The sequence below is a fragment of the Marmota flaviventris genome, chromosome 5 (assembly GCF_047511675.1).
Source record: "Marmota flaviventris isolate mMarFla1 chromosome 5, mMarFla1.hap1, whole genome shotgun sequence".
NCBI classification, from domain to species: domain Eukaryota; kingdom Metazoa; phylum Chordata; class Mammalia; order Rodentia; family Sciuridae; genus Marmota; species Marmota flaviventris.
In genome coordinates, this window is record NC_092502.1 from 62,971,764 (window position 1) to 63,043,852 (window position 72,089).

General features: G+C 35.6%; 1 protein-coding gene across 5 annotated transcripts; it reads right to left on the reverse strand.

Moving 5' to 3' along the window:
* Nucleotides 1-644: 644 nt before the first annotated feature.
* Nucleotides 645-51,444, reverse strand: Fbxo38 (F-box protein 38). 5 transcript variants are annotated; one of them, XM_027949312.3, is made up of 23 exons: nt 51,342-51,444; nt 42,489-42,678; nt 38,130-38,263; nt 34,518-34,681; nt 34,208-34,373; nt 31,290-31,427; nt 29,974-30,111; nt 27,355-27,448; nt 26,343-26,473; nt 22,685-22,855; nt 20,921-21,063; nt 19,745-19,958; nt 16,946-17,065; nt 15,417-15,596; nt 13,241-13,753; nt 13,016-13,141; nt 8,569-8,669; nt 8,260-8,362; nt 5,280-5,446; nt 3,278-3,423; nt 2,560-2,663; nt 2,104-2,217; nt 645-1,246 (listed from the first exon to the last, which is right to left on the reverse strand). In XM_027949312.3, exons 2-23 carry the CDS (start codon nt 42,614-42,616, stop codon nt 1,068-1,070), a joined length of 3,474 nt encoding a protein of 1,157 aa, XP_027805113.1. In that variant the 5' UTR covers nt 42,617-42,678; nt 51,342-51,444; the 3' UTR covers nt 645-1,067. The 5 variants fall into 5 exon arrangements, with proteins under 5 accessions (XP_027805113.1, XP_027805114.1, XP_027805112.1 ...); XM_027949313.3 differs by lacking the exon at nt 13,016-13,141 and having other exon boundaries at nt 13,241-13,750; XM_027949311.3 differs by having other exon boundaries at nt 13,016-13,750.
* Nucleotides 51,445-72,089: the final 20,645 nt, after the last annotated feature.

Below are 72,089 nucleotides of genomic sequence, written 5' to 3' on the forward strand. Positions count from 1 at the left end.
TGCCTAGAAGACAGGTGTTGCTCTAAAGTTCTTGCTCTGACTCCTGACACTATAATACAATATACATCATGCCACATCAGGATAATTTCTGTTCTTTGGAAAGGACAAAGGGCATCTTCTGATGACCAGGAATTCTGGGAAATTTTGCTGATCCCAACGTTGTATCATACAGTGTTCTGAGTTGAAGCTCTTGCAGTCATGAAACTTTAAACGAATTAAGAACTGCAGCCAGGCATGGTGGTACACACCTGTAACACTATTCAAACTGGACAACTGTGGAAACTTATTTAGACAACTCTATATATCACTATTTTGTGCAGTATTTGCTACTCTTCCTTAAAAAAAGGGACTCAGGTCCAAGGCAAAAAAAAAAAAAAAAAAGTTTTTAATAAACTTTTATTTTATATTCAAGATAAAGCATATACACAATTGAATGTGGAAATAAATAACTAGAAATGCTTTGGAAACTTTTCCATTTCTCCCTCAAATTCATTTTTTTTAAGCACATGAGTCTTTATTTAAAGAAACATGGCAACTATAATATCAAGGAAAAAAAAGGAACCATATTTTTGTACAGAAACATATAGCCTTTTTGACTATACAGTTTAATTGTATTTTAATAACAAAAAAAAGCACACAAGACACACTCTTCAACAGATTTACTCAAACAGCTTTGCTCGAGAAGAAAAAGGCACAGATTTAAGGGGATGACGGTGATTATTAAGAATATAGTAAATGGGGGCTCAGTCAAAAAATGACACTTTAATGAACTAAGTCAGGAAACAAAAGAACAAAATGAACTCTCAAATTATCTGCCTTCATTAAAGTAAATTTTTAAATTAAATTGTATAAACATATGATATAAAGTTGGTACTTTAGGAAGTGTCTGTATATTTCTGCTATTTACAAATCTTTGTATACAATTTCAATGTTCGTTATACATTTCCTATATACCAAACTGAGCCAGGGCCTCCGACCTCCATGCCCCATGACCCCGTGAAGCATTCTGGCAACTGGATGACCCTAGCTGCTTTCTGTCAGAATAGTTGGAAAGGAGGAAGAACCAATCAAATGTAGTCGTCTTCAACTGGTTCTCCATTAACATCACAATAGTGGATAAAAATTGCCACTACTCGCTGAAACACACCCTTCTTCATCTGCCGCATCTCTGAGATTTCTTCCCCTATTGTTTCCATACAGATGTCTGCAGATAGCTGTCCTTTCCTTCGAGGAGCATAGATAGTACCTGGAAATGAGAGAGAGAGAGAGAGAGGGAGGGAGGGAGGGAGGAGGGAAGACACATACAATAAACAGAATCAGAATTATTTAGAAAGTCAATTTGATATGCTGGTTCAGAAAATATTCCTACACATGACAATATAACATAATGATGTATGAAGAGTTCATGGAATGAGTCCTTATCGCATTAGTTTTATACCATGTTTGATGCCTGAGAAGGTATGCTTGAAACCCCCTGGTCAACTAATGACACACCAGACAGGTAGGTCATATACATGTATGTGTAGTTCATAAAACTTAATTCCCCTATAAAATAGTTCTTTAAAAAATGTAGCTACAAATGAATATACAAGTGCCTTAATACCTGGGGACTCTATTAAAAGCTTCTCCCTAAATTTCTGTACCTAAATTATCATAGTTCCCATGTGCCATGCAACAAGGAGCTCATAAGTTGTAGAAGAACAATTCTGTAACAGTATTGTTGATAAATGCTTCAATAAAGAGTAACAAGATTATAAATATTTAGGTAATTTGCTGGGGATGGAGCTCAGTGCTATAGTGTATGCACCATATGTATGGACAAGGTCCTGGGTTCAACCAGAACAACAAAATTAAAAATTTATATAATACAAAGAAATCTAATAGGAAAATCTATCTGAAGGAATCTTCCCTGTCATATATACATAGTGAGTCTGTTGAGCATCTACAATGTACAAATTCAGAGTTATTTTTTGGAGATGAGGGATAAAATATTTATATGGGAAACCATTTAAAAGTTTCTCTGTTCTTTTTCAAACAAAATATTAACTATTTAGTAGGATATACCCAAACTACACAATGCAAATCAAGTCAGGTCATAATTACTTTCTTCATCATCTTCAAAATCATATCGGGCAAAGCTGTTGGGCTCTGCTGCCCTCAGTGATCTTAGCCAAGGGAAGTCAGAAATCATGGAATATGGAGCTCCGTCCACAACACCTAAAATTAGAAGACAGAGGCAAAAGTGTTATTGGTATGGAAGTGCTGATAGGGTTAAACTCTGTACTTTCCTTAAGTAGCATTTTAATGCAAAATAGAGATTGAGCCAGGTGTTTTCAAGTCACTTCTAAGTCTCAAATCACATTAAATTTTCACCACTTTCTGTCTTTCATCATTACTCTGTTTGTTCTAGATAGCAAAGACTTATACAGGCAGAGCAATATTTATTTGGTTCCTGCTTCTTGCAGGTATTCAGAGATTCCCATTCATATTTTCCCTAAGTCATGTCCTTCCATCCAGCTCACAGCTATTTAGCTTTCTAATCATTGGTAAATACATTACCCTCTAAAGTATAGATTTCTCTCCCCCAAGGGTATTTGGGGTATTTCTTTAAGTCTTCTTCACTTCGAGTGGCTTCAGGGAAGAATTCATACTTAATGAGCTCCCTAGAGGAAACAGGTAAAATTAAACAAAAATTGGAAAACTGAAAATGTTAGGGTGTTGAGTAGAAAGAAGCCATCAAAATGTTCTAGGCCAGATTCTACAAACATCTCAGACAAAATATTGACTCTAATAGCACTCAAACTAGAGAATGTTAAGTCTAATCAGGTCAAAGTTACTTTTTTACTATTTTCAAAGCCCTACTGGGGAAAGAAAACCATTCTCTAAGCAAATATTTTGAGTATAGAGAATGCTTAATACATTTATATAGCAAATACATAGAAAGTCTAATTTTCTGATAATGTAAAATAGCAGTCTTATTATTTTCTTCAACTTGATCTCTTTTCCATGTCCCATAACCAAAGAAATAGTCAAACATACAATTAGTCTGTTCTTGTATAACTTTAAGTTTGAAAATAAAAAGCTACATATATACATGCACACTCTTTAGTTTTAAGTTCTCATTTCCCTCAGTTTTTCACAAATGTTAATTTCATGAAATGCTTGCCTGTAAAGCTCAGATGAAATGATTTAAAAGGAGGAATAATTGAGATTTGCTTCAGGGACCCTCCACTATGAGAAATGACTGAAAAGGCTTTTCAGAGTCAGAGTTACTTACTGATTGATGTTTGCTATAGTGTCCATCCAGCTGCGAATGCGCACTTTGTTCCGTACATTGGGAGGGTTACTGAATTCATGAATAATACAGATGTGATAGGGATAGGGACCACTAAACAGCTTCTGCTCCAAAGTTAGTGTGTCCACCTGTGGGAGATATCATAAAGAGGTCTTGGACCAAGAAAGAAGGTCTTAGGGATCTATGTCCCAGTGCTTGAATGAGTTTCCTTGGGTCCTCTCAGTATCAAAATCTTCGGCTGATTTGAAAATCAAATAGTCATATGTGAATCTGAACACAGCCTGCTACAATGGGGAGCAAGTCTCTGATCAGCAGACTCATGGATTTATCTCTCACTGTTATGTAAGTACCCGGAAAGCCAGAGAATCCTGATTTGGGTAACTGATCTCAATCAACCCAGTAGTCACTACTGAGAAAGGCTTTTACAGGTTTTAGTACTGACTATATCTGAATGCATAGAACCACACACCTATTTGACCTAAATCACGAGTCTTCTTAAGGATAGAACACACTTCTCCACCTTGTAGCCTCTGTTTACATTGTTTACTTCTCATGGAACACCCTCTTACCAATCTCTAATATGAAATCCCACCTGGCCATCTCAGTGGTACACAGGTTTATTTCCTTTTTGGGAAGGAAGTGTTCTCTGGATTTTACAGCATACAGCAAATTTTTAATACTGAGTCACTCAAAAACTTATTTGTTGAACTGATTGTTCTGGGCTCTAGCTCTCACACTGATCCCAAGGGTTCAACTGTTTTTTTTTTAAACTCTCTTTTGGCATCAAGCACACTCTCATACAAAAATTTAATAACAATAAAAATAATAAATGTATGTACTTTTGTATACCTCTGAGGGTCTCCCTCCATTTCCATGCATTTTCCCTTCTCTCTCCCTTTCCCTCCCACCTCTCATCCCTGTTTAATGTTAATCTTCTTCTCATGCTCTTCGACCCTACTCTGTTCTTAGCTACTCTCCTTATATCAAAGAAGACATTTGACATTTGTTTTTTAGGGATTGGCTAGCTTCACTTAGCATAATCTGCTCTAATGCCATCCATTTCCCTGTAAATTCTATGATTTTGTCATTTTTTAATGCAGAGTAATACTCCATTGTGTATAAATGCCACATTTTTTTTATCCATTCATCCATTGAAGGGCATCTGGAAGTGAGGGGAAGGGGAAAAATAATACAAGGGGGACAAACGAATGTCAGTAAAGGGGGCAGAGAGAGAAGAGGGGAGGGGAGGGGAGGGGAGGGGAGGGGAGGGGGGATAGTAGAGGATAGGAAAGACAGCAGAATACAACAGACACTAGTATGGCAATATGTAAATCAATGGATGTGTAACTGATGTGATTCTGCAATCTGTATATGGGGTAAAAATGGGAGCTCATAACCCACTTGAATCAAATTGTGAAATATGATATATCAAGAACTATGTAATGTTTTGAACAGCCAACAATAAAAAAAAAAAAAAAAAAAAAAAAAACTAAAGGAAAAAAAAAAAATAATAAATGTAGCTATCACATTATTGCTTACCATATACAAGCAACTGTTATAATATATCACATATATTAGCTGAAATATAACAATAACTCTAGGTATATTCTTGTATTTTAATTTTACAAATAAAGAAATTAAGACACAGAAGTTAAGAAATCTGCTATAGGTCAGAAAGCCAGAATATAAATCGGGCAGTTTGAACTCTTGAGTCTATGCTCTTAGTTGTAGGTAACTATTAATAAGTATACAAACTTGTTGAATGACAATGTCCCTATATAACTTGCTAAAAACTTTAGTAGAGAAGCATTAATGAAGGATTAGCAAAGACAGTCTAGATTGGTTAAAAGAACTCTGCAGAATCTCAAGAACCATTACTGTGGGTTGAGCAAATGAATAAATGCTGAGTCCAAAAGGTTGAAGATAAAATAAATAAATGTCAACCACAATGCATATATCATTAGAAAGGAGCATAGCTTGTTACCTGCTGCATTGGGCGGAGGTATATGATACGGTTTCTCTCAGGAGGCATCCTTAGTATCTGGTCTAATACCTGATCCATATTCAGTTTCTTGCATTGTGCATAGTCAAACCGGTTTACAATTGGTGCATTTTCAACTTTTAAATGTTTCAGTACCCTGCACCTGGTAGCTACAAAATGAAAACAATGGCAAGTTCTATAAGTAATTTGTACAAACATATAGCATCTTTGGAGGACTGGCCTAGATATTATTAGCAGATGATGCTGCAGTTCTAAACATCTTTAACATGAGTCAACTATTATGATAGAGTACAAATAACAGTTAACAAAAGGATTTGAAGGTTCACTGTGTTCAGTTCAAAAGAAGCTGGTTGCCCTCATGCTACTAGAGGCAATGTTAAAGTGCCTTTTTCTTCTACGAATTTACTGTCAAATAAACCAAGTACTAAAAAATGACTTGCCCACACAGGAATTGTTAAGAAAATATTTATTGAATAGAATGAATTATAACTATTAATTTATACAATCTTGTGGTAAATGGTCAAATAAATCTGGAATTAGCACATCTTATCTTACATTCACTCACAGGTAAGAGCAAAGCTGGTTTTAATTCCATCACAAGTACAGAAACAGAACCTTGGGTCAAGGGAAGAAAAGGCCCAGAAATACCTGAGTAGTTTAGTCTAAGGCTGTATAGTACAATACGGTAACCATCAGCTATCAGGAACTATTTAAATTTAAATAAGCTAAAATATGAGAAAATTAAACTACAGTTCTTCAAGCATGAGCTCAAGTGTTCAACAGCCACATGTGCTAGTGTTTATCACATTAAACAGTTTGGACACAAAACATATACACATTACAAAAAGTACTATTGAAAATGCTGGTTTAAAACATGATTAAGCAGTGTTCCTGTTTGTAATATGGAACATGAGGTAATAGAAAAAAATAACTGTGATATAATAAATGCACTTAACTATACTAGTACATCAACTTAAGAAAGTATCATTTTTTTTGTGTGTTTGTGTGTGTGTATGGTGCTGGGAATCAAACTCAGGGGCTTGCACATGCTAAGCAAGCACTCTACCCTTTTAGCTATATCCCCAGCCCTATATCCTTTATTAAATCACAAATTTCAGCCTGATCCAACTCAAGAGACAGTATTAAATGAAATAGATTATGAAACCAGAAGATTGATTTGCCTGATGTTTTTAACATTCCATAAATACAGGTGTAAAATACCTTACACAAATACCATATTCCCCTGTAAGTCTTCCCTGTAACTAACTTTGCTATTTAAACAAGGAGCCAGTGCCCTGCCTTTTAGGCTCATTTTCTCCTCTGTGATGTGGTGCAAAGAATGGAAACTGGTGTTGAAGACTGGGAGGATAGAGAAAGAGGACTAGATGGTGATAAAGATCAAATGGTTCTGTAATAAAACCAAACATGGTTAAGGTTAATCTCACCTGTCACTAATTTAGCAAGTAACTAAAGACTGAGCTATTTATCTAACATCTTCTGTCCCATGATAAGCTGAACTAAACAACTTGCTTCAAGGGGCAAAAGGCTGGGGATGAGGCCATGTGACTCATTAACAGGTTAGAGAAGACTCAAGAGTCAAGTGCAGAAGTGGAAATCAACCAGATTCTCAGAAACCTCCTTATTCCTTTTAGAGGAATGCTTAGATAAGCTCAGAGTTGAGGGTGAAATGCTGACAGAATGGCTCAAAAGAATCTTCTTGTATGATAGCTGAGATTTTTGAAGAACTCACGTTTTCTATTTTAATAAGAAATCCCAATAGAAGATAATGATTTATTAGATGTTTTAGGACCAACAAACTCTTTGGTTGGGTTAGAGAAAAGTACTACCTCTTCAGAGTGAACACAGAGCCTAGGGTCCCCAGGGTCTGGAGTCTTATAGAATGCAAGGGAGAGGTAGTGCATGAATCTCCTTTCTGGGATTCACCTCATTTCTGACAAAATGTTTACTAAGCATCTTTTCATGGAATTTGTTTACTATCAATATTGTCAGAGACAAACAAAGAAAAGCCAATGTGTTTTGTAATACTTATATAACACAGATTAATATTTACTAGGTGTTTACTAGGGGTCAGATCCCGTACCATGTTATGTATAGATACGTAACCACACACACACACACATATGCTGGATACATCAGTTACTACACTTAACTTTCATGAATGCTTCACGAGTTAAGCATAACTGTGCACATTTTATAGACTAAGCAAAATGGACACAGAATATATAACTCGCCCAAGGCAAGGCGAGGAACAAGTCAGATATGCTTAATTTTACATGTATGGATATAAAAAATATAATTTTGAGTGAAAAGGAAAAAATAAACAGACTATGTACCTAAAATTTTAAAAGCTCACAAAAAGCAACATCTTATATTTGAGACAGACATTATAAATAAGTAAAGACATGAAAAGTATGCAGGAAGAACACATAAAATACCTGAGCAGAGAGGATGGAATAGAGGTAGTTGCAACAAAACACAAATGTGGCTGACAGGAAAAGTGGCTTGGATTAAATACACTGTGTCATGAATTATGACTGAGGACAAGACTGATGATCTCAATCAATGCAGAACTGGTAAGCTCTCTTCAAAAACATTTACACATAAGACATATAAAAGAACACAGCAAACAGATGGCTGAGTTAGGATTCAAACTAAGGTGGATCTGACTCTAGCACCCACCCATGCTTTCAATCCACTCTTCGAGATCAGGAAGCAATTATCTTTCAGAGGAGATGCTATTTACCAAATGAACCAAGTTTTGGCACATGGATCCTTATTATGAACAAATTATTTGAGAACCAAAGAAAAAAAAAAGTACAAAATTAAAGGTAATCCGACATTAAAAGAACAAGTAATGTACTAATGTTATTGTAGTATTTATGAGTTCTTAATTCTTTAAAGTCATTCATGATGGTCTTGCACTATATAATCAAATACATACCATGGATGAACATCATCTTGGGACAGTCTTTCAGTACTAGATCTGTGATTCCACAATTGGTCATAGTGACTCCAACAAGATTTTTGGATTTCAAAACAAGAACCTACAATGATAAAAAAACATAAGTTACATTTAAGTGGATTTTTCTGTTCTTTTTATTTTTAGAGCTTAAATGTTTCATGGGTATAACCAAGAAGTAGCTGTTACTAATTTTTTTCTTTGAGGTAAAGAAACTAAGGATTTCAGTTTCTTCGCACTACTCAAGAACTGGGCTGGATTATGAAAGATAAGTGAAGGCTTTTTGTTTACCTGCACATGGTCATCCTCAATCACAGGATCACTGGTACTGGTGGACTTATCTGCTGTCCGCTTCCGTTTCATGGCTTGACGTGGCTTTGTTTTGGAAACCTCTAGAAAAGGAAAAAAAAAAAAAAAAAAAAAAACCAAATATTAGCTTTGCTTTTTTTTTTCCTTCAACAGAGAACATTCAAATGCATATGTACAAACTCCATCAAGGCAACTCCCAAATCTCAATTTGTTTCCCAATGGAATACATGGAATTAGTATGTCTAAGGGACTGCTGTAACTTAGTAGCACCCTCCAGTATCTCAAACATATCTACATCAAACTTAAAAGAGTTTTCCATACTTGGGCCACTCCAACAATATAATCAATATCCCCAATCTATGGTCTCTCTGACTCACCCCATCCTAAGTACTTCGATGGATTAACTTACAACTTATGACTTTCCTTCTAAAAAAATTCAAATTACTGCTCAGTAATGGTGGCACATACCTGTAACCCAGTGACTTGGGAGGCTGAGGTAGGAGGATCACAAGTTTTGAGGACAGCCTCAGCAATTTAGTGAGGCCTAAGCAACTTAGACTCTTTCTTAAAATAAAAAATAAAAAGAGCTGGTGATATAGCTCAGTGGAAAGTGCCCCTGGGTTCAATCCCCAGTATCAAAAATAAAATAACATTTGAAAAAAAACATCAAGTTACTGACTGCTGTTTAGTGAATATGTTTTAATGCCCGATATTGGCGGGTTGTGGGGATGGGGATATGCTAGTTATCTCCATATCCTTGTTCTCTCTCATTGCCAATGTCTCTGAAGCCATTAATCACTCTAGCTCCCTTTGCCCAGAACATCTTTTCTGACTTTACCTTTTGAAATACTACCCATCCCTGAAAGGTTCAGCTCAACTGCCACTTGCTAAAAATTATCCTGGACCCCCAAACATGGTATACTATTCTGTAGCTCCCCACATACTTGTTTTGTTTCCAAATTTAAAGTAAAAGATCCTTGAAGCACTATCTTATTTCATCTTTGCTTTAATGTCAGCCACCAGCAATTAGCTAACATGAACATTTCCTGAATGACATGGCACTTGAACAAATGAACACATCACAAGTACATAACAGTAAATATTTACTAACCACTTACTATGTGTCAGGCACTGTTCTAAAAGTTTTACTTGTATTAACTCATTTAATCCTTAAAGCAGTCCCCTGAATTAGATTTATTACTCTCCTCATTTAATATATGAGGAAGCTAGACATGGAAAGGTAAAATGGCTTGTCAATATACGAAGTAAGAACCAGGAGGCAAACTTGGGCAATCTGCCATCAGTTGCTATGCTAGAAAACTTGCAATCTTTTTTCATTTTCCAGTATGTACTAAAACATTACAATTATAAATGAAAATATTCCAGTCTTATTAAAACTTATTTTCTCAAACTTAAAACCACTTATATTCTATTTAAGGAAAATATATGATTGTATTCATTTTTAAATCATACTGTTGCAATGTATATACTGAATGAAATATGGTTGACTTTTATAAACAAACCCCCATCATACATCCCACTTAGATACAATGGTTAGGTGATAAACACTCCCCTATAAACTCAAACCAAAGATTACAAAGAAAGATAGGAAAGTGAGAGGCAACTACTGACAATTCCCAAGGTTTGGGATTAGACAAAAATCTAAAGATCTAGTCCAGGTGGTATTTTACAAACTAGAACCCTTTTCTACATCCTCTGGAATTTTTGTAAAATTCTTCTATGCAAAAACAATTGGCAGGAGCTGCTTTGGTTGAAGGCAAAAAGGAGTTGTACCAATCAAACTCTTCTCAAGGACCCTGAAAAAATATATTTCTACCCTTATTAAGTTCACAACTATTCACTGAGCCCCATATCATGTGAAATATGTGCTGCTAGAAGCTAGGAATATAGTAGACAAGTAGACACTGTCCCTGCACTCAAAAGGTCAGGCAACTGCAAAGACAGGAAATAAAACACAGAATTAAATATAGTGTGGTTCATATTAGTGTCAAAGTTGCTACAGAAACTGATCTTGGGGTGTCAGGAAAGAGTTTAGTATTTATGAGAACTATATTAATCCTAAGTGCTATTCTCTGAATACCAAACTAAATATTTTGGTGATACTTATTTTATAAATTATTATATGCAAATAAAGACTTGTTTAAGAATATCAGTTTGGGATGATGAAAAAGTTCAGCTGGATGGTGGTGACAGCTGTATAACACGAATGCCACTGAACTGCACACTTACAAGTCTCTATCCCCCAAATTGGAAATCACACTTCTACCATAACTTCAAACTCTACAAGGTCACAAATCAAAAGTCAAAGAACTCAAATGTTATTTTTGAACCGATTAAACAATTCCTAAGAATCAAATGTCTTCCTGTATTAGAGTTCTATCCTTAAAACTGTTAAAGAAGAATGGCTTTAATAGATATCAAAAACATGCTAGATTAAAAATAATTTATAAACCATTCAGGAAACTTGCTCCTACCAAAAGAAACCTGAGTAATAATATTAATATCAGTGCTTTGACATTTCTCCAGAAAATGTATTATTGAAAGTAAACATACATGTGTATGGTATTTAAAAATTATTAAGAAATAATTTACCTAGTAAAACACATAGACATAAAGAGTCTACTCAAATTGAAAAACAAAACAAAAACAAAGCAAAGAATGTCAACAGTAAAAAGCACAACACAAATGAAATTTTCTTTCTTAATCCAGGGAGTTATTTAACCTAAAAAAAAAAAAAAAAAAAACTTTAGTTATGAAACAAGTCAAAACAAAATGGTAAAGGGTATAAGCAAAACACAAAGCAAAAAGTTAAAACATGAAAATCCCAATAGTTAATAAAATAATCATCAAAAAGCCGTCTGTAGAGGGCTGGAGTGGTGGCTCAGTGGCAGAGCACTTGCTTAGCACATGTGAGGCACTGGGTTCAATCCTTAGTAAAGCATTAAAAGAAACAAATAAAATAAAGACATGCTATCCATCTACAACTACAATAAATAAATAAAAACAACAACAAAAAACCCTATAGAACTTTAGCATTATTTCCTAAAAGGGAGGATTCAGTGCTATAAAAATGATAAATTTTCTTTTCAGTTGTCAATTTAATGCAATTCTGAACTGACTAAACTAAAGAAGTAAAATAAAATAAATGAATAAAAGAATGAGAAGATGTGAACATTTGTCTGAAAAAAGTATGGAAGCTCTTTTGTGGCATAAAGGTAAAAAAAAGGAAAACAGGTAGATTTGACTTTCAAATATGAAAAACAAAAGGTCTCATAGTGAAGAGTTACTTGTTTAAGAATATCAGTTTGGGATGATGCAAAAGTTCAGCTGGATGGTGGTGACAGCTGTACAACATGAATGCTACTGAACTGCACACTTCAAAATGGTAAATTATTTTTGTTATGCATACTTTACCACAATTTAAACAAAGGTATCATAAGACATTTAAAATTCAACCAGGGAGAATTATTTTCACCATATGACAGAGCTAGTGTTTGCAAAGCATAATGAGAACTTAGAACTCTCGTATTTTAATATAAGTTTATGTTACAATCTAGGATGATTTACAAATAATTAAGGTCTCATATCTATCTTACTGAAAGCTTATTTTTCTTAGTTTAACTCCACACAATTCAACTAGCTCTAATTTAGTATGTAAAAAGCACTGACCCTGCCTATGCTGGGGGGCTGATTTTAAAACAGAGGGACACTTGGATAAAATAATTCTGATAGGTATTAATAACAAAGTAAAGGAAGATACTTAGTAAAACAGAATTGTGATTAAGAAACATGCTTACTTTTGCTCAATCCAATGTCTTGGTATATATATATATATATTATAACTATTAATGAAATTAAACATATACATGCTTTGAGTATACCTTCACCCAAGTAATTCCCAGCAAAACTACTTACTTACCTGCTTAACTCCTGGCAAATATAACTGGAAACAAAACTAGATTTCAGAAAAAAAGACCAAATACTGCAGATGTAGGTCCTTTTAAGGGGTCTACCCAGGAAGCTGCCCTGAGCTCAGTGTTTCCACAATCCTGGCAACTTTTGGCCAAGGTGTAACATTTTCTAAGACCTCCCTAAGTGTGGGAGCAGAGTTTTATCTACTGGGGCTTAGACATCAGAAGCAATATTGGATTTAGGGCAAATACAAAGTTACATATATTTTTTAAAGCTGAACTATTTTGAGATTTCTGGGCTGAATATTTTACAAAATGTTTTATACCCCCACCCTCTAAAACATTCCTGAAAATTAGTTTAAAATCTGTATGATTAACAGAACCCCCAAACAGAATTTAATTTGCGAAATTGGCTTTTTGTGAGGATACTTATGAACAAGCGTATGCCTTTCTCCAGCCCTACCCTGCAGTTGCTAATCCTGGGAGCATTGTCATACCTGACTCAGATACCAGCGGTACATGGGACAGTCTGCTCCTGGCCCTGGTTAGGGGCCTCCGAGGGTAGTCTTCATTAGACTGCACGTCACAGCTCTCAGGCTGGGAGCTCCCCCTCCTGTCCTCACCTGTAGCCCCAGAGCCACTCACATTAGTCCTCTCATCATGTGCTGGGCCTGAAGACCCCCCTTGTGGCAGAGTCCTAAAGGAAAAGGCGGATCTCGTACCATCCGGGCCATTCACAACACAGGCTCGGCTGGTTGAAGGACGTTCCTCATCAGAACACCTGCTAGTTCTCCTTTGGGATTCCTGGGGCCTGTGACAGCAGCATCTGGGGCAGACAGAACTCTCTGCATCTCCCTCCTCCATGGCCTCAGAGTCCTCTGACCCACCGGGGGAGCAGACACACTGCCTGGACACATCCACTTCTGTAGGGCTAGGCTCGGAAGAGCCGCCGCTGTTCACCGTCCTTACAAAGTCGGGGCTTTGAGAAGCAGTGTTGTGTGAGCTGGAGTTTCCCACTGTGCTGGCGGTGGTGCTGCTGCAGCTGGGATAAACATCCTTGTTTTTTTTCTTTTCAGGAATATCCCTAGCTGCTTTCATATCGGCTTTGATCTGCTCACTGGTGACCTGACAGCCTTTCTCACAGCTGCTTTCCTCGAGGGGAAACTGCTTCGACTGGCCCATCTGATGGGAGTTGTACCTCTTTCGAAGTGGAGTCTTGCCTTTTCCACTTACTGCTTACAGAAAAAGAAGAATGGCCCGAGGAAAAGAAAAGATTTCAGTACAAATTCTGGACAAAAGGCAAGAGTAAATTTGGAACAGGAAACAATGTATACTAGTTTTCCTAAAGTATAACTGTGATCACATCATTGTACTACTATAAAATCTCTATGACTTCCTCATGCCTACCTTGTATTTCTTTAGCTCAGCCTTCAAGACTTGCCATGATATGATTCCAAATTGTTTTTTCATTTAGTCTCCTCTATCTGTATTTTACACTCCAGCCCCAACCTTTTCTCTCAGTATACCTCTGCTTCACTTAGTATACCTCGGGGCCTTTCTTTTTCCCAATTCATCCGACTGGGACCTCTATACAATCTCTTCTGCATCTGCTCCCCACAAAGCTACTGTAGCATATGCCTGGCAATACTGTTTTTGACCTGATCTTTGACTAGATTAGAGGTTCCATAAAGACAAAGATACCATGAGTTATTCATCTCTGCACCCCGAATGGTGCCTAATGCTACAGCTGGGGTATAGTAAGGCTCAATAAATACAGAAAGGAATTAACAAATAAGGTTTTGTTTGATCAATGGAAACTATAGTTGCTACTTTTAGAAAACAAACTCTAGGAAACATTAGGTTAGTAAGCTGGTCACATTATTTTGCCTAAATTTTAATTTCCATAAAGGCTCTTTTCAACCACAATATTGTTATCTAAATTTCTTTATAAAAGGCATAAACTAAAAATTGAACAGTCAGTGAATAGTTAGTAAATTACTTAAAATCCAAAATAACTAAGCTTTCCATACATAGATGTGTACACATATTTTAGGTGCAGAGTTAAATGTATAACATTTAAACATATTAAGGAGTGAGGATGGCACCTTATGAAAAGTGGACAATTAGAACAACAACAATAACAAATACCCTTTGTGACGGGCATGTGGCATATGCCTATAATCCCAGCAACGTGGAAGGCTGAGATAGGAGGATTGCAAGTTTGAGACGAGCCTCAACTACTTAGCAAAACTCTAAGCAATTTAATGAGACCCTGTCTCAAAATTAAAAATGAAAAGGGCTGGGGATGTGGCTCAGTGATTGAGTGCTCCTGGATTCAATTCTCAGTATTAAAAATAAAAAACAAACCACCCTCTGCTAAAAGTGGTGAGCATATAGTTCTGAGAAATGAAAGGGAAGGCAAGACAAAGAAATAATAAACCTAAAAGTTATTTAAAGGGAGGCAAGGGATTATTAAAACAAACTTTAGAGCTCCTTGAAGCACCAAACTAGCCACCAACATTCACCAAGTACAAGTGGACAGAGTATTAGCTGGGGAGCTTTGGATGACTCAGGAGCTAACCCTTAAATGGGACACAGGCCTCCTGGTAATTCCTGATAACTTTGATGCCATAAACTACCTAAAACCTCCACAGGATTCTTACTTCTTCTCTTCCTTGAGCCCTCATCTCATCAATTTCTGCTGTGCTGCACTTGCTCACAATAGCATTGCCCAGATTCACCTCTTAGTTGGCCTACTGTCTTTCTTGCTTCCTACAACAATTCATAAGAACTATGTTAAATACACCACAAGCTGTGGTACGGACAAATTCAAAGACCAATTGGTCAGTTATGATGATGACTCTCACTGACAGGTCAGAATAAGACATCACCTCTTACCTGACAATTCCCTGGACTGCAACTGCTCTCCAGTTTTTTCTTCGCGATCAGAGTAACGCCGAGGACCGCTCTTAGGAATCCAAACTTCTTGGAGTTCCAGACTGTCCTCCTCATCATCACTCTCTGAATCATGAACAGTAATTGGGGTTGGTTTTACTACACGCTGAAGACCACTGGGTCCTAAAACAAAAATCACAGGACTAACAGTTACTCTTTGCCTAAAAAAAGAACTCACACAAAGTATTGTTTGTAGGGATCATTGTCACAGATGTCATTTTTGCTCTGTGGAGCCTCACTTGTCACTCACTTTAGTGGACCTTATCTATACCCCTAGATGAGGTACCATGAGGAGTGTTTTAACTCTAAAGCAATATGTATGTATTAAATACGACTAGTATGTCAATAAACCTTACACATTCATAATGGAAAATTAAAATACAAGATAATATGGCCCTTACCCTAGGATCCTAACTATTTCAAAAAGTAGAATAAATTATCATAAAAATAATCAAAATAAGTTATAATCATTTAAAAAATAGGCTACATATTTTCCCAGGTTTGTAAATGTATAAGTCAAGGCAAAGCAAGTAAAGATAAATCTCAAACATATATGGGACCAGTGAGCAATTCTCTGCATTCTTTAATTGACTACAGGTCTGTCTTAAAGGCTAGATGAATATTACATTTTGGTTATGAGTCCGTGTATTCATGTAAAAAATGCCTTGTTTGATAGTACAGCCATTAAATCTTTAGCTCTTCTGACCCAATTTTCTCTGACAAGTGATTAATATTATTAAGTAAGCTTCAAGAAATTTTATCTTCTTCCTGTTATAATGTACAATGCCTGGCACAAAGTCAGCACTCAATGAGTATTTGTTGAATAAATGACTGCATCTGTAAGACACTTAAAACAAGGGTAAAGGTATTTCAAATTCAAAGACAGAGTAACTTTCCAATAGATTAGTAGTAAGAACATGAGTTGTAATCTCATTTGTCACACTGACTCAGTAGTGTTGAGCATATCACTCAAACTTCTGAAACACCATCAGATTCTCCAATTATAACATGAAGGTTGGTATTAGGTAATCTTTAAAGGGCTATGAATCTAAGGCTGCCATCAGTCACCCACTAACAGAGAGAAGATTTTGATCTATTTACTAAGCCAGGTCAAACTCACGTCTGCTCTTCTTCCCCACTGAAATGAGGAGAGTATAAGCAAAAAATTTAACCAGGTTGTTTGTTTTTCCATTAACTATCCAAGTGATTTCTTTTTTAATACACATGTACACACATAATGAGTGCAACTACACATATTTGTTGCTGCAATTAAAAATAATAAAAAAAATATTTGGTAAGAGATACATACATGCAGTGAGGAGGATGCCAAAGTTATAGGCCTCTATCACAAAACAACAATACACTAGAAGCTGTAAAGGCAGAAAACAACCATTCTTGGAGTTTCTTGTTCTTCATTACAATCTAGGCTCCAGGTTTCAGGATGACAGGTGAAGAGTCATATGATTGATTACCTGCTTGCTCCTCATCGACATCTACAGGGATGACTGCCTGATTGTGAGCAGGTGTGTCATTTCCACTCTCAGCCACCACCTCTCCATCTTCTTGCACCATGTCTTCCATCTCATTCAATGCTTAAATAAAGAGAGTCAAAATAAATGCCAAAAGGAACATAAAAAAAGCACAATGGCAGGCAAAACTGTGGCAGCTGTGAGGACTCAACAGAGTCATTGATCATTAGTCCACTCTGGAAAAAGAGCCTATAACTATGCTTTAATATAGACATATTAACAACAAGTTCCGATAATTTATAGAAGAGGAAATCATAGACGAAAAAAGATCACTTGGTGAAGGAAGTACACCACTGGAAATTGAAAGTAGGAAGAAAGTGGCACAGTTAAAAAGAAAGTACCAATGTTGCTCCCAGAAGATGTTACCAAGTATAGCTGTTTGATCTGTCCCTTCTAAGCCATTTGCTTGAAGATGGTGGAAGCCAGCTATTAGAAGACCTATGATCGCCTTATAAGCAACGAATCTCATGGTATCTGCCAGCTATATCAGGATATACTGTGCAGGAAAGCTCAAATTGTACCTTTCTCTTCCTCCTTTTTAGAGGTTAAGTTATCATTTATTGGCTAATATGTAATGAGGATTATTAATATACTAAGTACCTTTTTAAACATTTTAACATCATTTAAATGGTTGATGTGCTTCAAAGTCTTCAATATTATTCTCACTGGCAATCAACAAATAAGAACATGTGATTTTATTCTCCTTATTCTACAGTGTAAATTTCATGAAAATTTCAGACATCATTTATTATACCTTCTTAAGGTAAAAATGGTCACTTTCCAAAGGATTGTAAATAAAATGGCACTTGGCTTCATCAGCTTTTTACAAAATTAAATCCTAACCTTTTCAGTCAATATTCCAGACACTCTATCTAGTCCCTTCTTCCCAAGCACCTGACTGATCTCAATTTGAGTCAGGACAATACCAGTGCTAATCCTTCATATTTAATATGTGATTTCAAAATAAAAGGTACCCTGAACTCTGTACTGAAAAAAAAAAAAAAAAAAAAAAAAACAACCTATGGCCTTGTAACTTCCCAGTGTAAATGCCCAATACATACCCTCTAAACACAACTGGGTTTACAAGATTGGGTAGTTCTGCATTTTATCTGCTGTAATAGCTTCCAAGAATGGGCTATGCTGTCAAAAGTTCCGATCTTTATGTGTACCTTGTCTAATGACATTTGGAACAAAAGGACAATATCTGACTTCACATCCTCTTCTCTCATCACTAGTACCTGCTGGCTCTGCACTTTTGTTATCTTTTGGGGTGAGTGCCAGGGGAGAGATTTAACCCCAAGTTTGAAATGTCTAAGAGAACTCATGTGGAAAGAAGAAAATATGAAAGTAGACACAGCTGCATTTAGTTAATATAGAAAGGTCAAGCCTGGAAATGAACATGTAAAATGTAACAGCAAAAAGTTGGCCCAAATGCCATGAATCTAAGAGAAAACATGTAAAGGAAAAAAAAAAGAGATCAAAGGGCTGGGGATGTGGCTCAGTGGTAGAGTGCTCACCTAGCATGCATGAGGCACTGGGTTAGATGCTCAGCACCACATAAAAATAAAATAAATACATTGTGTCCACCTAAAACTGAAAAATAAATATTAAAAATAAAAAGATCAAGGTCAAGAGTGTAATAGAGAAGGTGGTGCAAACAAAGGAAAGACATGTCAAATCAAGTAGGGTAAAATCATAAAAATAGTTCCAAAGCTGCCAAGAGACAAAAGCATCTCAAGGTAGAAGTAGGCAACAATGTGCAATACTGCTCAGATGCCAAACAAAATAAAAGTAGAGAAATGACCACCAGATTTGATAAAACAGTAGTGGTGACTCTGATAAGAGCCAAAACAGTTCTATAGAGAAAATGTAAAGAGAAATAAATGGCTTAAGACAATGCCTATCGGTGAGTCTTTGGTCAGGACTAGTACATTCACAGTTTGCCTTCATTACATAAGCAGTTACCTAACATTAGGGAATCCTGTATCTCATTAATTATTGGGTCTACCACAGTTTACAAAGGGGTAACAACAAAAAGATGTCTAGAAAAAATTCCTTTTTGAATTCTTATGGGTCAACTGGGAAATAGAAATAGCTGTTAAGGAAATAATCTCACTCCATGCTCACTCACCAATAGAGGGGCAAGATGGAGCCTGTTAACACATGGGTTGGAATGCAACAGATGTTCAGTAAATATTTAAAAAGTTTCAATTTCAATTTCAATTACATAATTGAAACCCAATAAGTCTTTATTAGCTAAAGTACTTAATTTGCTAGGTGGTAGTGACCACTTATTGATTAAAGGTATGTGAAAGATGCCAATTTATCTAGCACACATAGTTATTTATTTTTTTGAGTTCTCAGAATATCCAAAAATGTCTTCTACATTTATGCTAAATGTACTTATCCATTGGTCAGGGAGATATTAAAGAGAGGCTCCTTTGCCTAAATATTGAAAGTTTTATCTTAGTTAAACCAAGCATAAAATGCTATCAGTATATCCTAACCCCTATGGCACCAACCAGTCCTTCCCATTCTGTTAGTATTCTCTTAGATTCTGCAGATAGGGCCAGATTTGAAAACAGATAAATAGAAAAAATTCAACCTCCACCACCCATCTTCCTTATTAGCTAGCTCCCCTCAATGTGGAAAGTGACAAATTGAAACAGGGGATAAAAAGGAAAGGGATGGAGTCAAAGGAAAAATCATTTCTATCTGAAGCTCACAAAAGATCTGGGTTACCGTCGGCTGCAAACTGCTGCTCCCCTGGCTGCAGGTCTTGCCGAAAATCATTCTCCTCATCGGAGTCATCTGGGTGATGGTGATTATTGTCATGGATGTTGGCATTGTTGTTTTGGGCATTATTATCATTGTCATTATTGGAGTTCTGGTTGCTAACAAGGGCTGAGGAAACCCCAATTCCTGTGCCTGCACTCAGACCAACTCGAGCACAGCCCTAAGGCAAAACCAAATCACATGTTTATCAATTTGGGTTAATATACAACACTTCACTTCTAATATGCCTTCATTTCATCTTTATGTAAGTACTAGCATTTAGGTAGCATTCATTTATGAAATGCTTTCACATATGCATAAAAGACCTCATTTAAGGCTCACAACACTTCAAACAAGATAAAGCATTCCTAGACTGATTGAAAGGACAAGGTATACAATGGGACATTTGTACTATAGCCTAGGAGCGGAGCAGTTAAGTGGTAGAGCATTCTGACTTCAAATCTTGAGTTTCCCCCACTGTACTGCACTGTTTCAATAGCAGAACTGTAACCATTAGTAACTGACAGGGGAGAACAGAATTTGTTGGAGGATTATGTTTATATTACTGTGAAAAGTATAGAGTTCTGTTAAGCAGTTTTAAAATAACAACTGAGCAACTTCAGATTTCCCAGGATATGAAACTTAATAGAAGAGATAGCAGCAAAGTAAAACATTTCCAAAATAAGTTCTTAATCCTTTAGACTTTGCATTCTTGATTTAATCTCCCAACAAATACCTCTAAATAATAAAACCTATCTTAGCCTAAATTTCTAGCCTCTCTTTACCTTTAGTTCATACAACTGATAGAAATAGCTTACACTGATTTTTTTTCTTTCCTTTCTCCAGACACACTTAATATTCAACGAGAAGAACAGTAATAGGCCATACATTATTATAAATTTTATGCCTTCTTTGAGGCTGACAGTGAAAAGTAACAACAGAAGGGCATTTTATTAAAAAGGTTTAAAAGAAAAATTCACAAGTTATTCTATTTTTTTCCTTGAGTATTAAAATAAATACATAAAAACCCTTAATTTAAAAGATGCTTATTTGGGGGCTGAGGTTATGGCTCAGTGATAGAGCACTGAGGCACGGGGCTCAATTAACAACAAAAAGAAAAAAAATTTTTAAAAAGGTGCTTACTTTGGGTGGTTCACGAAACATTTGGTCTAGTGAAATAAATTCCAGGCTAGGCAACAATTCAATAAATTGGCCAAAGGAGTCCAGCTTCAAAGCATGGCACCGGACAAGGTTGATATCAACCAATCGAGTCCATCTTGAGTGGTCTGTTGAAGAAATGACAGGACAAGAGAGAATTTAAGTAACTTTTCCCATTATTGATGAATTTTGTGAGAGGTCACAAAGACTTTCAAATTCTTTTCCAACTTTTCCCTTATTTCATGATCCCTAAAATACGAGAACTCTATTATCATGATGTTCCTGCACCTAATTCTGTTTTGAGAACTTGATGGCCTGGTATTAACTTGAAGCCAAGTCAACCCCAATTTAATTGTGACCCACTTAACAATCTACATGCATTTCAACGATAGGACACTAAAGGACACTAAATAAGGAAATCATGGCACATTTGTTTAACAGAATATCATGCAGCTATTTCTAAAGACTGAAAAAGAGCTGAAAATGCTTGCTCATATGGATAGCTCTCTGAATTATACTTAATGCAAAAAATAAGGTAGAGGACAATGTATACATAGTAAGATCCTTTTGTATACATAAGTCATTTTCTAAAACTTTACACATATAGGCTGTAATATGTACAAACTAACTTGCCCAGAAGCATATATAAGAAACTGTTGATGATGGTTACCTTGAGAAGAGGTGACTTTTCATTTTGTACCTTTCTGTACTGTTTGAAATTTATCAAGTGCATATATTACTTTTATTTTTTAAGTGTTAACAGAAGTTCTGAGTGATGGGATTATAGGCCATTTTTTTGTTTTGTTTTGTTTTCTTCTTTATACTCTTCTGTATTTAAGAAAACAAACAAACCAAAAACCCAATAAATGTTATTTTTTTAAAGTGATCTATACTTGCTATATCCTAAAGTTCATATTCCCAATAACTTCTTGATCCAGCTGGGCCATTGACAGAATTTAACTTCTGGCAGGTGCATACAAGTTGTTCTAGTGAACACTCTCTGAAGAGGCCACCCCAAAACAGGCTTGACAGTAGCTTTGTGAGAAGACACAGATCCCTGCAAGGTGACTGACTCCACAGAAGAGGAGGAGGCTTTTTTCTAAGTGTCAGTGAGGTACTTTGTTTGCTTAAAGTTGATTTCACAAGAAAAACTTTCTCTAGCTCTAAATTTATTTAAAGGTTTGTGAATTTAGGTATTTAAGAAGGGCATCTAAAATAACAAGTAGTAGCATACTTTCAGAAAGGAAAATGAATTCCTGCCATCAGAAAAAAATATATGGAAAAGTCACTCTTCTGCAGACAGGGGAGCAGAGGTCTGAAATAAGAATAGGATTTCTACTCAACAAAAAATTTGACCTCAGGTTGATGATGTCACCTAATTATAGTTTTTAGCTATACACACCTACTTTGTCCTTTCAAATGATGTGCCATTTTGAAAGTAATTTAGAGAAAAAAAAACTATAACATCCTAGGTTATCATTTGTAACTTTACTTTTATGTGTGTCAACCAAAGAAGTGCATTTAAAGATTAGGTAACTTGAATTTATAACCTGAACAGTGCAAATTTCAAGGAAAAGAACTTAGAAAGTTTAAAGAAGCATTGAATATATTTGCAACTCAATTATCAAAGGTTCCCAGATCTTGAATATACAATTCATATAAATTTTTTACATTAGGAATATAATCATAAAGAGAACAAAGTCACATATTATTTCACTTATCAATATAGCATTTCTAAGCCTACAGTACCTGAGATCCAATTGAATGGGTTATGTAGATGAGGGCAATTGTAAATTGCCAGATACTTGATACAGGAAAACACTTCATTGACTGCCTTCATCCCTATATCAGTGATGATGCCAGGATTTTCTACCACATCAGCCAAACCATATTTCACCAAATCTGCATTAGCCATTCTGCCTAGAGAGAGAGAAATTTCAGACAAAGTTAAAATTCTTGAAAATGTCATGGACTGCTGCTAGTTTTGTATCTCAGCCTTCAGTGTGACTGGTCTCCATCATTCTGTTTCATACTTTCATCATCAGGTTTGGATTCAGGTATAACTTTAAATTAGCTATTCTGAGCATATGGTAGCCTTTCTTATACGAAACAAGAATTTAGATTTTACAATTCAAGGGTAGGTAGTTAAAAAAAATCTTAAATTGTTTAGAAGACAAACAGAGCAAAAATTCTTAAAGTACAACTGTATTGGTTCATACCATTGTGAAGTTTTTTAAGTTTTATTGTAACAAGGGAAATAAAGTCCTAAAACTGAAATTCCCTCAAATTGTAAGAATTATGTTTGTGGAATGTGGTGAATACATGTGTTGAGAATGAAAAACTCTTGAGAATTTGGTTTCAGTTTAAGAGCCCACAGCACTGTTAGTAAATATCTACATATTCCCTGAAGTGGACTTCTAACTCAGGACACATTTCTGGGCTCTAGTTACTATGGTCTGAGTCACAAACAAGCAGGGGCGGGTGTAAATAAAAAAAGATTCTCCATCCTAGATCATACCACTTGTAATCACACCTCATGCCTTGCCTTTTTATCACCATTTCTTCCATCTGCCTTCTTTTCACTCTCTAAGATGGCTCACATGACTTGAGAGCTCCTTGAAGGACAAATGGGACTGTTTAGTTAGTTCAGTTATATCTTCAGTGTTCAACACTGTGCTGGGGATCTAAGAGCTGAATAAATGCTTCCCCAAGTCCTTATGGTCAACTGACTCTCAGCCCAAAGAAAACTCTTGCAGTGGTGAAGCCACTTTGAGTATTAAAAAACGGTTTATACCTTTTGCTTGGAATATGCTTACTCCAAACTCTTCCTATTTTGCTTTCATACAGTTTACATTCTCTCCTACTAGTGGCCAACTTTGGTATCTGCTGGCATTTCTTAAAAATTTCACTTTAATCCATTCTTTGTAATTTAGTCAAACATTAACCTCCTCATAAGGATCTTATTCCTGCCCTTTAGACTTGAAATAAAATTTACCTTTTTCCTTAAGATGGCGTAAATCTTGAACAGACACTGTTCCCAAGTAGTATGTACATAAATGCTACAACCTAACAAGACATGTCACGCCTTCAGTCCTTTACCATTACCACCCTCTCCTACTCATGAGGTTTCCTGCTTACCACAATTCCTCCAAATCCTAATAATACTACCTGCAATTCATTTATGTTTTTTCTTCTCTCTCTCCAGCTCAAAAGGACAGCTAAAAGTAAAAGCTACACTTACTAAATATGGCCTAGGCAGCAGATTGTTGTAAACGTATATACCATTTTTTTTTTTCATTAATTTCTCAGAGCTACTCTTATATCCCATTTTAATGAAAAAAAAAACATGGATTTAAGTAACTTGATGAGGTTCCATGATTAATAACTGGCAGGTCCTAATTCCATCTGTCTTCCAGCCCTAGGACTCAAGATAATGTTCCTTCGTAAGTATTTACTGAGTTTTACATCCTTATCATCTTCATATGGAGCTCTGAGTTAACAAACCCATGTAAACAAAGAACCTTCTCTACTATTCATCTTTGGGTCAATGATTTTTCTCCCACACCATCATCAGGATCTCAACCCATGTCAGCAAGTCACCTATCCCAGCCATTTCTCTTTATTACTGATACACAGCATTCCCTTTTCTTGTCATTCATACATGTTAGGGGAGAAAGGTGAGATTTTTAGATTTTTGTCAGAGACAGTGGCTCAGGGTTTACAGAGGCTACAATGCCCTGCACCCCTTGAAGAGATGTTTCAAAAAATTATCGAGAAGGGGAAGATGAAGTAAATGAGAATGGGTGAGCTCTGATCTCTTCTCCAGTAACTATCTGAAACAGAGAACCCTAGGCATTCTTTGGTAGAACAGAAGTCAGCAGGTACATAGAAGAAAGAGCTGAACTGTAGTGAGGAAGAAGAAAATGGCTTATAAAAAGGTTAACACTAAGAGACTGCTAAATATGAAAGAGATTATGAAATAAGTCATATTGAAAAGCATTAGATAATGGTAGACAAGCAGGTAAAGTGATTTCATGCTATTAAAAATTTGTGATTAGGGGGAAAGAAACACTACAGGGAAACAACTGATTATCTGGATAATAAACATGTACCTATCTCCTGAAGCCCACACACATACCACTCAAAGATAACTCTTCAGGAGACCTATAGGTGGCCACCCTGAGGGTACAAAATTTTTCAAGTTTTGAGCTTTTGAAAAAACAGAAAACAAATTTTACAGAATTATTAATGCCTAAGTTAATTTGTAAGTTACTTCACAGATACTGTGAAAATATAGGGAATACTACCTACATTGTTCATAAACAAAAGTACTTCATATCAAATACATAAATTTTTTATGAAACTGCTCTTAGCATTTTAAAGCTGTTTTGGAAAAGGCTGATGCTTTCAAAGCTACACAGATTTAATGTGATGCCTGTATTAAATTGGCTACAAAAGGATAACAGGATGTTTTTAAATAATCTGCAAATAAACTAATGAGAACTGCCACATTGAAACAACCAAATGACAAAAAAGCCAAACCAAAACAGAAAAAGAAAGGAAAAAACACCTCGAACTACTACTTTGATATATATTACAAGTAAAAAATGAGAAGTCATGTTTTTGATCTGCACTGTCCTGATCAGAGAAATTAAGCCTTCTTATGTTCTTCTATAATGCAATAGATTAAAAGAAAAAATACCATCTGGTATGACTGAGAGTCCAAGAATTGTTGCTAATTACATGGAGAAGAAACTAATCCTGTAAAACTAAACATATGTTGGGTGGTGGAAATTTTTTTTACATGTTTTATTAATATCATATGGAAAAAAGTTTGAATAATGAATTGACTGACACACATTTGAACTCAAAGGAATGATTTCCCAACTGTAGCATACTAAAAAAATGCTGTGAACAAGCAAACAGCAATTATCATTAAATGAATACTGACCATTATGTGTTCACACTATCTGGAAAATCCAGAACCACAGAAGGCTTATTATGGAAATGAAGAGTATGGGCAGGGAATGGGACCTCGTCTGAGAGGACCATCAAAAGCTTTAAGAATCGTGGCAGATCGAATTCAACAAATGGAACCAAGGATGACATTCTGTGAAAAAAATGAAGCAGAATGGAAAAGAAACTTGGGCAATAAAGTGGAGACAATATATAATCTAGATACAGATCATTTTGGTGTACTGTTAATCACCACATTTTCAATAATATGCTAACATCTGAGACAATATGGAAGAAAAATCACTGATATTTTGAGTTAAAAGTTTCTTTTTTAAGAAATTAAAGTGCCTAAGATTTTAAGTTATATCAAAAAAACTTGGCACATCCCTATTCAGATTTTCCAGTAAGTTTCCTACAGGAATCCTAGGGAATAAAGTGAGAGAAGTCTTACTCTGCAGCAAAAACTCATCTACATATCCAAGATGAAGGGTTTCAAACTGGGGAAACTCCAATTCTGCCATCTTTAAGGCAGAAAAGACACCATCTTTGGTTAGAGAGGGCTGGATCCGAACTTCATGTAACCTAGAAAGAAACGATCAAGAGATGTTTCTATTATAAGAGTACTTGCAAAGTTTAAGGGCATCTGAGGCAGTATATTACACTATACATTACACAACAATGAACTATACACTTTCTATGTGATTTCTTAAGCCTAATTACAGTAACAGTTTGCACATAGTGCTGGTATTTCTTTAACAGTTTTTTTTTTTTTTTCTTATGCTGCTAGCTGTTACTGTTCCATTTATATGTAGTACTCTAGCAGACAACAATACCTACTTAAATTTAGAAACATTATACTAATATTTTAATCAATATTCCATTGATGAAAAGTGAACATGTTATAAAATGAAGAGTAGTTAATTCAAGTTAAAGGAAATATAAAATTAAAAGCAAAAGTAGATATCTGAAAAATAGAAAACAGTAAATGTAGTATAAAGTGATATAAGATGTGACTTAAAACATGAAGATTTTATTTCAAAAGCCAATTTCAAACTGATTTCTGGATAGCAGATATTATTACCAAATAAATAATTCAGAAAACCATCCTCAGATTGAGATGATGGTTCTGAGAGGGCTTCAGACACCAGAGTTTCAGTGCCAACTTCTGTTGGACTCAGGTACTTCAAGATAAGTTAACTGTTCTACTCGATATGAGACCATTACACCACACCCTCCCAGAGCTGGCTGGGTCTGGATTAACCAGTCAACAGTTCTAAAATTAAGGCTAAACTAAGGGATAATTTCAGCTAAAATTAAGGGATAATCATCTGTTATATTAATAACTTCTTATATACAAGGCATTATTACACTTCATACACAATGCATACATTCATATCCCACTACCACCAAAAACAGAAAAAACATAATTCTAAGACAAAAAACACAAAGGGAAGGAAACACACCTACGGGCAGCAGTGATGATGAGGTAACCGAGATCTACTTCAAGAGCATTTTTGCAAGCTCCCAAAACAATAGTGTGCAAATTTCTAAAACCACCTAGTTAAAGGAGAAAAAGCACAAAATAAGCATTTCTTTTGACACAGTACTTTCAGTAAAGCTTTTGTACAAATATTACACAATAATTAATCATTTTTTTATATTCAAATTAGTATCTCAACATAAATTACAACTTTGTTCCCTAAAAAGAAATGAAAACATACTCATTCTAAGAAGATACATCTGAAAACTGATGGCATCTGAAAACTCCAAATAATTTAAACTGAGTAAGAATTTTAAGAAACCTACAAGCTCATGAGGTAAGAAGTAACTTTGACATTTTCTGTTTGAATTTTCAATATCTAATATATCAAGGAATAAGACCCCTTCAACTGTTTTTCATGTTTTTAAAACGTATCAACATACCAAAAAAAAAAAGGGGAGGGGGTGGGTTGGGAACACAAATTATTGTGTAGCTCAATGATTTATCTATTTTGAACTCTTATAAATAAAATCAGCAAGTATGTACACTTTTTGGTCTGGTTTCTTTAACTAAATATTTTGTTCATGAAAGTTATCTCTTGCCAGTAGCTATGGGTTAGTTCACTAGTATCGCTGCATAGTATTCTATGGCCATATTGTAATTACCCATTTTACTGCTACAAGGAATTTGAGTTGTTAGGAACAGTGGTTCTAAGAACAATCTTGTAAATATCTTCTGATGAACAAGTGAATACATTTCTGTTGGGTTTAAAGCCAGGAATACAACTGTTGTTATGTGTATGATCAATGTTACTAGAAATTGCCAAACAGTATATGTTATAAAGTAGCTGTATCAATTTACACTTTCATCAGCTATATATATGAAAGGCCCTGTTACAGTAACAATACTACTTTTTTTTTTTTTTTTTTTTAGTGTGAGCTACATTGTGGTTTTAATTTGCATTTCTCTAACTTTCAGTGTAATTTACCACTTTTTCATGTTTACAGATAGATTCAGTGTAAAGGATTTTCTACTCAAGTCTTTTCTCATTTCTTTCCTATTGAGCTACTCACCTTTTTCTTATTAATTTCAGGACTTCCTTATTTATTCTCAATACAAATCCATTATCTGTGCTCTGTATTGTGATAAGCTTTTCCCAATAGATAGCTTAGCTTTGTACTCTTAATCATGCCTTTGATACAAAAAAATTTTAATCTAAATTTGGTCCAGATCAACTTTCTTTTAATGGTATGTGCTTTGTGGTATCCTGTTTAAGAAATCTTTGCCTACTGAAGTTAAGTATGACACTCTAAAAAATATAAGTTTTGGCTTTTCACATTCAGTTCTATGATCTATATGGAATTACAGAAGTACCAACTTCCTGGGCAAATAAGAGGGAGGGTCATCCTCAAATACTAACTAGAAGTATACTTCTCTTTCAGAAGCTTTATATATAAGCTCAGCTTTTGACATCTCTCTCCGGGACTTTTCTCTAGTGAATGGACTATGGACTTCTTTTCCCTTCTGAATTTTACCCTAATAATTTTAACCATGAATAAAAATAATGCTGTTGGTCTGAAGGGAACCTATTCCATTCCTTTAACTCAATGAAACTAAGTATACTTATACTGGACTTTATTAAGTGACTGAATGTCTATGCATGTAATATTTTTAGAGGTATTAATTAATATTTTTAGAGGTATTAATTACAATGTGTATTTGTTACCAACAGTGCTTGAGGACTTTCCATTTTATTTTAGATATTTGAAGTTTTAGTTTCTAATTATATATCTATCCAGAAAAATCTCTTTCTCTTGCAATGATATGATTAGCATAAAGCATTTCTGTTACTTATCATTATTTAGCTGCAGTTAAGGGATCTAAAGAGTGAATTTTTTTCTTTTAAAAGCCATCATATACTAGAGCCAGGTTTTTATTTGTGTTCTAATGTTCTGTACAATGTTTACCATAAAACCAAGTGTCTCAGTAGTATGCTTTCTGAATGTGCATCTTGTTTGAGGTGATCTTCCCTACACTGAAAAAATAAACATATAAATGCTGTATATTTTTTTCTAACAATCAAAAAAAATCATATAATGGATGGATCTGATAATATCCAATGATAGGCATGGAAGCATTTTACATATCATAAAGTACTAAAAAAAAATGGACATCAACATCATTAATGTCCAAGTACTTTTGTAGGCCTAGGGTGTCCAACTCATAAAATATCTCTCATAATCAAAGAGCACAAGAACCCCTGTCAACATTTCTTTTTTTTTTCAGGTGGCCTGTCAACATTTCTAAGAAAATATTCCATATTTTCAATATTCTAAGAAAATATAACTGGAGATATATTAACTAAATAATAAGTAATAACAAGTCAAAAAACATGCCCTTTCACTCTAATGTTTGAGAAAGCTGAATATGCATTAAAAAGAAATGAACATTAGCCAATGCTCGTAGACATGTATTCTCCATCAAATACACCAGAAAGTGCAATTAGTGACAAGTATTTTCTTTCCAAAAGACTTGTAAGAGAAGCTTAAAAAAAAAGCAAAATTCATTTTTAAAATATTGAGTAACTAAAGAAAACGAATACCTGATCTCCAACTGTCTTCAACTACATGTTGGATAAGACCTCCAAGGAAAGGAACTCGAACCATTTCTAAGTGTTCCAAGTTTCGGGCAGATGCTAAGCCTGTTACTAAAGGGACATATTTCAAGGAATTTGTGGGCCCTAGAAACAAACAAATGAACTTATAAATTCTATGTCTTAAAACGAAAGCCAAACTGTTGGCTCTCTGCAATCTGTAGTTCTTATTACAAAGTCAATCTGTTAAAAATATTTATTAAGCATTAAGATTTTCAGTAACAATGGAGATGTATGCAGTAGTTCTTGTGAATACCCCAAATTCTGAATAATTTTGAGCTCAAAATAACAAAGAGGAAGGAACCAAGATGAAAATTTGATCCTTCCCTCAAGTAAACAGCTCAACCATTTAAATATTTCTTCATGTGACTAGTTTTAAATTAGGTACTATGGAAGACCACAAAAGACATGGTCCTGTCCATCAAAGGGCCTGAAATTGACAGAGAAATAGAACATGAAAATTACAAAAGTACAAAAAGCAGAAAATATCAAGTCCCAGAATAAGATCCGCTACATTTCATTTAAAAAAAAAAAAAAAAAAAGAAGAAGAAGAAGAATGGGGAGAAAATTAGGCTGGAAAAGACAAACCCTGAAGGATATATGTAAGTAAAGAAGAAGTATATGCTTCAGGTTTGAAAAAAAAATAATATAGTATAAAGAAAGACACTGAGGTGAAAGTTATACAGTTGGGTCAGATAACGAACAGGCATTGAAAGCTGTACAGTTGTGTTGGACAGTGAATAGGCAGATATGACCAGAAAGGAAGTTATGTAAAAGCAGTTAGAAATAAGGATATCAAAAGGGGCCTTAATTATTATGAACTTTGAAGCACAGTAATTACCACTTGATATTCTAGGGCACTAGGGACACTACAGGATTCTCTTCAGGTAATATAAAAACAAGGCTTAAAGTAGACTAGGTTACACAGTTCTTTACATGCAGATGATTGGGAACCAGAGAGAGAGACGAAGCGAGCAGATTGAAATTATTAAAATAAAACAGCAAATGTAAAAAGTGCTTATAAGGTATACACAGAGATAGTCTGCCTTTTTTGCTGCTGTTTTCTCTCTTGGTTTTTGCTAAAATCAAACACAAATCTTGTCTCTAATGTAGTTAAAATAAGAAATACATTTATCTCCAGAAGATGAATAATAAAACAAACAGTAACAGCATCATATAATTTTATAACAAATATAGCTATGAATTGCAATAGAATGTTTTTAGAATAGCATATGTTTAATTTTACCATAACTGTGTATCATTACCTGCACAGTTCCTCATGACAAAAGTTCTTAAGCTGATGCAAAGAAAGTCTTTAAACGGCTGTGGTTTAGTGAGTCTTACCCACTTCATATAAAGATGCCTTAGCATTGGGATACAAGGAATTTCAGGAACATTCACCCCTAAAGCACATATACAAAAAAAAATAAACAAGAAAAATCACAAAAATACTTGGTACTCTGTACATAAGTTTGAGGGTTTTTTAAATTAAATATTTATTTTTTAGTTGTAGTTGGACACAATACCTTTATTTTATTTATTTATTTTTATGTGGTGCTAAGGATCAAACCCAGGGCCTCACATGTGCTAGGCAAGCACTCTACCACTGAGCCACAACCCCAGCCCTAAGTTTATTTTCAAACCAACAATTTATCCTTCAAAGGGATCTTTATCAGAACAAATAACATAATTAAAGTCCATCAAATGTGGCTTACTTAAAAACAGCTTGTAAAGAAAAAATTTACACAAACCATAAACAAATTTCTTTATTAACTTTTTAGAAAGACAGAATTTTAAAAGTACTGTCACATTTAATATATGCAAATCTTTCTCATAACCCTATAATTCTTCCAAGACATGATTATCCAGAAGATAAAAAATGAAAGTAGGTTACTGAAAGCAAAATTGTGAAGATGGAAATGAAACACACTAATTTACATGTTATACAACTATCAATACCTAAACTGCCCCACCAGTAAAAAAACTAAATTTCTCAGCACAAGGTCTAGCTAGCTAGGTTTAAATATTACATTTCTAGAAGAGGGCCAATACAAAGCTTGAAAATTCATTTCTACATATAAGAATCTTAAGAATTTGTAAATAATGTGGTTGAATAATGCATGGCTCTGGGAAAGTGAGAAATCTAACAGTGTTTTATTTAATATTTCAAATTGACAAGGGTATTTTATGCCTCTGATCAATGAGTTCCTTAACATCAGAATCACACCCACACAGGATTATATTTAGGAAAAAGAGAAGTATAAAACAGGAGAGAAATTCAGAAGATATGAAAGAAAAAAGGATCAATTACTTGTAAATCCTAAATGAGGAGAAGCAACTGAGGAACTTGCCTGAAGTGTCTAAACCCCGTAGGATACAGAAAAGCCCAGGAACAAGTCTGTGACACAAATCCAAGGATTTAGGATTAAATGGCATTTAATAAATAGTACGTGGCACAACCAGCTTGATAAAACTTTCAAATTTGAGATGTAAAAGCCTTGTTAAGAAGAATTAGAAGAAGCAAAATTAAGAATACTTGAATGGTGTGGTTCTTGAAAAAGCTGACCTGTACAGAATGTTCCCACCTACCAGGATTACTTTTTAACCAAGTCCCCTTAAAACAACATGACTTTAGCTTTAACTGTATATATATGGTCACAGATGGGAAGTAAAATTGGGAAAGAGACCAAAGGAAGAAAAGCAGAGGAAATTAGAATCAGAATTCATAAAGTTGAGGTTAGCATCTACTAAGAAGGTAGTACACTGGCTATACTACGTAGGAAACCCAATATAGCAAAGGTTAGACAGATACCCTAGGCTTGATCCACATTATTCCCCAACCCCACTCTACAAAGGACACAGTTACCCACTTCCCATTCATGTTTATTCACTATTGTATCACCATACAGTTTTAACCTGGTCAATGAATCACATGAATTAATATATTTCAAATAAAACCAAAAGTACCTATATTTGCAATATACTGAGACAGGTACTGTAAAAAATACAAAGTTACAGAAACAGTCTTTGACCTTAAGAAGTTTATATCATAAATTCAGGTATTAATATTTTATTATCTAAAAACTCAAATTCAAATTAGATATGCAAAACCCTAATCAGAATCACTCCTGGATCCCAAAACTAAAGAGCTGCTAAAGATCTTTACCCTTCTCCATAATTGTACTCCAAATGATATCTGTTACTTTCCCTTCCCATATGATCCAGTTTCAGAAATTTTAGTTCTTTGGACCATCTCCAATACCTAGAATAATGTCTGTAACAAGTTTACGTTCAATATACATATAATAAATAAAATATAAATGAGATATTAAAGGTCAGGCTATATTATCAGGGATCATTCCAGATTCTTTTCAGTACTCTAACTAAGCCAAAGATGGAAAATTAAATTTCAGAAAACACCTGCCACTATTTATTTGGGTTGAAATTATGGGACTGTAATTCAAAGAATATTTAGATGGGGAATGCATAGTGTGACCAATGCAAATACAGTGCTGTTGGAAAAAGAGAAATCCATGTCCATTTTTTCAGGGAAATAGATAAATAGCAGAGTTTTCCTTTGCTTTTGGGTTGAAGAATATATGGTAATTTTCTGCTTGGAAAAGACACAGGTAATCTAATGACTACCTAGAATTTTTTATTTGTGATGTTTGTGACTTAGCTCTGTAACAAAGTAGCCACTAGCTATACTTGGCTATTTAAATTTAAATAAACTAACATAAAATAAATAAAAAATTCATTTCTTCAGTTTCACTAGAGACACTGCATACCCCCGGGACAATACAAATATAGAACAAATTTATCCTCTCCAAAACGCTATATTGTAAAGGCCTCCTCTAGAGAGCAAAACCAGGACCACAGGTAGATATTAGAGAGATCAAGAGCAGGGTTCTGGCTCTATGGCAAAAAATTTTAAAACAAAACAAAACTCTCAAAACTATTCAAAAGATCTTTAAAAAGGGGACAGATCACTTATGGAGTAGTATTCCTCCCAAAGGATCTTCAATGTGAAATTTGAATTTTTGTACAAGTCTCACAAGCATTTCATTTGCCATCATCAATCAAGAAAGCCAACTCTAAAATTCTCATTATTTCCTTTCAATGAGTATTCAGTTACAAGGAATTTCAAAGAGTTACAAATGATCCATGAATTATAAGTACTCACCAACTAAATGTAAAGTCTGAATTTTGGCTCCTATGGGAATTTTCAGTTTATTTTCAGGAGGAATTGGAAATGCTCCATTACGATTACGAAATTTCCCCAAAATATGAACATGTGGCATATATGTCCAAATGGATTCTACCAATTCCAGATGAGATGTTTCCACACCCTAGAAGATAATGTCAAAGCAAGCACAAGAAACGCTTTTAATTTATAACAATACTTTTCCTTTTGTATCAAAAGACACCAACTATGCACTGGAACTTTTAGATGAAACTGCATCAACATAGAATGTTTGACCAGATATACTCACCACCAAGTTTGGGCATGCCTGTAAAGCTTCTAGAACTCCTGGAATGCTAAAAGCCTCATGGCCCCTTACTCTTCGCCTCTCAAGGTACCGAGGATGAAGGCCATATAGCTGTTCAACGTCTGGCATCTTCTTCAAAAGTGTTAGAAAACTGGAATCTGTGAATCCTGAGAAATTAGGAAATATTTAGGGTCAGGTTCATCTTTCTGTTCATAAATATTTATTAGGCGATTAAATTTTTATTAAAAAAAACAACTTTTACAAAAGGTTTTAACATTTTCCTAAGGCTAACACACTAATAGTATAGCTAAATGAATGGTTACAACAGAAGATGCAATCCTAGAGTAACAGAGGGAATGTGAATGTGTCAGACAGTCCACTTAATCTGATTGAATACTTTGTAGCTGAGGCTTTCCATTTGTTGCCTATTTTATCTGTGGGTGCCTTTTCTTTTGTTTTTAAATTTTTGTTTTGGGGTATCAGGGATTGTACTCAGGGACACTCGACAACTGAGTCACAGCCGTAGCCCTACTTTTGTATTTTATTAGAGACAGGGTCTCACTGAGTTGCTTAGCGCCTCACTTTTGCTGAGGCTGGCTTTGAACTGGAGATCCTCCTGCCTCTGCCTTCTGAGCTGCTGGGATTACAGGCGTACGCCACCGCATGAGGCAAAGAAACCTTCGAGTAAAAATACATTTTACTCTGATGTCATGGACCTATTTGACTGGTGGAAGGAAAGGGTCCAACTACGTGATCACCACTACCCTCCTCCTTCCCCCTTCTTGCAAGGTTTTCTGGTCTGTCAAGCCCTCAGGGGTCTTCAGAACACTAAAAACATAATAAGTAGGATAAGATTCCCACCTTTAGGAAGTTCACAGTTTGAATCTAATTCCCATCTCAAACTTGATTATCTTATTTACTCTAATAATCACTATCACTCCCCTACCATTTAAGACAGTTCACTCTTTTTGTTTTCTGAAATTTTTTTAATTTATATATGACAGCAGAATGTATTACAATTCTTATTACATATATAGAGCACAATTTTCCATATCTCTGGTTGTATACATAGTATATTCACACCAATTTGTGTCTTCATATCTGTACTTTGGATAAAAAGACAGATGAAAGTTGGCTATGTGAATAAGAGTGATCCAAACTGAGAGGTTCCTGAGCTAACTAACTGGGAAGCCAGTTGTGCTTTGTAGTAGGAATCAACAATATAGGAAAAGAGAAAGGTAAGTGAAGTCCATAGCAGAAATTATTGATCAATAGGTAGGGAGACAGTGACATAATGATGATGTTTTATTATTAAGCCTTGGAAGGTGGGTGAATGCCAACTATCTACTCACTAATGATAAAAGTTTTAACTCTCAAAAATAAAATGAAGCCAGGCATGGTGGAACACACCTGTAATTCCAGTGACTCAGGAGGCTGAGGCAGAAAAATTGCAAGTTTGAGGCAAGCCTCAGCAATTTAGTGAGGCCTTAAACAACTAATGAGACCTCTTCTCAAAATAAAAAATAGAAAGGGCTGGGGATACTGCTCAATGGTAAAGTGCCCCTCAGTTAAATCTACAGTACAAAAATAAAATAAAATGAAGCTCCAAATACCAGGTGTCAATAGTTGTTCTGCTTGTTCAGGGCTAATTGAGATATGCTAATTTTAGAGTCACAAAATTGAAGACTAAGAGGGGACCTGGGAGATTACTTGGTGTCTACACTTACAATAGTTCTTATTAATCTCGTATAAAGTAACTTTTACTGATTTAACCATTCAACATGTTAATCATTTTATGTTTTCTCATTTATTCTCACAACACAACAAAAAAAGCTATCATCCCAATTACAAATGTAAAAACTGAATTGAGTTTAAGAGTGACCAAGTGGCAGTGCTGGAATTCAAAACTCAATGCCTATCCTCTTGTCATGCATTACATGATGACTCACTCCATAAATGAAAAAAGTTCTATCTTCTTTACAGAGATGGTATAAGACTATCTTATACAGAAATCTCATTTAGAAACCACAAAGTATTCTTATATAAAGAATCAGAATTTAAATTTTACATAAGCTAGAGTGGCAATAGTGAGCACAGGTGGGGTGAACTTATCCTAGGCTATAGACTGCTTCCATTCTCTCTGATACTCGCTGCAGAGATAAGAAACCTTGAGCTCCCAGGTATTTATCATCACTTTAAAGACAGTAACCTGCTCATAAATTCCTCTCTAATTTGATAAGAAGCATAGAGGTTAATGCAAAGATTGCATAGAATGACAGCTCTGCTATCCTAACTCCATTAACACATTAATCTCATCTCTAGAATTCCTGCTGGCCTAATCCCTATAAAAACAAATCTAACATAAGAATAAGACAATCATGGGGCTGGGTTGTGGCTCAGTGCTAGAGCAATTGCCTAGCATGTGTGAGGCACTGGGTTTGATCCTCAGCACCACATAAAAATAAATAAAAATAAAGTCCATCAACACCTAAAAAATATTAAAAAGAATAAGACAATCATTTTCATGCTGCCCTATTTTTTTTTCTTTCATTACAAATAATCATTCTCTGGAGTGAGTAAGTCCTTTTCTCTTTGGATAGCTTTTTTGAGTATTTGAAAACAACTATGGCTTGCCTCTACCAAGCTAAGTTCTAGTCTCAGGTCTTTGTAATGTTCTTCACGAGAAGGTGCATATTGATAACTATTCCTGCCAACTTATAAGAGGTATCAGTTGACTCTTGAAGCAACCCAAATTGCACAATATTCTAGCATTTCAGAGGTAGCCTGCTCTGTACCACAGAAAAGAATAAGACAATTAGCTCTTTACTTCTATTATGGCTTTTTCTGTTGCTGTTCTCCTCAGCCTCATCATATTTTCAAAGTCTCATGATCTGGCTATCATAGGAAAAGTTTCAAAACCAAAACAACAGTATACTAATTAATGGACTGGGGCTAACTGAAAAGAGCCTTGACTAGACTTTCATTTTAATACGTTCTTTATAGATATGCTTTGCTAAGCTAAAGTCATCAGCTGTTTTCCAGCTGTCTCTATCTGAGATCAATTTATTATAGTTAGGCTGCTAATTATGAGTTACACGTGAAGAACTCAGATTTGAGAATCTATAAAACCTAGAATTGGCCTTTGAAACTACTAATTGAAAGTTCGTTCCAGAAGTATAATTTCTGTGGCTTACTTGAGCAGTTTTGTAAAAATAGATAAATATTTGCTTAACTAGAGAGTGCAGTTAAGATGTGGGGGGGGGAAATGATGATAGAGAAGGTCACCACTCACCAAAGCCTACAATATAGAATAAATGACACATCACCTAACATAACACATATGATACTTATTAAGGGCTCAGTAATGTGTTCTCCATTCATGTGTGAAGCAGGCTGGTATAGTTCCTCAAGGAGCAGAAAATGAAAAAGCAGACCACTAAAACAGTAAAACTTCAGGCAAATGCATCTCACAAACCTAAAATAAATGTAAATAATTTATATAAAATCCTACCTCTCCATGTACAAGGTTACTTAAATTGCTTTTCTTAAGACAAGAAGTCACATTTCATGGAATCACTGTTATACTTTCCAGTATCTACAGCTAAATGTACTTACCACTTGGCATGTATTCCCACCACCGCCCTGCACAGAGATCCACAACCCTCACAACTCTCAGATATAGGGTCACTGCTTCCTTTAGCTTCCGGGAAAGACATTCCATACACATAATATCCTGCAGAGGGAGGTACCTTTGTGAGAGAAAGAAACTCACTTTTATCAAATAGGTAAATATTTTCTTCCTTTGAAAAAAGTAACTTTTTTCCTTCCACCATTCTCCTACCCTTCAAACATAATTGGAAATTTGTAGGACTCTGAGGTTAACATCCATAAAGTCATAAAGCTTCTTACTGAAAAACAGGTAAGTCAGCAAATATTAAAGTATGCAAATAAAGTATTAAGCTCTCTCCATGGGTCATTTGATAAAACCTGTCTTTCTTCGTAAGTTTCTATATACAAAAAATATTTATAAACAAACAAACAAAAAAAGAAAGAATGCAAGGAAAAAACCCTCAGTGTATTTAAAGGTATGTTAAGGGAAGGGAAAGATCATAAAGAACCAATTAACTTGAACAAGGCCAATATTATTTGGCAACTTTGACAAACCCATTTCATGTAGTTACTCTGCTCCCTTTCAACTATCCCCACTCCTTGAACTCTATTTTTTTTTTTATCAACAAACATGTACACTAATTTACCTGTATACAATTTCTTTTCCTAGACCTTTTACCTTTAAGGTGACATACATTGATAAGGGTATTGCATGAATATTAAGTGAAGACACCTCATCTTAATCACAATTTCCTCTTTCCCAATCTTTTGTGTTTTTTTTTTTTTTAAAGAGAGAGGGAGAGAGAGAATTTTTAATATTTTTTTTTTTTTTTTAATATTTGGCGGACACAACACCTTTGTTTGTATGTGGTGCTGAGGATCGAACCCTCGAACCCGGGCCGCACGCATGCCAGATGAGCGCGCTACCCTTGAGCCACATCCCCAGCCCCTCTTTCCCAATCTTATCTCTTTCTTCCTGAAACTCTTCAATTAACCTCTATTTCTGTTTTCAAAAACCAATACACATTTTGACAGATCAGAAAATCTCATGACTCTCTCTTACCACCCTTACACACCTAATTAATATTTATTAAAAAGCGGAAGCCATCCTATTGAGTCAATATTATACTGAGTCACACACACTGTGCTCTGATTACTGTTTCACAATGATCTTACAAGCTAAGTAGCTGGCTTTGCTACATGGCTCTCCCCACAGGCCATTTTCTTCCCCTTTCTGTCCTGCTATATTCTCTGGTCCTCTGGCTAATAGACACCTTTGGCCAATTCAAGGTGCTAGCTGGCTTTCTGCTGCTGCTAGCTGAATTCTACAACATCCCTTACTGGTTCCTTCAACCTTATCTACACCACTATAAATATGACCCTTCATTAAACTATCAGTTGAGTATATCTTTTTCTATTTCCTGGAATCCTCACTGATCTGGTAAATGCTGTTACTATGCCATTTTATAAGTGATGAAACTGGCTCAGAAAAGTTAAACCTGCAAAAAGTCACAGAACTAGGTAAGAAGGAAAAAGGGCGGGGATGTCAACATGGTTTGATCAAACTCTAATTTCTAAAAATTATGCCAATTCTAGAGGGAAAGTCACATATGTAAGCTGAATATTTCTCTGTTCCACTGCTCTCTACCTCTGGCCTCTCTCCCTTCCCCTTTAATGCTATTTAAATAAAGAGAATCATATCAAATCAAATTTCCTACCATAAAACATTAGTTTGCCACAACTTAATTTACAGTCTCTATAACTTAGACCTAAGGAGAATTATAAGAAACTACATGACTACACATTTTATAAATAATGAAAAACAACGTTCTTCTATGTCAAATTTTGCCTCCTCAATACTTTTTTCCTAAATAATTGTCATCAAAAATACCTGTCTGGGTTAATTTTACACTCCCTTTAAGAAAAACAGATCAGTACTAAAAAAATCAATATCAAAATGTTTTAATATCACATTTGCCCTAGAAAGAAAATATATATTTTTTTCTTCACAGATCTTTAAAAACCTAGAGGAATTAAAAGGCATATAAATACTACATTTCACATTTTAGAAAAAATGCTGTGAACTTAGCAGATACAGCATAGGGGGTCTTTTTGTTTTGTTTTGGTTGGCTTTTTTTTTTTTAAGGAAGGCCAAAAGTTTTCCTGTTTCATGAACATGTGTTAAGTTGTTACCACACCACTATAACAGAAGTCCTCAAATTAAAAAAAAAAAAAAAAAAAATTAGGAGCCTAAAAATAAAACAAAACTTAATCTGTTTATTTTTAGAATAAACATATCATACCAAGTTCAAGAACTTAGCTCAGTCCATGGTTCTTCTTACATTCTGTCAGTTTGCTAAGTATTTTCTTCATCAGAACCTGGGTAAGATACTTCTACTTGATTTATTTGATTATATTTATAATTCTACCCCTTCATTTGAAAGGGGTCTGTTGAAATGCAAAATGTTACCTATTTACTTATAATTTAAAACATAATTCAATTTGTTCATAATACATTCTAGCACTTTACACCTGACACACAGTATTTATGTATCTTTATGGAATTCAATATGATAATTTTATACACACACACACACACACACACACACACACACACATATATAGTAATATTTATCCAATCAAATCCAATATCCATCCCCAGAAATAATTTTATCTATGCTTTCCTTTAGAATTTTAATGGCTTATTGTTTAATTCTTTGATCCATTTAGAATTCGTTTTAAAATATGAGAGATCAGGATATGCTTTTATTTTATAGGTTTGTGTAGGGTTTATAGGTTGTTTATAGGGTAGTTTACAGGTTGTGACATCAGTGAATAATACTTTCCTCATTGATGTGAATGTTAATTTTATCACAAATTAGTTCTCCACATGAATTTGAATCTATATATAGAGTCTATGTTTGCCTGTTTTACCCAACTGTCTGGCTATCTTCATCAGCACCAAATCTATTATATATATTAGAATGTATTTAAACATCTTACATGGCTAGATTTTCTAAAATTTTTGGCTACTCCGACAGATGAACCTTAGTATCATTTTACTTTATTAAAAAAAATCTATTATTTTAATTGGGTCTTTTAATACTAGACAGAATTAACAAAAGCTGTATTGTGTCATAGAGTAACAAACTGCTTACTCAAAGACTAATACAAATTTACAATAGAGAAGAAAAATAAAGTACACAATTCCTTAAAATCATTATTTAAAAACTTTATAATCTGCAAATATTCAGTAATTTATAAAAATTCAACAACATTTCTTAGACCTTCATATATGAACATTTTTTTTCCTAGGTAAATAATGTGATATAAAGGAAAACCAAGATACTTAGAAAAGTTAATTGCAATTATTTTTGCAGAAAAGAGAAAACTGGAAACAATCTAGATGTTGGACAATAAGAAAAATCGTTTTATGTCAAATATACATTTGATGGCATAGAAAGCAATGACTAAAATAATAATAAAAATCATGTAGCATTATATGAAAAGACAGAACACAATAATCATTACACTGATCAAGGATTTATGCCATAAAATGCAATGAGTGTTTTAAAATCACTATCTCACCAAATACTTATGGTAAACATCTTTATATCTATTATGGTCCACAGTTAGTAAATCATGGACCTAGGATTCTAACTTGGGTCTCTAGCTCCACAGAGGAAATATGTTAAAATTTGTTTATTTGAATAATGTAAAAAGTACAATTCCTCAAAGAAGAAAGTGATGTAAATGGAATGACATTTTTATGTTTGTTTATTTGATTATTGTTATGATGTAGTCTGAGTAATAATCTGAAACGTTAAAAAGTTTTGGTTAAAGAAAACTTTGTTATGTTAATCACAAAACAACTTTAAGGTGTGTACTGCATATAGTATTATGGGTACTTTTTCACAAAACTTTTGTTTTCATCACTTACATATATGTGTATACCGAGCACAAGGCACAGTATCACTGCAGGTGATAATCAAAGTCAGAAACACTGCCTTATGTTGTACATGCATGGTGGTTACATAAGCCAACAAATCTGTCAATAAAAATTCCTAGAAGCCTAGACATGTAGACAGTTAATCCAGAAAAGGAAAGGTTTTCTAATATAACTTTGGAAAGTTCTATTATGTGGCTAGTGATCCTGTGCTGTCCTATATAGTAGCCACTAGCCATATATAGCCACTAAACACCTGAAATGTAGTTACTGCAACTGAGAAACTGAATTTTCACTTTACTTTATTTAAATCTACTTGCCCCATGTTGCTGGAAACTGTCATATTAAACAACACAGCACTAAGATTTGCTAAACGTTTATATCCCAAGTACATGGAAGTCAACTAAATAAAATCTTACCTAAAAATGTGACAAAGTACTTCATGTGAAAGTTGATTCATATAGTCCTTTGTTTCATCTGATATAGTTTCCTCTGGGATTTCATTGTCCATGAGACATGTTTTAACACTTTTCTTTCGTGGTCCCATTGCTATGTTGTCCCAGTATCAAAAAATAAATCTCCCCTTTTGTTTATTTAAATTCAAAGCACCTGAAAAGCAAGCGGAGAAGAGGAGTAGATTAAAGAAGTATACCAAATCCAGACACAGAATTATCCCTATTAAAAGCTACGTAAGGGCTAGGGCTGTAGCTCAGTGGCAGAGCACTTACCTAGCATGTGTGAAACACTAGGTTCAATCCTTAGCACCACACAAAAAAATTACCAAATAAATAAAGGCATGTTGTCTATCTACAACTACCAAAAAAAAAAAAAAGAAAGCTAGATAAAATGACATTTATTTTTAAATACTAACTGGCAAACCCTACTATACTGATATACACCATATTCAGATTAAGAAAATTAATCTATTTTGTACTAAAGGTACAGAACATCTTTTTCTAAAAGAGAAGTTAAATTATAAATATTCATTATTTAGAATAATCAAAAATCCAGAAATTGACTCATTTTTGAATTTATATTCTGTTGTTCTCTAGCTAATTCACCTAATTTCTTCAAGCACCTAATTCTTCACGGTAAGATCATTAAACTAGGAAACACAAAACCCTTTCTAACTCTATAAGTTTGTGATTATCAATATGCATTCAAAATAAATGTGAGAGGGTGTGTCTAAATTTATAAATAAGCTAATAAACCTCCTTTCAGCTGTAAACCAATGCCACATCCTCCACCTACAATGCCATCAGTACTAAGGAGACCAACATTTTGTACAAGTTGTCCCTAAAATAACAGAAGGAATGCAGAGGGACTCTGGGGCTCCCATTCTGGATTTGTCACATATTATTTCTATGAATGTGAATGAACCTTTTAAATTTTTCATTTTCCTACCTATAAACTGAGGGGGTGAGACTACACCAGTCAGTCACAGAACACTTTGTAATCTGATAAAAATTATAGACCTTCTCCTCAAAAAGTATACAATTTCAGAGGTTGGAGTAGGCTTTCTCTCTCTTTAAAATAAGCCCTAGTGAGAGAGGAAGAAGAAAAAGAAAGGAAGGGAGAAAATAGAGGGCAGGAGAGAGGGATGAATGAGCACCCAGATGTTTTGTTTGTTGATCAGCACTTGGGAGTAACAGCCTGTCAAACTGTCTTGTCAACAAATATTTTTACTAATGGTGGTCCAGGTATAGAACAGTTTATAGGAAATGTTGATTTTTGTAGTATTAATGTACATAGAGATGATGGCACAGGTTGACAGCTGAAAGGAGGTGCATTCACATACACATTAATTCAGACATGACTTCAACATGTCTAAAGACATTTATTTTGAATGCCTGTTATGTGTCTAGTTTTGTGAAGAAAGGACTCTGGAGACAAATGAAAACAAATAATCAAATAACCATGCAAGTGAACCTGGAATTATAAATAAGTGCTGTAAAGAAAGTAAACACAGTTGTAAAGCAGCATACAACAAGAAAGCCTGAGTCACTAATGCTATTTCTAAGGGACAATGGAACTGGTATCTGAAGGAAGAACAGGAATTAACACTAAAAAAAGGAAGTAGAGAGGGAAGAAAAGCATTCTTGAAGGTGCAAATAGCAGGTGCCTGACAGTAAGAAGGAACTCTCTGAACCCAAAGGTGTTAGGGTACAGAGGGTTATAAGAAAAAGGAAGTAAGAGGAGGGTGAATTGCTAGCAGCACTTTTTTTTTTTTTTGAGAGAGAGAGAGAGAAAGAGAGAATTTTTTAATATTTATTTTTTAGTTTTCGGTGGACACAACATCTTTATTTTTTATTTTTATGTGGTTCTGAGGATCGAACCCAGTGCCCCGCGCATGCCAGGCCAGGCGAGCGCACTACCGCTTGAGCCACATCCCCAGCCCGCTAGCAGCACTCTTGATCCTTAAGGAGGGGAAACCACTAAAGAGCCCTGGAAGTGACAGGGGAATGAGCTACACTCAAGAGAGCTCAAGCACCTCAAAGGGGAAAAGGGCACCAGCTGGGCAGGGATTACTGAATACATGGATTCCTGGGGTTCCTTTGCTTCAGCAGGAGAGTGGAGCAAACTGATGAGCTAAGTAAATACTCAAATTTCTTGTGCCTGCCAGCATGCCTGTGTCCTGATCTCTTCTTCCCTCAATGAAAGATTATGTGTTATTACTTCTTACAGGTGTCAACATGCTTGCCTCTCCCTGAATCCCATACTTACTTCAATCAAACACCCCTAATTTGTTGTTTCTATCGAGCTGTGGCCTGAGAAGTCAGAGAAATAAGATTTTAGAATTGTGTATAGATTTGTGTCATTAGGCCTCTAACAGCATATGGGCCTAAAGAATTCTGTAAGGAATAGGCTTACAAGTTATGATACACTGAATCTGTGACATCTATTTTCACTTCTCAGAAACTGACTTATGTTATCACATTCTGGCTAACACACCTCTGGAGAAAAAAAAAAAAAAAAGATTATACTCAGAAACTACCTACAAAAACATTATAAATATACTCACTTGCTTTTGATTATATCACAACCCATCTTTTTCTGTTTACTGCCCTCCCTGTTCCAAATTAATCTTCCCATCTTGTGATAGATTTTGGAACTGCTCTGTGGTCATTTTAAACTTGCTATCAAAGTCAGTACTTCCTATCCAGTGCTCCTCACCTGACCTGTCATAATGGGGTGCTGCTAACCACTCCTTCTTTCTCATCCTTTGGCTCTCGGGTCTTCTTTATTCTTCTATGGTACTCCCGAGTCTCCTTTAACAATTATCCACAAGCCTTCTTCTTTCTGGCCAACTGTATCCTTTCCCAACAATACCTCCTTTTTCTTCTGAGCTCTGACCTTTATGTTTCCTGTACCTATCAGAAACGTTCACCTTGTACCTTGAACATCCTTCAAATACATATCTAAACTCAACGCTCTACACAACCACAAATTACCCTCCAAAACACAACACAAACAACCTTTCTTCCATAATGTAGTTTACTATATTTCTAAATTATAAACTTTAAAATCACCAAAAATATACTCTGATCTCCCATTTACCATTTGATGGGTTATATTTATCAATTTTACCACAATACTGTTTTTGTATCCACTGTCCCTGGCTTTCAGAAGTCTATCATCCCTCATCTAGGCTGTTGTGATGGCTTCTTAAATGATGCCCACTACTGTGTCCCCAGATCCTAGACAAAAGCCGAGCATAGAGCAGACAAGCAGTAAGCAATTTACTGGGTAAGTAAATGCTTAGCATGTCATATTCCACACCAAAGCTAGAGCTATCTTTTTAAAACATTTCTCTGATTTCATAAAGTGAAAAATAAAATCAAGTTATATAAAGACTATATAAATCAAATTATATAAAGTATGATCCCATTTGTATAAAAGAAAGGACAAATATAAAAGATATATTTGTACATGCCATTTTTGAAAGGATCAATGGCAAAATATTAACAGAGATTACCTCTGGGGAGTAATAGAGGTTTAGAAAAAGTGGGAAAGAAACTTTTACTTTGAACTCCACATTCTCTTCCATTTTTCGAAAATTTCAGATTAGCTACAAATATTATGTTTCCTAAAACACAAACAAAACATTAATAACAACAAAGAAGCAGTCTACATGAAATCCTAGAGTTCCTAGAGGATAAAATCCTCTTAAACTAGTTTCAAATCACCTTCCCAAACTCATCTTTCCAACTCTCAACACTTGCTCCTCGGTGTATATATACCCAACTGCAGCAGAATTGGTATCTTCTCAGTTCCCCCAAACATTGGTCTTTCTTTTCCAGTATGCTATCAACTCTGGCTGGAATGCCTTTCCTTTCCCTTACTGTCTAGAAAACTATTAGCCAGATGTCAAAATCTAGCTTAACAGTTGTCTTCTGTGAAAACTTCTACATACTCCTTCATCTGAGCTCCCTGTGAAACTTAACTTAAACTTCAATAATAATCTGTGAAGTGTTTTATCAGCCATGTTTCTGCCAGGAAAATTATCTCAGGCTTGCCTCTAGGAATAACAAAGTCTTTGTTCATAATAAATCCTCAAATATGTCTGGTGTATGAATATCCATCAGTCTTTCCAGTATTCCATATGCATCCACAATAGCTCCAAGGCTGCTGCTAAGAACTATTTCACACTCCTATGAGCACTGTTTGCTACCACAGTATTTGATGATCTCAGCAACAAGCCTATAACCCAGGTGATAATGCAATCAGATTTTACTCCAATAAGGACACGCACAACTTGCAGCTACCCTTTAACATGCAAAAGCCTCAACAAAACTACTAGCCAGCATAGACCAATCCACTTATGGATTACCCACTTGTTCAGATCACTCCTCCAGTTAGCACAGGATTCAGCTTTAAGACTCTTAACCCTTCAGAGACCATGCTCTTGATTCTTTGTTAGCCCTTCTTCTTTTTCTTCACCAAATCCACGTCATTTAACTCACACCTTCCCCCTTAAGATTATAAATCTTTGATTGTTCCTTGTAATTTTGCAAAACTATAATTTTGTGAGTCATATTTAGTAGCCCCAATGTACAACCCACACTTAAATGTTTAAATTAAATAGCCCCCATCTTAAATATCATTATATTTACAAATTTTGTTTTTCTAGAACTCAAAATATTCACTCACAGAAATCATGTTACACAACATTAGGAGATTAGGTCTCCAGCAAAACCACAAAAGTCTATTTAACCTATAGTCTGCATTTACATTAACTACCAAAAACCCTAAATTTAACAAGACTAATAAAATTTTAAGTAAAACAGCATTCCTATTTCCTGTATTATGCCTAGAACTGAAGGCTTGGTCTTATAGCTACATAGTTGGCAGGTAGAGTAGGGACTCCTCTGTTGTAAACCTCTGGTGGGGAAGAGGACAGTGAAGATGAAAACTGGGGTAAAGGATAAGATCTTTATGCCACAAAAATTAAGGAGGTTGACAGGTGAGGACCTATATAACCAGGAGGAAAACCACCAGCCCTCTTCAGACACCTTCCAGGTAGGCGTCTCTGAAAATGTTCAGAAAATAAAAGAAATAGTTTATTTTCTGCCACCCTTACTCAGTCTTAAAATGAACAAAGTAGAATCACCTTTACTGTGAAACTCCCAGCTAGGATATGCTGAGCATTTCATTCTAGATACTGAGGAATAGGGGTATGGTTTTCCTGTATAAGAAAACACCATGCAACTGTTGCAAAGTTCCAAGTGGTGACAGTGTCTCTCAGAAGTATACCCTATCTCTTAACAGCTTTTCCTGTCAGTGGGAAAAGGGATAAAGGCATGTAAACGGAGAAAACTGCCATGACAAGCCTCTGTTCGTTCCTTCCCACCCCTTCTTCCAAAACATACCACTAACCATTCTGTCCTCACTTAAACTCAACAAGGTAAGTAAGGAAGAATCAACATAGTAAAGGGTTAAAAGAACAAGAGTAAAGAAGGAAAATTCCAGCAGCAGAGATAGATGATGAGTTGAAGGAAGGCTAGTAGAGGAGTTATGGAGGGTAAGGAACAGGTAAGTAGAAATAACAGGTGAATATATATAGGTGAAGATTCTGTTTTGCAGTACCAAGTGCTATTTGTAGGGCAAGCCAAGTTCTGGAGGCTTGGGTTCTAAACCTCAAAGAAATGTCATTCTGAAGAATTATAGTCAATCCAAATGTTAAAAGTTGAAGGACCCTTACTTAGGCACACAGTTAATTTTTTATGGGTTACAAACCCATGTGAGAATATGACAAAAGTGGCACATTCTCTCTCTCCCCAGGCTCAATGCAAGCAGAATTACAAATACAATTTTGGGCAATCCACAGACATCTAGAGATCTATATCCAAGACTGGTTCTCTAAATTTTCAAATGGACAAACAGAACTAGAGAGGATAAGTCAATAAGTTACTTGCCTAGGGTCACATAGTAAATGTCAGAACACAGGCTGGGATTCAAACTTTCCAGCCTACACTACACACCCTATCATCAAGTCAGTCCTGTGCCACGATAGTTGTCTCCCAGCATTCCAGAGCTATGTCCCAATGCTTGGAGATGGGCTTCAGGATGCTCTTATAGAAATACCTCTGACCACACCCTCCTTCCCAACTTGGGGTTTGTGGTGCATCTAATTTAGGCTCCCACATTCAGTAGCCTCTGCTACCTGGATAGGCTAGAATCATTCCATGGTTGCCTGTTCAGCAGCCTTTAGCAACAGAAAGCTTCACTTTTATCCTAGTATCCCAAATACATTCTTACACATAAGTTGGTAAATATTCTTTAAACCAGGGTTCTTAAAAAATATGTTTCTAGGGAGTGCTCTTCTCCTTCCATTTTGCCTGTTCAAATATCTTCCTTATCTCAAAACTACACCTATAGATTCACTTAGTTTGCTCCCAAAATTACATGTCTTTTACCCCTTCATGATTAAAGCTATCTCCGAGCGTTTCCTGGCTTGTAAAATCAATCTCCTCTTTTTAAAACTCTATTTCCATAAAAAATGTTAGAACTCTTATGGTTCATAATCCTGAAAATCTCTTGATTCCTATGAAAACACTGTCTCTTCTCTTTTACTCCCCCAAACCATTACAACTAAAAATCTTGCTATATCTGTTCTCTTGTCAACAACCACCTCCATCCCTAACTTATTCTATTAATTATTCCTGTCCTCAGACAAACCCATGTTTGTCTCTTACTAGCACTTCAAAAGAAGAGATAAAGCAACTTATCTTACAATGGACCAGAAATTCAGGGATCTCTTGTAAAATTTTCACAATTTCTCATTTTGTATGTAATCAATGAAGATTCGAGGGGGGGCAGCAACTTTTCTTGATTACTATTATTTAATCATCTATTCACCCCCTCACTCAATTATTTATTTATTTATTTATTTAAATTTTTACTGTCTATCAAGTACTAGCCCATACAAAGTCTTTCTCCCCAGGAAGGTGACAACCTCAAAGTGGAAAGAGATTCTACCAGTCATTTCAATTCACTACAACTCAAATTACTTTTCATTATCCTCAACAACAACAAAAAAACACATGTCTCATGTAAAACTTTTCAGTATCCTCAATGATCCCTTTGAGGGGCTTCCCAGTCCTTCAGGTTTCTAATGTCTTCCTTTAGTTTCTCTTAGCTTCAATTTATTATATCAAAGTAATCTTGCATATTACTGAATTAATATTAACAAAATATCTTATATAAGTATTACCTAGAGCATACTCTTTTGCCTACAGAAAAGCCAAACCACATTCACTGAGCTGCTGAAATAAAAACAAAACAAACAACAAGAACAACAAACAACAACACAGAATTATAGTGCTGAAAAGGCCTAGTAATCATTCAGTTCAATCTTTCATTTTATAGATAAGGAAAGTGAGGCCAGAGATGTGGAGGCTACTTATCCAAAACCACAGAGACATAATGGATCACTGCTGAAGAAAAGCCTTCAACACCAGTTCAATTTTATTTCACTTCATTATGCCAACTAACTTTACCAAAACCTAGCTTTTTTTCTTTTTCTCCTACACTATGCATTAGTACCTTTTTGACTAAAGATAAAGATATATACCTTGAACACAGTCAGTAAACATTATCTGTAGTCTTCACCAAAGAGCACATTAAAATTGCACTATTACAATTTTTAGAGAGGGATGGAGACTTACGGATCACCTAAACTAGTATTCCCAAAATAAAAGTTGAAAATTACAAGCACAGATCTTTTTCAATCTATAACTACATAATTCATTCCCTCCACACTCCAATTTCTCCATCCCCCAGAAAATCATAGCTTCATAAAGCCATTATTTTGTTCTCCAGTTGTGCTATAGGGAATGAGAAAGGAATGTTAAGAACCAGCTACCTATCCAACACTTTCCTTTAACAGATAAGAAATCTCAAGTCGAGAGAGAAAAGGATTTGCCCAAAGTTAACCATCAAATATAAAGTAGCTTTAGGACAAAAACCAAGTTCTCCTATTTTTCACTCTGTAGTGATTACATTGCTGGTTTAGGTTTACACGACAGAGCTTCCCAATGCATGGGATCCTTCTTAAATGCCCAGCTGCTTTTATCCCCTTGGAATCTGGAAAGAAACGCTATAGACATCTCTTATCAGTTTTAACTCTTTGGCCAGCCGGGTGCAGGAAGGAGATGCTTTCCAGGTCTAAAATTCCATGAAAGGGGAACTGAGAATATGATTTTCAGAGCTGACAGGGACATCAGACACCCAAGGCATTCATTTTTAGAGATAAGCGGACAGTGGTAATGGACCTGGACAAGGTCACAAAGTGAGCAAAAGGATTAGGTAAAACTAGAACCCGGGGCTTCTGAACCTCGGACGTGACAGACTCTCAAAGATTTATTCCTTTCATCCGGCTCAGGTGCATACCCTCAGTACACTGACGATAGGCCTTTCACAATTTACAGGCCTAAATACCGATTTAAGATTAAAATCATGGAATTCGTGATGCCCAGGGGAAGGGGGAGGGCAAAAGTTGACCAGTCTAAGTCTCCCACTGAGTGGAGGAAATCGAGGCCCACATAAGGCTCCTCAAGCTGGAATCTTGGGCCAGGTGCAAACCCCGCAAGCAAGGCCTATGTTCGTCCCCAGCTCTCCCGGGAGCTCTAGGCCCTAAGGGGCCCAGAAACCGAGAGTCCAGGCAGTTAGGAGCCCTGGAATCGCTCATCCGGCCGCCGCTGCCCTGCCTCACGCATCCCCGGCTTTGCCTCCCGCCTAGCATTCCCCGAGCCCCTCGGCCGCCGCCTCACCTACGCCGGCACTCCGTCTGTTATTGTGGTTGAGAGGGAGGGAGAAACGCGACAGACACTTCCCGCGGCCCCCACCGCCTAGGTGCTTCCGCTTCCGCCGCTGCTCCGGCATTCCGGAGTGTTGTCATCCGGGGCTGGAGCTGGGCTTGCTTGGTGTCCATATTGGGTGTGGATTATTGCGTCCTGGTGCGACAGCCATGTTAAGCGTGGCATTTTCCCCAAAAGCCTACTACTGGTCGTTTTTTTCACTTAACCCTGAAATGCCTGGCCAGAAGCGCCCTGAGTCAGATGTGATAGAGTCGTGGTTGCTCTTCAGCTAGGTTGATTTTCAACTTGTCTGATCGCTGTGGCCTTGGATAAGCCGGTGGACCTCATCTTTGTCATTTGCAAAATGAAAAGGTCCTAATGGAGTTTTTTGTTGGTGGTGTTTTTTTTTTTTTTTAATGGAATTTTTTTTGGAGGGGGGTAGGAGGTCTGAGGTACTTGAGGTTAATATTAAGTCATCCCTTTTGAGATTTTGAGACATTGTCTTAAGTTGAATTACTAGTATTTTACAGTTCAAAGGGCTTTCACATCAGAGTCTCATTAAAAACTTTCTACCTCAGTCATATGGACAGGGATCAGTTCAATCTTTTTTTTTTTTTTTTTTCTTTATTTAATGGATAGGGAATTATCTTCATAGAGGACAATTGCCTTTCACCATGTCGCACAGCAGAACTGAAATCCTGATTTTTACCTTCCAAATCCATGTTTTGGCCCTTACATGCATGTAACTGATATGGGCTAAAATACCTAGGTTTAAGTAGATATAGATAACCATGAGGGAAATTAGTGTTTATGGAAGCCACATAAGATACAATTTGACAAGACACAAGAGTAACTAGTCCATGCAGTTGGAGAAGAAAGGACTAAACATAGCTTAGGGAACTGCTTTTTTTTTTTTTTTTTTTTTTTTAATCCTTTTATTCATTGATACCAAGCCTTTTGGTTCTTTCCCTTCCCTATGAGGTGTTTAGCCTGAGGTTTCAGCTTGCCTTAGGCAGTTACAGTTCTGGCTATACGGTTCAGTGCCAAACTATATGCCTTGCTTGTTTGGAGGCTATGGGAGGATAAAGAGAAGAGCAAAATGTCATCATATTCAAATAGTATTCATTTCATCCTAGCTTTCATATTGATTCTTCCTCTGAGTGAATATAATTCTATTCTCATACTGTTTTTTGTCAGTATTGTGTTTAAACTCTAACAAATGAGATATAGATATAATGGTGTTTTTTTCTGTTTCCTACAGTGTTACGAAAAACAAATAGCAATGGTATATGAAAGTGTCTAGTGCAGGAGCTGGCATATATAGAAGGTATTTCATAAAGTTTATTTCAGCACAGTTGAATTTTTGAATTTTTTATTTAATTGAATATTTTCTTTTGATTAACATTATTCCTTTTTTAAAAGCACCGAGGCAGGGGTAGAAATAATCATATGAATAAGGTAAGTTTCTTAGTTCAGTAAAGGAACCTAAACCATATCTTAAAAAACATTGTAAAAAATGTTTATTAGAGATATTTTCTCTACAATAACAAAAAATACACAAAATTTCCAGTTTCTCTGCATCCTCTCTCATTTGTTTCTTATGACTTAATGTTTATAATCCGTTCAAAACAGTGCCTGCCATTGAAGCAAACAGTCTACAAAGATTAGCAGTTATTTGATTGTTTAGTAGTCTCTTGTCCTTCTTTTCTTCTTTCCTCCTCCTCCCTCCTCCTTTTTTTTTTTTTTTTTTTTTTTTTTTTTTTTAGTTATTTCTGGTAGTTAAAGAGTCAGGGGCTGATTTCTTGGCATATATTTCTGAAGTTCACTTTCAAAGTGCCCTAAATTTTCCCAGATTGCATAATGAAATCCAGTGAAAAGATGCTATATGTAGGTATAAAACATGGAGAATTGCCATTTCAAAACAAATTCAAGGCAGTAGGGTAAGAGGAAAAAAATATTTTCATAGTGTTTTTTAAAAATGTTTTTCCTTTGCATTCTTTAAATCATGGTATTAAATCATTAACTCCACCAGTCATTTAAAATACATCATCATATTTAACTCCTATGAACACTGTGAGCTACACCTAGCTCCATTCAGGTTTGGTCTTTCATCAAAGTTCATACACTATTCAATTGTGCAGAATCATTGTGAAAACTGGGATATAGTTGACTTTAAAGCCCAGAATTCTAATTATTATATTATGCTTTTTGTAATATTTTATTCTAAGTTACAATTTGATGAATCTTGTTCATGCATAGTATGGGTCAAGTCAATCCTCAAGTCAAATCCTCAAAAGTTTGAAAGGCATAGCCTTTCTAAGCAGGTGTTAGGAGACAACATATAGTGATTTTTATTTACATTTCTCTGATGATTAGTGATATTGAACAGCTTTCCATATACATGTTAGTCATTTGTATGATTTCTTTAGGGAAATATATTTTCAACTGCTTGGTCTAATCTTTTTAATTTTTTTGATTCCAGAGATTGAGAGATTGAACCCAGGAATGCTTTACTACTGAGCCACATCTCCAGCTCATTTATATATATATATATATATATATATATATATATATATATATATATATATATATATATATATATTTAGACAGGGTCTCCATATGTTGCTTAGAGCCTTTGTAAGTTCTTGAGGCTAACTATGAACTTGAAATCCTCCTGTCTCACTTTCCCAAGCTGCTAGGATCACAGGAACATACCACCACACCTGATGCTTGGTCCTTTAATTGGGCTGTCCATTTGTTTTTTACTAGTGAGTTTTAGATGTTTCTTGTATTTTTTTTGTATACTCACCATTTACTTAAAAAAAGTGATAGCAAATATTTTCAAAGATCTAGAGAATCTACACTTTTAGTTGGAATGTAAATTTATGCATTCACCATATAAAATAATATGGAAGTTCCTCAAAATATTAAAAATAGAACTACCATATGATCCAGCAATCCTATTTCTGGATATAGATCCAAAGCAATTAAAATAAGAATCTCAAAAACTTATTTTAATTGTACACTTCATCTTAATTTCCAATAGCCAAAACATAGAAGCAACCTAAATATTTGTTAGAGGATGAATAAATTTTTTAAAATAGATGTATATATAATGGAATATTATTCAGCCTATCATTTGTAGCAACATGAACAGTAGCAACATGAACGAATCTAGAGAACATTATACTAGCTGAAATAAGCTAGACCCAGAAAAAATGCTACATAATATTCCACATATGATAAATCTAAAATATGGAAATTTAGAGGCATACAGTGGAATAGTAGCTGCCAGGGACTGGAGATAGGGAAAACTGGGAGGTATTACAAACTTTTGGTTATATGAGCTAAATTTATAGCTTTATATCATGTACTTAAAATTTTGATAAGAGGGTTAATCTTATGCCAAGTGTTCTTATCACAACAATAATAATAATGGACAAAAAAAGGAGGAGAGACATCTGGTGGTGATAGATAGGTTAATGGCATAGATTGTAGCAATAATTTCATGAGTGCCTATGCATCTCCAAACTCATCCTGTTATATCAAACATGTATAACTTTTATGTGTCAATGATACCTCTATAAAGTTTTTTTTTCCTAAAAGAAGAGAAACTTTCAATGATGCTTTTGCTTAAATTTTAAGCTATAACAATACATTTTAACTTGTTAATCAATTATCAGGCTGAATATGTGCAGGTTCTAGCCTGCCTTTTCAATCTTATTTTCCTTCACAAATAGCATGTTTCAGCTGAATACAGGACTCAATGTTTCCCCTTCAAATACACTGTGTCTCCAGAATGAGTGAACAAGTTGCCCCTATAAGAAGAAATTGAATCAACCTCATTCTACTCTTCAAAGAAAAGAAGAGGAAAATGTTGGTGACCCAGGTCCATCTAAGTAAGCCCAACCATCAGATAGAATCTGATGGTTCTTATGTTCTAAGTCTAACAGGGAAGAAAAAGTTGTGCATTTTACAAACTCGTCTCATTTTTGAGCCTCACATGGTTTATTCCATAATTCAGTATTTTCTATTTTATTAACACTTTAATTGTACATATTAATGAGAATCAGTGTGCAACTTACATACATATATGCAGCATGCATTGATTATATCCAACCACTGATCTCCCACTCCAGCCAGCACCTTCCCCCAATTGCTAGTAATAACCATTCTGATCTCAGGTCAACTTTTCGTTTTAGTTTCTGCGTTTGAGAACTTGTATCACTTATCTTTCTGTATTTGGCTTGTTTCACTCAATGTAATATTGTCCAGTTCCATCCGTTTTCAAATGACAGGATTTCAATTTTCTTTATGGATAATACTCTATTTGTGTAATATGTACCATATTTTATTTATCCATTCATCTATTGATGGGAACTTCAGCTTATGTCACATCTTAGATATTGTGAATAGTGCTGTAACAAACATAGGTGTGCAGGTATCTTTTTTGAATGCTGACTTCATTTCCTTTGGATATAGATCCAGAAGTGGAAGAGCTGGATCATACAGCATAGTTCTATTATGAGTTTTTTGAGGAACTTCCATCCTGTTCTAATAGTGGCTATACTAATTTACATTCCCCCAGCAGTGTATAAAAGTTCCTTTTTCTCCACATCCTTACTAGCATCTGTTTTTTTTTTTAAATATAAAAGGCTTCACAAATTTGTGTGACATCTTTGTGTAGGGACCATGCCAATTTTAGTATGTGTGCTGTGAAAGTGAGCACTTTTTGTGTGTGTGTGTGTGTGTGTGTGTGTGTGTGTGTGATAATAGCCTTTCTAACTAGGGTCAGAAAGTATCTCATCATAGTTTTGATTTGCATTTCCTTATTTGCTAGTGATATTGAGTATTTCATATATATATATATATATATATATATATAGCCATTCGTATTTTCTTTTTTGAGACGTATCTGTTTACATCATTTGACAAGTATTTTCAGAGTGCTTGCTCTAGGTACAGGCACTGTTAGGTACAAGGAAACAGTCATGGTGAGAAGGTTCCTATCTTTGGTTTGCTGAGAAGAGACATAAACTTAGTATTAGGTTATCAGTATCTCAGTTTCTCAATAATAAAGAAGTGAGGAGTAGGCACACAGTTTTATTGAATGAAAGAATTAATGAATGAATAGATAAATCTAATATACTCATTTTTTTTCCTTTTAAGTACTTTAATTGTCAAACAAGTAAGACTTTCCTAAATAATTAAATAAATCTTGGACTCTATTAAATCAAACATAAAAATATGGCAAAAAAAACTTCTTCTAATGCCAGTAATATTTGATCTTAATAAAGTTCTTATGTTTTCAACTTCATTATAAATTTAAATCAATACTCAAAAACTTCAAATTTGAATCATCAGATTCACCCATTAGATTCTTTAATATGCAGTAGTTTCTTAAAATATGGCAAATATTTTAAATGCAAATTATTCATAGATATTATTATTATTATTATAATCATTTCATTACCAGGGATTGAATCCAGGGACTTTAACCACCACTGAGCCACATCTTCACCCCTTTCTGTTATTTATTTTGAAACAGGTTCTCGCTAAGTTGCTTAGGGCCTAAGTTGCAGAGGCTGACTTTGAACTTACAATCCTCCTGCCTCAGCCTTATGGGCCAATGGAATTACATTTGTGCACCACCATGCACAGCTCATAAACTGTTTCTTCTTTTCATGAAATGAAAACATTAATGTCATTTAATTTTCAATGCTTGAATTTGATCTTTTGTCCTACACTTTAAGATACTTATTACCTTAAAAATCATTGTTTTCAATATCTGAGGTTACAGTTGTGTAATGATTGGGAGGATGTTTGACTGAGCCCCAAGATTCTCTTCATCTTACCCTTAAACCACTGAACTGTGATCCATATCAACACATGAATGACTTGGTAGCAGCCAATTTCCTCATCACATAGATGGAGTTTGCACAGGACTTAATGAAACCAGCATTTAATGAAATTCAGAAACAGAGAGTAGAGATAGAGGAACACTCCTTACAATGCTTAAGTCTTTGGATATAGCTGTGCCTGAATTGAGATCCACCCTAGATCCTCCTGATTGCATAAGCCCACACATTTCTTATTTGGCCTAAGCTAAGTTTCACTTCGATTTTCCTCATGTTCAAATAAAAGAATTCTGAAAATTTTTTCCATACTGTGACAGCCATTATCCTCTTCCATCACCCCAAACATTCATAAAACATTTATTACTTCAAATAATCTTACTTAAGGAATGAAGGAAGATGGGGGGTCTAACATGCACTAAAACCTGGTGGGGAGTGAGGCAGAAGCCTCAGAAGGTGAAATGGGGGGGCTGATGGAGAACTCTATAAAATTAGGGGTGCAGAGCAAGAGTTACCATGGACTCCTCTGAAATTGGGGTTTGCAGAATGGGAGGTCAGTACTTTTATTTGTATACAAAAGAATATTCCTTAGGAGGCCACGATCTCTGAATGACATTTCCATGCTTTTTACCAAGATATAAAGTGTTTCAACCCTGGAAGCATCATAGTTTATTATGATAAAAATAGGCAAAAATCATTAATTGTAGTAAGGGAGGTAAAACAGCACAGGAGGGAGCCTGAGGCAGGCCTAGGGACAATCTACACTCTGGAGGAAAAGATAGCATGCAGAAAGTTAGTGTGGAAGCTGTTGTTTCTTGACTCACATCATTTATCCTTCTGGAAGTAATTCAATACGCCTTTGAGGAACAATTTTTTTTTAATCTGTTCTAGTCCATATCATAGGGGCTCTCTGACTCCCACAGGGCATTTTAATTCAGTCCATCAGCCCATTTCAATGGAAGTTTAGATGCATATAGTTATGACTAGTAGTTCAGAAATGAACCTCTTATTCCAACCAGTATAGTAGGTTCAAAACTTTAATTAGAAGTTTTGGGAAAAGGAAAGTTCTCGTTCTCTCTCTCTCTCTCTCTCTCTCTCTCTCTCTCTCTCTCTCCCTCCCTCCCTCCCTCCCTCCCTCTCCTAGAAAGAAAAGTATAAGAATTTATTAAAACAGCGTGGAGTAAAGCTCCTGTGGCTGAGAGGGGACCTGAGAAGTTTGCCAGTGAATGGCTACTGTGTAGGGTTTACATGGGTCTTTAGGCTTAAGGAAGTCAACACCCAGCTCAATACAGGAGAAGGTACCCAGTATAGAGAAGCAGCCAGTGCCTCATTAGGGGATTCTTCTTCCTGCCAAGAAGGATGTAAGCCACCTGAGAAATTAAAGTCTAGAATAATTAGTGAAGAACAAAAGACAAAGTCAGAATTAGGTTTAAAGAATTGGAGCACCTAATGGGTCCAGTCCACACAGGAGCTGGAGCTAGACAGTTAGAAAATGGCTCCTGTGGTTTTTTTGAGAAGGTACATCAAAGGCACAGGTAATGTTTCAAGGGTGGAGTCTTGCTTCATGATATATCGCCTTGGCAGGTTGTTTGGCATCTTGGCAGGTCACACCCATCTCAGAGGGGCTATATGGCTGGGTGGTTGTAGCAAATCATCCCATCTCCGGTGCTATGTGAGACCTTTGGCAGAGCTTGAATAGGGCTCACAATATATCTGGGCAGTCAACCAGAAGAAATGTCTACTGGAAGTTCCCAGACACCAGATTCTCCTATTCATTAGGTTGTGATGTACAATAGTCCACACACAGCCCACGGATGGTTCTCGGCAACCCAGTATCCACAAGGCATTCATTCAGACTGTAGTCAAGTCAAAATATTAATCAAGTGTTTTTCCTTCTTTGGTGACAACATGGACTTCAGGTCATGTATGAAGGAAAGGTCTCTTAAATGAAATTGTAATTCCAGAACTTCCAGGGTCTAGTTCCAAAGAAATTCAATATATTACACTTGTTTCCCCACTAGAGGGTGTAGCTCACTCATTGTGGTAGAAGCAAGCAATGACACAGTTAATGCTGGTAGGCATGACCCAGGCCTACTGGCATAATACAGGTCCCATTTCTAGGAGAGTATAAAATGGCCAAACATGGCTACAGGCATAGGAAAGGGAACCTTATCAAAATGAGAAATGGAGACTTCATCTCAAGAATTGTGAAGCTTCCTTAGACTTAAAAAGGAAAAGGTAGCCAGGCCAGTGACCCATGCCTGTAATCCCAGCAGTTTGGGAGACTAAGGCAGGAGGATTGCAAGTTCAAAGCCAGCCTCAGAAAAAGCGAGGTGCTAAGCAACTCAGTGGGACCCTGTATCTAAATAAAATTCAAAATAGGGCTGAGGATGTGGCTCAGTGGTGAAGCGTCCCTGAGTTCAATCCCCCAATATCAAGAAAGAAAGGAAGGAAGGAAGGAAAGAAGGAAGGAAGGAAGGAAGGAAGGAAGGAAGGAAGGAAATGAAAAACACATTTTTCTCTTCCATGCCAGATCTAATGGCAAAAAGTGCCTGAATTTTGATGTTGAGAAACATTTTGAGGCCATGTTTATTGATTACTGTCATCTTGTGTGGGCGTGGGGAGAAACAGGAAAGATGGGTATAACTGACTCTTACCATAAAGGGTAAGTTTTTTCTTTTAGGAACACTGTTGGCATTTTGGACAGGTCAGTTCTTCACTAACCAGGATCGTCCAGTGTACGGAAAGGCCTTTGTCCACTGAAGTATCATTCTAGATCTTCCAGGTCCTTTAAATGTCCCTTAGAAGGATAGTATCATTTCACTCAAAAATCTTTAGGTTGGATCAAGAATGGCTTAACTTGGATTTACCTGAGTATTTAATTCAAGTGTCTTAAATCCTTTAAGACCAAGGAGAAGATAAGGATTTGTTTTTCTAGATTTTGAGACCAGACTGAGCTTTTTATTAAGGGAGGGGGGGGACAGGGATTGAGAATGGGGATGAGACTGAAGAGTACTTAGCAAAGAGTGATAGAGAGCCAGGTGAGACCTAACAACAGGTATTAATTATCTCTGGTTAAGAAAGAGGAAGAGGGTACCCAAACTGTAAGGATTAAAGGGGTATCCTGTTAAACATCAGTGTCCTATGGGGTGCCCTAGTCCTATCTTAGGATTCTACTATCAGTCAATGTTTCTTTGGTCAGGTTATTGTCTTTTTATACAGTTCTCAGGGAGCTGGTCTCTACTTGTCTTCTGAAGCTGCTGAATAATATCAGTGCCTTAAATTGTTTTGGAGCAAGGCACCATATGATTCAGTGAGTGAATAATAAATCAACAAAACATTCCCTACATCTGAATTTGAGAGTCCAAGACAGTCTATTTTCATATTTGAGAAGCTCCCGGAGAGAGAAGTATGGAAAAAGAGGACTCAAACAACAAAGAATATACACAGCTACTTTCAAGGGTTGCATTTGTCATGTTCTTCAGCCAGGACCACCAGGAACATACCAATGGTTGAACAAGTTTAGTTTATTATTCATTGCAACTTGGGAGAATACACATCCTGGGGAACTACATAGCATATGCCATTAAGAGAGTATCAGAAAGGACTTATGTAGGATTTGGAATTAAGTTTTGAGAAAGATGTAAGGAAGAGAAGTGTTGCTTTGCACAGGATGCCTTCATGAAGTGGGAGTAATCTTGCGATTTGGTATCTTTAAAAACCTTATTTAGGAGGAAGGAAGACTAGCTGAAGGCTAAACTTATAATCGATGAAGAAGCAGTAGTCATTCTTACTAGTATAGATAAGGGGGTGTTTGGTATTTTGTGGCTTAGATAATGATTGCATTTTTCCATCTGTTGAGACATGATGGTGTAATGTTATCTTTATCATGATTCATCATAATCACAGAGTGGCTTCATCAAATGGAAATGCTCTATTAAGTCATCAAGATCCAGATGTAAGTAGGAGGTCAACCTGGTGCTAATGCCAAGGTTAACACCTGGATGTAATGGGTTGTCTTCTCTCTCAGTTAAAAATATTGTTTAATAATAATTTATTTTCTTGCTTCATCACTGGATTATAAACTTCACAAGTGCATTTAACCTGTTTTGATTGATACCTAAGACCAAAAAGAGTAAAGCCAGTCTCTGAATCTCATAAGAATTTGAAGAATATTTACTGCAAAAATGAATGAATTATCCAATTAGTCTATTCAACAGTCAGTTGCACAAAGTCAGGAGTACTTGCTAGTTAAATTTGTAGTCCTAGTATCAGATGCAATTCTCACACATCTCATTAAATATATTTCAAGTCAAAGAGAAGCTTTCCATAGGATAAAATTTATTGGTTAAAAAAGTAAATATAATAAATTCTCCTTTGTTAAGGAAAGATGATGCTTAATTCAAAAGCTTTCACTCATTGAGGAATGAAGAAAAAACTCATCATATTCACGACAGCTGGGACTTTCTGCATATTCCGTTGTATTGAACTGTAAGGGTGAGATTCAGTGCTCTAAGAGAAATTGATATACATTATTTAGAGATCACTTGTATGAAATATAACCTTTCCTTTTCTTAGCCTATTTGTATCATAATAGAGATTTTAAGGGACACAAGGCCTTGATTTGTAAACTCCAGACTTAAAAAATAGTGCCTAGATATAAAGATTCACCTCTCACCCCACTTTGCCCTTCCACCCTGGAAAATTTTCTGCTTTGTAACATATTAGAAAATTATTAGAGTGTTTAGCAAATGTGTAAGCCAGTATCTCAAGAGGTGGGAGGAAGTAATGACTTACTGAGATATCCCCCAAAATCTTTTCACTTCTCTGAATAAGAATTATCATTTCTGTAAAATGACCATGATTTGGAGTATCTGTTGAGATAGACCCTTTTGAAACTCACTTCAAAAGTGCTCTATGGGTTTCAAATAGGAAGTATAACTTAGTACTAGGAGAAATACCATAATGAGCAGAACAAGATAAACTCAGGAGTATGGAAAACATAATTGAAAAATATTTGTCTTCTTCAGCAGAAACATAAAAACAATAAGCTAATTATTGCATTTTATACTAAAGTTACAGTTGGTAGACTTTTGCTTTCATATTTCATGCAAAAGTGGTACTTTTTTTAAAAGTATAAATAATAGTAATGTTGGAACTACTGGAAAAAGATAACATTGTTCATTTTCAAAAAAATACTTCCTGTTTGACATTGGGCAAGACAAGTAACTGGAGTATTTCCTTTTTATATGTAAAAGGAAATAATTCTTCCTATCAGATAGTATTTATCATGGGCTTCTTGTGATCCTGTTTGGAAAAATACTTTCTAACAATAAGCGGGCTTAGTTTAAGAGTAATAGTATTTTGTTCTTTATTGCTTTTACTTTCTCTGCACCCAGCACAGTGTCTGGAACTTAGTAACTTACTAGGTGTTTATTAAACACTCATGGGGGAAAAATGGATAAATATAAGAAAAACATTTTTTTTCATCAGTGCTAAGATTAAACCCAGGACCTCCTACATTCTAGAGAGGGACTCTACTCTGAGCTATGCAGCCCCAGACCAAGAAATTGTTTTTTTAACAAATCCTAGAATTCTGTCCAAATATAATATTCTAATCACTAGACAAAATAATGGGAAGCTATCCTTGTGGACTCTGGGAGTCATATTCCTAGATTAGTCTCTTGGTTTCTCCCCTTACGATCTATATTATCTTGGATATGACACTAAATCTCCCTAAGCTTCAGCATCATCATCTACAAAATGAGAGGTAATATCAGTTATCTACTTAATAAGCTGAGTAATTTCTTTATAGCACCAAACCAAGTGCCCTGGTATATTTTATTAACACTAAGTTAAAAATCAGATGTATTGTAAGTTTTCAAAAGATTCACAATCAGGTATTCCTGTTAATATTTTATATTTCTGTTCATATGTAATAAATGTATTTTTAAAAAGTCTGATCATACTATAAGCATCGTAAGACATCTTCCCTTTTTAAATTTAACATTAGTCATGGTTGTTTTTAGAGAACTTGATATGTAAACTTCAGTGGAATTTTTTTAAATAACATATGTGTCTGGGTATGTAGCTCAGTGGTAGAGTGCTTTCATAGCATGTGCAGGGCGCTGGGTTCAATCCCCAGAGCCACAAAAAAATAAAAATCATTTTAAAAATTGGTATTTAAACAAAACAAAGACAGATCTTTGTGGCAGTTAAGTGAATCAACTTTTTAACCACTCTTAAGATGTAGAAACAAGGTACCAGGCAGAACTTAAACTAGGCCCTGAATAATGGAGGTCAACAAATGGGCAGATAGTGTCAAGGTATGCTGGGCCTCTTGCCTTTTCAGGCCCATAACCTGGATTCACATTTGGAATGTTTGATAATCTGAGAAGAAAGCAACTAACTGCAGATTAAAGGAGTTAAGTGTGAAAGGTGGTGAGTGTCAAGTAGAATTACTTGACACTTATGTGTGAACTCTCTCTGAAGTGGTGGGGTCATGAGATGCAGAGTGGGTCTCTTAACTGGCTTGGGATGGTTGCTGCTCTAGTTAATAGCAACACAAGGTGGCTCAGGCTATTATTTACTAAGGGTCTGCTATGTGACCACCAGCAGGGTGAGCCTTCTTTATTGTTATCTTTTCAATCCACATGGCTGACTTCTGAGGTAATTGCTGAGGTGAAGCTATCAGTACTAAGTCATATAGTTTAAACAAAAGATCTGTGATTCCAACCCAATTATATAGCATTAGAGTCTTCACTCTTAACCACACTTTCCATTCTGAAAGACTGAGCCAAAACAACAGTGGTAATTTGGGGCTTTAAGTTTACAAGTGCACTTTATGTCATTCTATTTATTCTTTCTGAGAACCATCTGATGTATTCATTTATTCAACAAGCACTTACCGGGGATCTACTTGGTACAAACACTGTGTTAAATGCTAGAAAAACAGCAGATACCCTACTTCTGCCTTCATAGAGCTTGCATGGGGCAAGAAGACAGAAATAGAAAATTAAAATATTTGGGAATTATAAATGTTACAAATAAAAGAGAAGAAGATTAACATGGAACACATGGAGGTGAATTTATTGTTGACAGGGTGGTGAGGTCATATAGTTGTGGTAAGATAAAATTAGGCAGAAATCTAAGTGATGAAAGGGTACTGGCCCTGTGAAGGACATGGGAATGGAATTCTTGTGGAAGAGGACAGTTTGCCCAGGGTTTCCAAAGCAAGAAAGTGCTTCATATGTTTGAAAATATCAATAAAGAAGAGTCAGTGTGGATGGAGCACATGTAGCAAGTCAAGCAGAAATACAACCCCAGGTTTGCAGATAAGGACTTGATATTTGGAGGAGTTATGAGACTTTTCAATGTCACTAAGCTACAGGGGCAGACTTCAAACCAAGTTCTTTTGACCTTGAATGCTGAGATTTGTTTTGAACAGGTAATACTTCTTGGAGCTATGTTTTTCACACATTCTTGGAATAGAACTTTTTTTTTTTTTTTTTTGACACACAATTACACATGAAAACTCATGTTCAAATCAGTTAAAGGGAGGCTTCTCATCTGAATTTGTAGGTGGAACTCAAGTCTCAGCTATTTACTGCCTGTCACCCCAACCCCTCAGCCAGTGAATCAGCAACTCTAATATTATAAATTTTAGTTTAAAGAATCACATCTTGAAAGAATTCACAAACATTTTCCAAACTATCAGTTAGCTCTTAATAGTCAGCTACACAGTAAACTCTCAAAAGAACAAATTAGACTTCTAATTAGACTCAAGAGAACACACCTTAGGCTTCTCAAGAAAAAGTTTTGGTTTCATGTTTTCACTTACATGTTGGCGAAGCAGAACACACAGGAATTAGGATACGTAACATTATTAGAGGCACACAATGGGCTGGCTCTTATGGAGCATGTGTGTTCCCGCTGTACACTCTTCTTTTGATAATAATTGCACAGAATGACCTAAAACAAAACTCACAGGTCAAATCCTCTATTCTGCATTTCTTAATGGCTTCTAATATAAGTGCTTAGGTGTTTAATTTTTTGCTCAGAGGGGATGATGATAGGTTGTCTTTTTTTAAACCTCTAACATCCAAACTACGTTATCTTAAATTTAGCAAATACTGCCTTTGGGATTACCAACTTGGAGGGTGCCTGAGGGGCCCAGATAATTAGGTGTGGATGACATGTCTGAAAGCTCTTAGAAGTAATACAAGTGGCAGTGACCACTGTATGTTGGTGACCACAGCTTTGTCCAGGTACCTCTGGCATCATTCTAGTTCCGTAAAGCCCCCCAGAACTGTGGTTTCTGGAATGGGACACACTGTATGGTTCCACTCTGGCACTAGCTGTTGCTCTGTTCTCTGGGGATTTAGGTTCTAGAATAAAAAGTGAAGGAACTACCAGATTCATTTTTTTCTAATACTGCTCTATTTTATTTTGCTTTCCTCATTCTTACCAGAATTGGAATAAGCTGCTCTTACAAGATCTTGAAAATTAGAATAATTTGTCTGCAGGTGGGAGGAGACTTGGAAATTCATCGGCATTATAATATGCAGATTTGGTGTTCTCTTGCCACAGTCTCCTGTTCCCATGGTTCAGATCATAGTGTATTCATACACACAGTGTATCAGGGTGTTCCCTTGTCTATAAGTCATCAATGGTTCCCATTACATCACTGTTCTACAAATTTTGGCCAACTGGTTTTTGATTCCCTTTAAGTTCATGTGCTCTTTTTCTTTAAAACTATTTTTCTTTAATTTGACTTATTTTTATAAACTTGAGTAACAACCTTAGATTTGTCTTAAATATGAATATCATTAATACATTTGATATCATAATTATATTTTCTATAATATGAAAGAAAAAACTAATTACTGAAATAAAAAAGATTCCTTGGCATATTAAGTAAAATAAGCATTGATACTATTAGAAGGTATTCAAACCATTCTTTGGGAAAAGACCATTTATGTCTCCTATTTCCTCTTTAAGCAATTAAATCTACATGATAGATATGAAAAGGTTTTATCAAAAAAAAAAGGAAAAGAAAAGATACTTTATTAGGTTCTTAAAGCATGCAAATGACTTTTTGAATTGGATATAAGCATAGGAAGAAAGGTATTTAATTATAGGGAATTGTGTGAACAAAAGCACTGGCATATGATGGACCACAAAACAGTTTAAATTAACTAGAATATAGGTAGGATAAAAGAAGGGGAATTATTACAGAAAGAAAGAGGCTATTTAAGAAGGATATTGCAAACCTTGCATAAAGTTGACCTTTAGGGTACTGGAAGTCCATGTTTTTAATAGGGAAACTTCTTGTTCAGATTGACATTTTAGAAAGTTCATTCTCAAGATTAGAGCAGAGGGTGGCAAACATGTTCTGTTAAGAGCCAGGTAATAAATATTTCATGACTTTTAGGCCCTTTAGCCTATGATGCAACTGCTCATCTTTGTTGTTTTAGCCTGAAAGCATCCATAGATGACATGTGAAGGAGGGAGCATGTGTGCCTTCCAAGAAAACATGATTTTTCAACATAAGTGGGCATTGTTCGTCAATCTCTGAATCAGAGTAAGTATAAGGAAAACATTAAATGACTATTGCAACAATATGATCATGAAATGAGAACTTGAACCTGGGCAAAAGCAATGAAGTTGGAGGGAGGAAAAAATTAGAAAAAAAGTAGGATCTTTAATTGCCTATGGTATATAAAGGCATGAGAGAGCATGAAGAGCCAGAGTCCTGGTTCTCCTCAGGATAGATATTTAGGTTGAACCATATGAAACTGCCACTATGCAGATTGAAAATGATCAAATACTGTTAGTTTCATATGGTTTAATTCAGTTTAAACTAACAGAAATTATACAAGGCTAAGACCAGGGAAAGTATTCTTACACAGAAAATAGCAAACTTACCGTAAATGTCATCTCACCAAAAACATCTGAAATTTTAAAAAAAGGATCAAATAAAACAATGCAGTGTGGAAATGTGAATAACTAATTAGCCCATTAAGTAATCACATGTAAATTAATAACCACGAAATCCACAGAAAAATTAATGTTTCCTGCACAAGGTCAACCTGGACATGTCTGATTCCCAAAATTGTTTCCCTCCTCTCTTTATGCCTGGGATCCTTAATGCCCTATAGGGAACATAGACTTGTCCTATTCCTAGGTTTAACACTGGCCTTCGACAGGAGGGATTAACTCCAGCTTCATCCTCTGGGCCTTAGCAACAACATCCAATGTTGGGCTGCTCAGGCATTGTGAGGTATCTACTTTGGAAAAAGGTCTCATTCTTCATAGTCCTCCTGACTACCTGCTGATAGAAATCTTAGATGCCTGCTTTCACCTCTGATTTTTGCCTGTCTTGAAAATGTCTTTTCCTAAACTCTCCCTGTGCATAGGGAAGCCTCTTCTTTTGTCTGGAACCTTGGTGTCAACATCTGCTCACTATTAGTACTTCCTTTTACCTTCATGTTTGATGTTCTACTCAGCAGCCTTGGCTTCTTTTAGCCACTACAGCAGGGCCTTCTCACCTCTCCCTTCACCTGGGCCATCCAGCTAGCAGATTCAGTTTGATATCACAGGCTCCTATTTTGGTGTCACTTTGCTGGAGTGAGTTAGAGCTGAATCCTCTCATGATATCTGATGACATCTGGTGGTATTTTGGTAGTAAGCCATGTCAAAAACTGACACTGCTTTGCATAGAATGTATTTGTGTGAATACACACAAACACACACATAGTGCAAGTTAGGGGGAAGGAATTAGGAAGAAGAGGAATTAGGAAGTCAAAATTGATTATCAACACAGAAATCCACATGGCCATATTGATGGCAACCATCATGGGTCATCTCTTAAAATATCTCATCTGAAATGGTCTTTGGGAGAGTTCTTGAAATGTTAAAAAAGGGAGCTGACTACTGATGTTCATTCTAGCTGAGATGGTTTCTTTGAGAAATGACTCAGTGTCTAAAAGATGCCTACATTGAAATAGCAATTATTATTTAATTGCTCATTCCTTCCCCAAGACTGACAAATTCTTACATGAGAAGTAGCCAGAAGCCAAAATGGCCAGGAAGAACATTTTCATCTTTTCCTCAAAGAACATTGTAGTTCATCGACTTGAGTCCCCTTTGGTTAGGAATTTACCAGCAAGTGCCTTAAACCTAGGTTCTTCTGATGAACCAAGAGCTGTGGCCCCATTATGAGAGCCTAAGACCTCATTATGAAGTCACTTTGCAAATGATCTATTGACATGTGACATCAAAGGCAAAGTCACCAAACCATCCAAGGTCAAGAAGACTTGAAAATACTTCATTTTTAACAGGCTGTGGAACCATGGTATGATAGTATAATTTAGTGTTGTTTTGTTTGATTATTACTCAGTTACATAGAAGTACAACCTGATTTTTAATTATCAAGAGGAAACAAATGTGGAAAAGATTGATGTAGAATGATTTCTTTAGGGCACTTTTTCAAAATTTCCATGTTTACTTTCTATGGTTTCTTCAATATTAAGATTTTGATTAGTACATCCAGGGTAGAAAATTGATAGAATAGGGAACTTACAATTTTCCAATTTTCTTGGACTTAATTTTCTGGATCCTTTCCTCCCTTATTCTGTAAAGTGATTTATGTCTTGGTAGAGTCATGTCTTTATCCCTTCTTATCACTGTACCCATTTCTACTCCCTAGGTAGATTGCACTTCATATCTCATATTTAACATAAAGCATTAAAGAAATAACTGAAAGTAACCATGGAAACTCAAGGCAATTATATGCTATTTCTGTTATAATTCCTAGCTTGCCTAACAAGCAGAGGCCTGGAGATCATATAAAACCAGTGACTTTATACTGAAGCTTGTATTATAACCAGATGCAGTAAGGCTCAGTTCATATTATTAGGGAGAGAGGGAGAGAGGGAGAGAGGGAGAGAGAGAGAGAGAGAAGAGAAATCAGTCCCCTTAAGGAAATAAGTCTTTAAAAGAATAAGATCTATTCTCAGATTTCCCAGGGACACTAGCTTGTTTTCACCCCCACATGATGTGCTGCCTCACATTGGGCCCAGAGCAAGGAGTCGGCTATCTTTGGACTGAGACCTCTAAAACCACAGGCCCCAAATAAACTGTTCCTCCTCTAGGTTGTTCTTACAGGGTATTTTGGTCACAGTGACAGAAAAGCTAACCAAAACATCTATCCAGTATTGTCAACCAGGCCCCTGTACTTGTATTATATCCAAAGGAGAAATTCCTTCTTGATTATTCATTTTCCTGCTACCCCCAAGCCCAAATGCAAATTCTATCAAATCAGGAATCAATTCTCACATACCTTTCAAGTCTAATTGAGAAATTCAAGTAGAAATAACACATGAAATGCTGGTTAAACTCAATTATTGATTGGGTATCAAAATACAAGGCTTTAGGGCTGGAGATGTAGCTCAAGCAGTAGCACGCTTGCCTGGCATGCGTGCGGCCCGGGTTCGATCCTCAGCACCACATACAAAACAAAGATGTTGTGTCTGCCGATAACTAAAAAATAAATATTAAAAAATTCTCTCTCTCTCTCTTTAAAAAAATACAAGGCTTTATATCCTTATCATGTTTGTATTTACAACTACAAAGAAAACTTAGTAAGGGCAGGAACAGCCAATTTTGTTCATCATTGGCTCCCCAGAGCTCATCACTGAACTATGCATTTAGGAATTATATATATATATATATATATATATATATATATATATATATATATATACATACATACATATATATATATATATACATACATACATACACACATACACCAGGGATTAAACCCAGAGTCACATAACCACTTGAGCCACATCCTCAGCCTTTTAATTTTGTTGAATTTTGAGAAGGCTCTTGCTAAGTTGCTTAGGGCCTTACAAAGTTGCTAAGGCTGGGCTTGAATTTGTGATACTCCTGCCTCTTAAACTGCTGGGATTACAGGCATGTATGACTGCACCCAGCCTCAATAAGTTTTTATTTAATGAATGATATGTGAAAATTTCATGAATTACCCTTTCTCAAAGCACTCTGTGTGATCTCTAAAGATCATGTAATCAGATGGGGTATAAGACAAATTTCAGACTAATCTTAGGGATCAACTTTTTAAACAGTAATGGAAAAACAGAAAATGATCCCATTGGAAGATGCACAGCATTACCTTGTTTTTCTTCCTAGAAACTTCAGAGCAATCCATTTGGGAGATGGAAACAGTCTGAGTGTCCCAATCAGGGCATTTTTCAATGCAATACTTCAGGGATGTCAGTACACTGGTAAAAGTCCATTTTCTCATTATCAGTAGTCAAGGCTGCAATCTTCTTATGTATGAAGACTTTCCCTCTGTTTTCTAGGTTTCTGTAAAGAATCTATATGAACAAAGCAGACCAAAGAGTTTATTTCTCTCGTCAGGATTAGGGGAAAAAAACATGCCTTTGAGCTACTGATTCCCACTATTGCTCAAGAGAGAAATTCCCAGCAGAAAGTTTATAATGTTTATTTATCTATTAATTATGATTAAAGTAAGCTTAAGAGATTCAATTTCCATACCAAAATGTTCAGAAGAAATTTCTTTTAAATCCATTTTAGTTAAAAAGCGATGAAAAATATAGTGGTACAAAAAAATATAGTGATACTTTTCCTGGGAAACAATTGCCTCTTGTACTTAGATTGCCCTGTAAGTTATTTCACCTTCACAACTGTAAACATTTAAATCAACATTTGCTTCATGGAGAGAAAATAAAGGCATGCGACAAAAGTAAGCATTTTTGTTTGCATCACACTTTACCAGTATGATTCAGAAAAACTTGTCACTACTTGTCATCAAATTTAAGGTTCAGACTTTGGCATATAACCATTCTTCTCCTGTGGCAGCTTATTATAAGAAAATATTTTAAAATAAGGTATATGAATTGTTATGCACTATTATTGATTTCAGGGATTTAATTTTTCAATTAAATATAGCAGACTTTAAATTTAAAAACCTGACGCTTATCTATCTCCTACAAGATAAATGAACGAAGTATGACTATTGGATTATTAAACTCCTTAGAGCTCTTGTTTTTTGTAAAATATGATATACTTACACCTACCCTCATGTATTTTTAGTGAGGAATAACAAAAGCAATTAAGCATGTTTTGTGCTTAGAATCCTGTGGTATATATATATATATATATATATATATATATATGGGCTAAATGTTAGTTATTATGTTTAATTTTGGCTTTAATTATATACCAGGATGACTATAAAGATATGCATCAAAATTGTTTACTAGCCTTGAGTTTCTATTCTGAATTTCTAACTAATTGCTGAATGCCTCCACCTGAATATTGCGTTGTGCCTTTGTTATGGTTTGGATATTTAATATTTCCTTGAAAAGTTCATATGTTAATACAGAAGTGTTGAGAGGGAAAATGATTAGATTATGAGAGCTGTAATTCGTTTGATGGATTAATAATTTAAATGAACAATTGGGTGGTAACTGTAGATAAGTGGGTATGGCTGGAGAAAGTAGGTTATGGGGGCATGCTGAAGGAATTATATCTTGTCCCTGACTTCTTGTGCTCTTGCGCTCGAGATCTCTCTCTCTCTCTCTCTCTCTCTCTCTCTCTCTCTCTCTCTCTCTCCTTCCTGGCTACCATGAGCTGAGAAGCTTTCTCCACGTGCCTCTTCTACCATGATGTTCTGCCTCACCTCAGGCTCAGAGGAATGGAGTCAGCAGACCATGGACTGAGACCTCTGAAACTGTGAGTATAAAAGAAAAAGTTTTTCTCTTTTAAGTTGTTCTTGTCATATATTTTAGTCACAGTGATGAATAGCTGACTAATG

Coding starts and splice junctions, on each gene's coding strand:
- Fbxo38 (XM_071612258.1), bottom strand. CDS start 42,616: ATGGGACCACGAAAGAAAAGTGTTAAAACATGTCTCATGGACAATGAA. Junction 34,682..38,129: donor GTGGGAATACATGCCAAGTG/GTAAGTACATTT, acceptor CTAATTTCTCAG/GATTCACAGATTCCAGTTTT. Junction 8,363..8,568: donor TTGAGGATGACCATGTGCAG/GTAAACAAAAAG, acceptor TTATCATTGTAG/GTTCTTGTTTTGAAATCCAA.